The sequence below is a fragment of the Nylanderia fulva genome, unplaced genomic scaffold (genome assembly GCF_048542155.1).
Source record: "Nylanderia fulva isolate GAGA-0341 unplaced genomic scaffold, ASM4854215v1 Scaffold136, whole genome shotgun sequence".
Lineage (NCBI taxonomy): Eukaryota > Metazoa > Arthropoda > Insecta > Hymenoptera > Formicidae > Nylanderia > Nylanderia fulva.
In genome coordinates, this window is record NW_028189580.1 from 245,712 (window position 1) to 317,800 (window position 72,089).

The following is a 72,089-nucleotide window of genomic DNA, read 5'->3' on the forward strand; positions in this document are numbered from 1 at the left end:
TATAAGTTATATAGTTAAGTCATAGTTAAAACGCAAAATATATTTACAATGAATTGAAACCATCAAAATAGTTCAACAAAGTAAGAACCCAATTAGAAGCAGAATGATTCGTCCGGTTATTCATAAAATATTTTAGAATTATTAATAAAAACTCGGAGTGACACTTATACATTGCTCCAAACGAACCACTTATCGTTATTTGACGAAAGTCCCTCGATCTGGCAATGATTATGTCCATCCTCTCCAAATTATTTGATATTTGTTAACTGAATTTAGAGAATTTATTCAATTGTAAAATAGGATTCCACTAATGTGTATGTAAAAAAAGATTAAAAATTACAAATTAAACTAAATACTAAAATATTGAACCTTTATGCTTACAAATTGTTCCGAATAACTTGAGATGACGATGCTTCTAATTGTTGTTGGCCTTATTGTTAGTACTTGACTGTTGTCTAGTCTTTTAAAAAGTCGAATAAATAGGTGTCAGATCTCACAAAATAAACATTTACATAAGTCTAAAAATTCGATATTTCTTCTAGAATGTCGAAATACGCGTTGTTAAGCAATTCGGTGTCTGTGTTATTATTTATACCATGCCTTTGTTCCTTGATGTGTATCATTTCCGAGATAAGTCTTTTATAATAATTAGATTCAATATCAAGTATTTTAACGTTATCCCAATCAAAAGCATGTTTTTTATCTATAATATGTTCAGAGACCACAGAATGCTTGGAGGAATCAAATTTAATATTATTCATATGCTCTTTTAGTCTAGTGCGTAATTTTCTTTTGGTTTGCCCAACATACGAAGCTTCACAATCCTTACAATTAATTTTGTAGACAACATTATTATTATTGTTATGCACGTTTTTGTCCTTGTGGACTTTAATTAATTTGTTAAGATTATTTAGACAACGGTATCCTACTCTGAAATCTGATTTTTTTATTGTCGATGCTATTGTCTCAGAAATGTTATTAATGTATGGAATGACAAAAAATTTTCTCTTGCTATTATCTTCTGCAATTTCTTTTTTTCTATTGTTGTTAAACTGTCCATTGTTTAAAACTCTTATTCTCTTATTTATTTCTTTAAAGATTAAATGAATAGGGTAACCGTTGTCCAATAATATTTTAATACACAGTTCTAAATTTTTCTTATGATATATGGGATGAGATAATAACAATGCCCTATTAATAAGATTATAAATTACTCCTATTTTATGGCACATAGGGTGACTCGATAAAAAAGATAGTACTCTACCTGAACATGTCTTTTTTTGAAACCAATCTAAGTGTATGACGTTATCTATTATTTTAATGTTTAAATCTAGAAAATTTATGCTTCTATTAATTTCGTATTCAATCGTAAATTGTAGTCGTTGATTGTAACTATTAAACTTATTTAGTACACTATCAATTTTATTCTTTGGTGCCACCATAATAATGTCGTCTACATATCTATAATATATTCCAATACCAATGTCCAATTCATTAATTATTGATTCTTCAAGATCTTGCATAACAATATTAGCAATTATTGGCGATAACGGGGAACCCATAGGTGTGCCATAAACTTGCTTGTATACAATGTCATTGAATGTGAAGTATGTTGAAGACAATATAAATTTAACCATGGAAATTAATTCATTTTTTGGAATTAATGTATGTGTATTGATATAATTCCATCTATTGCTCACACTTTCTATTGCAAGATCTATCGGAATGTTAGTGAATAGTGAAACCACATCTAATGATATTAGATAAATAATCTTAACAAATTAATTAAAGTCCACAAGGACAAAAACGTGCATAACAATAATAATAATGTTGTCTACAAAATTAATTGTAAGGATTGTGAAGCTTCGTATGTTGGGCAAACCAAAAGAAAATTACGCACTAGACTAAAAGAGCATATGAATAATATTAAATTTGATTCCTCCAAGCATTCTGTGGTCTCTGAACATATTATAGATAAAAAACATGCTTTTGATTGGGATAACGTTAAAATACTTGATATTGAATCTAATTATTATAAAAGACTTATCTCGGAAATGATACACATCAAGGAACAAAGGCATGGTATAAATAATAACACAGACACCGAATTGCTTAACAACGCGTATTTCGACATTCTAGAAGAAATATCGAATTTTTAGACTTATGTAAATGTTTATTTTGTGAGATCTGACACCTATTTATTCGACTTTTTAAAAGACTAGACAACAGTCAAGTACTAACAATAAGGCCAACAACAATTAGAAGCATCGTCATCTCAAGTTATTCGGAACAATTTGTAAACATAAAGGTTCAATATTTTAGTATTTAGTTTAATTTGCAATTTTTAATCTTTTTTTACATACACATTATTGGAATCCTATTTTACTATTGAATAAATTCTCTAAATTCAGTTAACAAATATCAAATAATTTGGAGAGGATGGACATAATCATTGCCAGATCGAGGGACTTTCGTCAAATAACGATAAGTGGTTCGTTTGGAGCAATGTATAAGTGTCACTCCGAGTTTTTATTAATAATTCTAAATATTTTATGAATAACCGGACGAATCATTCTGCTTCTAATTGGGTTCTTACTTTGTTGAACTATTTTGATGGTTTCAATTCATTGTAAATATATTTTGCGTTTTAACTATGACTTAACTATATAACTTATATTGACTATGTATTGCGGATTTTTTATTAGAATTTTATGTATTTATTTATTATCGTTATTTATTATCACTATTTTTTTGCGCACTGAAGAGGAGCAAGTAGAGCTCGAAACGTTTGTGTAATTATTATTTCAAATTAAGAATTTTCTTCTAAATAATAAAATAATATCGTATTGCTCGTTACACATGGCCTTAATTTAATAATTTATCATTGTTTTTATTGTCATACGAGCTGACATTGGTATGTGATGGTTTGATTAGGTATTAATTTTGCATTGCTTTTTACGCTGGCCTGAAAATGCGTTATACTAATATTCCGTTTAAATTTCATCGTTTCAATTTTAATTTCTTATTTAATTCATTTGGGGGAGAAATAACATGGAGGTTAAAGCAATGGATTGATTTAAATTATCAAATAATCAAAGCTAGATCAAAGTTGAATTTTTTAAAACATTGTAAAAATTTTGATGTCTTACCTAACCACTTGACGTCGTATTGTAGGAATCAATTTTGTTTACATCACTTTAAATCGAAAAAAAGGCTTGATAGCTTGCTGTACAGATTCAGAAAACAAATTTTAAATATTGAAATCAGAGATTTATATAGACTAATTAATTTATTACATGATAAACTTTACAATATTTCAAGATATGTGGCTAACAAACTGCCAGTACACATATGGAACGAAATTTTAAGACATCATTTCATCTCATTTGACATGTTTCATAACAGACTACATAACAAACATAATAACAAATTTAATTGGCTAATTAAAAAGAAACAAGACGAATATCTGAAAAATATCAAACCGATTAAACTTAGTTATTCCATCAACAAAATAGACATTCCACAATCAACAATTTCAGTAAACAATAATAGAAACAAAGACATTGTCATATATCCTAATAAATTCAGAGACAAACATATTAATCCTCTAACCAGTACTAACGAAAAATGGTTTATTAATTTGACTGACACAATAATTCCTACCAATGTCACTAATCTATTACAATTTGGAAGTAAATTCGGCCTGCCGTTTAAGAATGACAAAAAGTTGGCCATACACGAGTTTATCAAAGATATAGAAGGGAATTCCACTAGTTCTAACATGAAAAATTTAAATACATTACGTAACAATCTGGTTCCACAACTTTCCTATTTTTTACACGGCAAAACTAAGTTTAATTCAACTCATGAAGATTTGATTAGTATGCATAAATATACAAGGAGGTTTTGCCATGATAATCCGGATATTCTTTTTACAAGGGCTGATAAGGGCAACGTAACAGTCGCGATGACAAAAGAATATTACACGAATAAGATGGAAGGTTTACTTGAAGACAATAGCACCTATTCTATCATAAAAAAGAACCCATCCTCCAAAATAGAAAAGGAACTAAACGATATTCTTAAGAAATGGCAAAAAAAAGGGTACATTTCTAATAAAGAATATTACTCACTACGTTCCAGCGACTCCCTTCTTCCAAAATGTTATGGTCTCCCAAAAATACACAAGGAGAATACTCCATTTAGAGTAATTGTGTCATCGATTAATACCACGCTTTACTCGATAGCCACATTTTTACATAAAATCATTTCAAATAGTATTCCTACGGGAAAAAGTAATGTAAATAATAGTTTTGAACTTTACAGCAAGCTAGCGGGTAAGAAAATTGGTGCGGAAGATATTCTAATATCATTAGACGTGGTTTCACTATTCACTAACATTCCGATAGATCTTGCAATAGAAAGTGTGAGCAATAGATGGAATTATATCAATACACATACATTAATTCCAAAAAATGAATTCATTTCCATGGTTAAATTTATATTGTCTTCAACATACTTCACATTCAATGACATTGTATACAAGCAAGTTTATGGCACACCTATGAGTTCCCCGTTATCGCCAATAATTGCTAATATTGTTATGCAAGATCTTGAAGAATCAATAATTAATAAATTGGACATTGGTATTGGAATATATTATAGATATGTAGACGACATTATTATGGTGGCACCAAAGAATAAAATTGATAGTGTACTGAATAAGTTTAATAGTTACAATCAACGACTACAATTTACGATTGAATACGAAATTAATAGAAGCATAAATTTTCTAGATTTAAACATTAAAATAATAGATAACGTCATACACTTAGATTGGTTTCAAAAAAAGACATGTTCAGGTAGAGTACTATCTTTTTTATCGAGTCACCCTATGTGCCATAAAATAGGAGTAATTTATAATCTTATTAATAGGGCATTGTTATTATCTCATCCCATATATCATAAGAAAAATTTAGAACTGTGTATTAAAATATTATTGGACAACGGTTACCCTATTCATTTAATCTTTAAAGAAATAAATAAGAGAATAAGAGTTTTAAACAATGGACAGTTTAACAACAATAGAAAAAAAGAAATTGCAGAAGATAATAGCAAGAGAAAATTTTTCGTCATTCCATACATTAATAACATTTCTGAGACAATAGCATCGACAATAAAAAAATCAGATTTCAGAGTAGGATACCGTTGTCTAAATAATCTTAACAAATTAATTAAAGTCCACAAGGACAAAAACGTGCATAACAATAATAATAATGTTGTCTACAAAATTAATTGTAAGGATTGTGAAGCTTCGTATGTTGGGCAAACCAAAAGAAAATTACGCACTAGACTAAAAGAGCATATGAATAATATTAAATTTGATTCCTCCAAGCATTCTGTGGTCTCTGAACATATTATAGATAAAAAACATGCTTTTGATTGGGATAACGTTAAAATACTTGATATTGAATCTAATTATTATAAAAGACTTATCTCGGAAATGATACACATCAAGGAACAAAGGCATGGTATAAATAATAACACAGACACCGAATTGCTTAACAACGCGTATTTCGACATTCTAGAAGAATATCGAATTTTTAGACTTATGTAAATGTTTATTTTGTGAGATCTGACACCTATTTATTCGACTTTTTAAAAGACTAGACAACAGTCAAGTACTAACAATAAGGCCAACAACAATTAGAAGCATCGTCATCTCAAGTTATTCGGAACAATTTGTAAGCATAAAGGTTCAATATTTTAATATTTAGTTTAATTTGTAATTTTTAATCTTTTTTTACATACACATTAGTGGAATCCTATTTTACAATTGAATAAATTCTCTAAATTCAGTTAACAAATATCAAATAATTTGGAGAGGATGGACATAATCATTGCCAGATCGAGGGACTTTCGTCAAATAACGATAAGTGGTTCGTTTGGAGCAATGTATAAGTGTCACTCCGAGTTTTTATTAATAATTCTAAAATATTTTATGAATAACCGGACGAATCATTCTGCTTCTAATTGGGTTCTTACTTTGTTGAACTATTTTAATGGTTTCAATTCATTGTAAATATATTTTGCGTTTTAACTATGACTTAACTATATAACTTATATTGACTATGTATTGCGGATTTTTTATTAGAATTTTATGTATTTATTTATTATCGTTATTTATTATCACTATTTTTTTGCGCACTGAAGAGGAGCAAGTAGAGCTCGAAACGTTTGTGTAATTATTATTTCAAATTAAGAATTTTCTTCTAAATAATAAAATAATATCGTATTGCTCGTTACACATGGCCTTAATTTAATAATTTATCATTGTTTTTATTGTCATACGAGCTTGAGCATTGGTATGTGATGGTTTGATTAGGTATTAATTTTGCATTGCTTTTTACGCTGGCCTGAAAATGCGTTATACTAATATTCCGTTTAAATTTCATCGTTTCAATTTTAATTTCTTATATAATTCATTTGGGGGAGAAATAACATGGAGGTTAAAGCAATGGATTGATTTAAATTATCAAATAATCAAAGCTAGATCAAAGTTGAATTTTTTAAAACATTGTAAAAATTTTGATGTCTTACCTAACCACTTGACGTCGTATTGTAGGAATCAATTTTGTTTACATCACTTTAGATCGGAAAAAAAGGCTTGATAGCTTGCTGTACAGATTCAAAAAACAAATTTTAAATATTGAAATCAGAGATTTATATAGACTAATTAATTTATTACATGGTAAACTTTACAATATTTCAAGATATGTGGCTAACAAACTGCCAGTACACATATGGAACGAAATTTTAAGACATCATTTCATCTCATTTGACATGTTTCATAACAGACCGGACCTCGTCCGGGATCAAACGAACAACGAGCTACAAAAAATAATTAGGAAAATGACCACCCAACATTCGCCCAGACTAACTCGTTCACAAGCTCCGCTGCGAACGCCATCGAATACGGAGACTCTTTCGGAGGAAAATGTGCTGCAAACTGCGCTCCGGGAAATCAGAGAGCTGCGAGAACAACGAGAGCAGGAGCGCACGCAATTCGAAGCTTTACTGCGACAACGCGACGAGGAGCTGCGCCGGCTAGAGCAGAGAATCGCCTCGCGGAATGAAAACGAGCTAAGTCCTCCCAATAATATCGCTTGTAACTCCGATAATAGAGCTTGCGGAGATATTAGTAGTGATCTTCGCGCGAGAATCGGTTTTAAAGTAAAACCCGATACATTTGACGGGAAAGTTCCGCTGCGGGAGTTCCTCTCCCAATTTCTTTTGGTCGCGCGCGCGAATAATTGGGACGAATCCGCGAAGACCGTTGCTTTAGCCGCGAATTTAAGGGGAAAAGCGCGAACTGTGTTAGAAAATATAGAAAATTTAGATAACCTCAGTTTTACTGAATTAAAATCAAAATTAGAATTACTTTTTGGGGAGAAAAATCTTACTCAAAACTATTATTCTTTATTCACGAATCGGAAACAAAAATTCGGGGAGGATCTCGCTTCTTTTGGTGCCGAATTAGAAAGATTGTCGCGACTCGCATATCCCGAATGTCCTTACGCGGTGAGGGATAAAATCGCGTGTGCGCAATTTATCTCTGCTCTCTATGACGGTTTCTTGAGGAGGACCCTTCAATTAGAAGGGATAACCTCTTTAAATTTGGCCGTTAAAAGGGCAAAGATTATAAAAACTATTCAAGGGGAAAATTTTGAAAGAAAGAAGGAAAATTTCGGAAAATTTAACAGCGCGAATTTCCATAAGGTGGAGAGGAACGACGCGCGAAAGGATTTTGATAAAAAATACGGGAACGATAATAAGAACCATGAAAACAGCGCGCGAAAATCTGATCATGAAAATAGAAATCCTTCGAGAGGGGGATGGCGAAGAAACAATTTTTCCTCAAAGGGCAAAGAATGTTGGACGTGTGGTAAAACGGGACATTTTCGATTTGAGTGTCCTGAGGAGAAGGGAAACGCGGTTTAGTTGAGCTGTGCGGGGTGAGCTCGACTTTTTCCGAAAAAGCCCCGATATTGAATCGATTTGTAGATTTTAGTGTTGGTAGAATTAGAGAAAATGATTTTTGTTATCTCGGAAAGATTAATGATAAAAAATGTTCTTTGAAAATAGACACGGGCTCTGATGTTTCACTTGTAAATAAAAAAATGTTCAATAAGGATGTAGAGAAGATTCGAATTAAAGATTGTAATTTGAAATATCCTACAGGAGAAAAAGTTTTAATTAATTTTCTAGTAGAAGTTAGAGTAGATATTGGAAGATATTGTGTTTCTATTTCTATGTTTGTCGCCGCCATAAATGATAATTGTATTTTGGGAACAGACTTTCTTAAAAAGATTAATTTACAAAATATTTTTGATGATGAATTTAATGAATTAGGGTCAAAAGAAAATAAAACTTTTAATTGTTCTAGAATTGAAAACTCTTGTAAAGTTCCAACTATTTTAAAAAATCTTTTTGAAAATAATTTTTTGAATTTGAAAGAAACAGAGAAAGAAATTTTTGCAAACTTTTTAAATGATTTCTCTGATGTATTTTCTGAAAACATTGTGGCTGGCAACTGTAGTGTTGTAGAACATGTTATTAACATAAAAGACTCTCTCCCCATTAAGCAGGCACCTCGTCGAATTCTCATTCATTTAAGGAAGGAAGTAGATAAAATTATTGAGGACATGAAAGAACAAGGAGTTATGGAGGAATCGCGAAGTCCATGGATCTCTCCGGCCGTTATGGTGAAAAAGAAAGACGGCAGTATAAGATTTTGCATCGATTATCGAAAATTGAATAATGTGACGGTAAAAGATTCATATCCTCTTCCCAGGATTGACGATATTTTAGATCAACTCTCAGGTAACTCTTGGTTTTCCACATTAGATTTAAAGAGCGGTTATTGGCAACTAAAAGTCCGTTCCGAGGACAAAGAAAAGACGGCTTTCTCAATCGGCAGGGGTCTGTGGCAATTTACAGTAATGCCGTTTGGTTTATGTAATGCTCCCGCGACTTTCGAACGATTGATGGAAAAAGTCTTACATGGCCTTTTATCAAAAAAATGTTTAGTATATTTAGATGATATAATAATTTTCGGTAAAACTTTTGATGAAATGTTAGAGAATTTGAATTTAGTATTTTCGCGATTGAGAGAAGCTAATTTAAAAATGAATCCAAAAAAATGTATTTTCTTTCAAAGAAATACGAAATATTTGGGACATATTATTTCAGAAGAAGGCATTACTACGGATCCCGAAAAGATTATAGCCGTGAGAGATTGGCCGGTTCCCCATACTAGAAAACAGTTACGAAGCTTTCTCGGTTTTTGTTCGTATTACCGTAAATTTGTGAAAGGATTTTCTTCTTTGGCAAAACCCCTTTATGTATTAACAGAAAATCAAGTTAAATTTGTTTGGGGAAAAGAATGCCAAGATGCTTTTGAGAAATTAAAATCGATGTTATCGTCTTCCCCGATACTATCTTTTCCTAAGGGAGAAGATGAATTTATTTTAGATACTGACGCGTCTAATATCGGTATTGGTGCAGTGTTATCCCAGAGACAGATGGGAAAAGAGAAAGTGATCGCTTATTTTAGTAAAAGGCTTAGCAAGACTGAGCGGAATTATTGTGTGATTAGGAGAGAATTGTTAGCAATAATAGATTCCTTGAGATTTTTCCGTCACTATCTTTTAGGTAGAAAATTTGTAATTCGTACAGATCATGTATCGTTAAAATGGTTGATGTCTTTTAAAGATCTGGAAGGACAATTAGCTCGATGGCTCGAAAGACTTCAAGAATTTGAATTCGAAATTATTCATCGAAAAGGACAATCTCACGGGAATGCCGATGGATTATCCAGGCGATCATGTGAAGCTTTCGGATGCGAATACTGCGCTAAAGTCGAGACGAAAAACGCAGAAGAAAGAGAGAAAATGGTCGCTCGCATTATGCTTGTGGGAGAAAATCTGGAAGAGTGGCGTCGTGCTCAGCAAAAAGATCCAAACATTTCATTTATTATACGAGGGAAAGAAACAGGAAAAAGACCATTGCATTCGGAAGTTCCTACCAAGAATGTTTCGGCTCAGATTTATTGGTCTTATTGGGATTCTCTCGTTTTAAAAAATGGAGTTCTCTATAAGAAATGGGAAGCCCCAAATCTTCAAACTAGTTTCCTTCAGTTGATAGTTCCTCAAGATCGGATCAAAGAGATTTTACAGGAAACTCATGATTCTCCGTTCGGAGGACATTTCGGAGTTAACAAGACTCTTGAGAAGATTCGAAAAAGATTCTTTTGGGCAAATTGTAAACAAGACGTAGAGAAGTGGTGCAGAACCTGCAAGATATGTATAGCAAAGAAAGGTCCTTCTGGAAAAGGAAAATCCCCTTTGCAAATTTATAGTCTGGCTATATAATCCTAAGAGAAGTAAAGGGAAAGCCCAGAAATTGCAGAATAATTGGGAGGGTCCTTATTCGGTTATTAAAAGATTTAACGACGTGGTATATTGTATCCAAAAGACTCCTAGGCATAGGAAAAAGGTTGTGCATGCGGATAGGATAACTCCTTTTCTGGAAAGGGATAAGGATTGTTAGAATAGATTAGAGCCCAAAAAATGTCTATTCTATGGAAGATTCAGAGGAAAATTTGAACAGATAAAAGTAGGGTGAATTAATTATTGCGTAATCTTCTTTTTCTTTTACAGAATCTCCGAAGAATAGAAATTTCACTCGAGGGAGAGGTTTCGATTAAAGGAGTGTTTGCGATTCTGCTTTGGGGAGAAACGGAGTTTTCTGGACATGGCGGAGAAGCCGATTTTCGAACTGAGCTTTCCAGGAAGAAGGGGTTTCGTCTTCAGTTCATTCTACGAAGACTGCCTCTCTCGCGGTTTTTGATCCGTGGTTTTCCCGCGGGACTTCGGGCAAATGCTGAGGCAGGGACTTGAGGAGTCCATAAGGGAGCACAAGATGACTCTACGCGGGATTTCGATTGCATGTATTTCCTTTAGATCGTCCGCATACGCATCCCACGCTTGTTGAATCTCGTGCGTCAGCTGATCATCCCAATTTAAGTTCGAGGACCATGTCCCTTGCATGATCAACTTAGCACAAATTGAAATAGGACTAATTAAACCTAACGGATCAAACAGTTTTGAGATTGCCGATAGTACTTCACGTTTTGTTTTAATAGAATTGTTTATCAGTTGACTGGAAAAGTGAAAGATATTGCGTTCAGGATTTCAATTTAATCCCAATGTTTTTATGGTATCTACAGTGATCGTGACCGACGACGATTCTTCGTCCGAATCAATCGTTGCAAATTTATTTACGATTTCTTTGCAATTCGAATGTAATTTATGAAGTTTGAATCCGTCGCTATTTAGCAAATTCTTTAATTGTGCAATTAAATTGATTGCGTCAGTCGTGCACTTGACGCCTGTCAAAATATCGTCGACATATAAATCATTTAATAGTACATGTGACGCTTCGCTAAAGTCACTGATTGCATCGCCAGTCAATTGTCTAACGCACCGTATCGCTAAAAAAGGCGCGCACGCTAGTCCGTATGTTACGGTGTTTAATTGAAATTCTTGTATAGGATCGCTCGAAGAGAATCGCTACACGATTCTTTGATAGTTTCTATCTTTTTTGTGTACCAAAATTTGTCTGTACATTTGATTTTAATCGCCTTTTACTTTGAACGTTTTCAAATTTCGCTCTTCTTTTTTTCCTGATTTCCAATATTCAATGACTTTTTGTTTATATTCATCATCAACTTCATCATCTTTGGAAGAGTCTAACTGTAAGTCAGAAGATGTTTCATCCGCAAAATCAGAAATGTCGTCATCTGTGATTAAAATAGGACCTTAAATATCATTTTGATCTTCAAAAATTAAGGTTTCATGTGTTTCTACAAAAAAGGCATCATTCATTGAATCTTTTATTAGAGTTTCTAATTGAAAACTAAAAGTCCTCTCATCGTCGTTTACAGCAGATTCAAAATCATACTGCGATTGATCAAACGCTTCTTGCAAAAACCGTATAATATTTTTTAGATTCATAGCGGACAGTGATACCAAACGGCGGAGAATTTCCTTTTTCATCAATTAAAAGTAAAACGAGACGGTAGCGCGGAGAGAATTCACATCAGACGAACACGCCGTGTTTGCTTGTGTAGCTTCCGCGCGGCCGAATGGTGGGGGGCAGTGTTGGGGAGCTCATGGTATAAAAGTGGGTATATAAAAGAAAAACCGTTGGAATTTGATAATCCTGTTGACTTCTGTTTTAAAAATTGTGAGACATTTTGCGGGTTCTGCAATGTGTGTGCAGTAATAAGATGTGCTTGGTGCAAAAAATCTTTGTGCATAATAAATTTTTTTAACGAATATCATGTATGCAAAATTTTCAAACAATGATTTAATCGTCAAATCAGCCATTTATAAAATAACAGTAATAATAAAAAAAATTAATGAAATAAAAACACAAAATAATAAAATTAAAACGACAAAAACATAACAAAATTGAAATAACAAAAACCAATCTTTCGTTATCTGTACATAAACGTTCTAACAATGAATCGTGTTCTGACACACTTACAGAAAATAGTGAGAGGCAAGGAGACTCACTCTAATCAAGCACCTCGAAGAGATGTAAATCCGACCGTGCAACTTCCGCGCGGTACATCTCGGGTAACGCTAACGCCGGCGGTTATAAACAATTAATATTTTTAACATGTTTAATTCACTTCACATAACTAACAATAAATGTCATAAGTTGATTTTATTGTATTTTGAAAGTCGCATGTCGAGTTACTGCCTATTCAAGTAATTTTTAGAGTTTTCGTCCGCCATATTGGATCCGCCATATTGAATTTTGAAAATCTGATTTCAGATTCAGTTTCAGCGACTTCAAAAACCAATATATTAAAAAGATCGAACAGTTCAAAAATATAGTTTCACAAGGTGTTTCATGCGCAATGTCAAACGAGTGCGGCAATATAGAGGTTATTAACCCCCCAAATATTTATATATAAAAAAAAAAAAAATACATGTTCCTTAATTAGCTTTCCTTTTGAAGTTTTAATAGATTTCACTTCAATTAGATCAAAACTGATTTTTTTCAGCAAAAAATTGGTCACTTTAGGGGTAGATTAGCCCCCTAATTTTCACTCCCCCTCCAACATACCTAGGTCGATTTTCGTCTTCTATCAAAAGATACTTTCATACCAAAAATCATTAAGAAAGATATTGCAATTTTTCCATTTTACCCCCTATTTTGGGGGGGTCGTTTCACCCCCTAAATATGTTTTTCCGCAGCTAAAAAAAAATACGTGTCCCTTAGTTTTTCATGTATCATAACATATTCAAATTTCAGAAAAATCGGAGAGTGACACTTCCGTAGGTTTACTTGTAAGAGTAAAATAATTACGTTACCGAGGCTAAAATTATGCGGCGCACTGACTTTAATTAGATTAGTAAGAAATGTTGTCGAAGCGCTAAAAATCGAGTTTGACGAAATAACGGCGTGGAGCGATTCCGCGATTGTGTTGGCGTGGATATCCGGCGATCCGTTACGTCAAAAAACATTTGTATCAAATCGAACGGCAAAAATACAGACGAACCTTCCGTCAAAACATTGGCGTCACGTTAGGAGCGAAGACAATCCTGCGGATTTGATTTTGCGAGGCACGAGTCTCAAGAATTTGCAGTGTTGTGCCTCGTGTGAGACACAGAAGGGATGTTGCCGGATTAGGAAGTAGACTTCTGAATCGTCGGGGTTTCTCCGTAGATTTTAGTCTTGTTTAATGTAGAATTACTTCTTTATTCAATATATATATATATATATATGTATATTGGTATATATAATCTTAACAAGACTCGGCGTATGGTTATTTAAAAAAACCTCTGGTAACTTCGTTTCTCTTTTTTGTTCGTTTGACGCGATTCTAGATTTATTCTGACTTTAGCTAATTAACGACTCGTCTTGTTACGAGTCGGGAGTTATCCTCGATGTGTCTCGGTAGGTTGGTCTAATTCAACTCGCTCTCTGTTCACTCCCGAGTTCTTACGTGAACTCGGTTTTTCGTTATTTCATTTGGAAGGGGTGCCTGGCGACAGGCACCCGATTGGTGCATAGCTTTTGCATACGCGGCGAGATTTTGAGCTAAGAGCTGTTCGAAAGATGAAGCTCTTAGCTTGCGTCTTCGCGGTTTCCGGCCCGCTGCTGCATCAGCGGTCTCCACGCGGATTTTATATCCGTTAACTTGTAATTATAGCCTTTCGGGCTGTAACATTCCTCCCCCGTTAAAAAAGAAAAACGGAGGTACGAAGTTTTTCGTTATACCATTGGTTTTAACAATATTTGATTATGTTGATATCTTATTCTATGTATAATTATAGTTTCTCCGATACATAGTAGGTTTTATAATCGTTTCTTAAAATCTAGTACTTTGACTTCTTTTTAGTATTGATCGCGGTATTTCGAAGTCATCGTTTATTATTACTCTTGGCTATTTTTCGTTTTTATTTTTATTATTTTTTTTTCTTTTTACTATTATCTATGCTATAATGGCTATTGCGGGTACTGTCGTTGTTATTCCGATAAATGTCATTGAGTAGACAAATTGCTTTTGTGCAAAAAAAAAAAATTTTTATTCGTTGTTTTGTAAGTCGTTGTCTATAGTTTCTGTCTGTTTCATGTAATTGTCAATTTGCTCGAAATATATTCCTGGACTATGTTTGAATTCTGTTATCTCATACGGTTGACCCTTCTCACTTTCTTTCTTGAGTACTGCAGCGTTGCAGGCTAAGAGTGAGAGTGCCTTGTCGTAGCGTTTCATCGTATACAAGTACCTTATTTCCGACTTTAAATTTTATTTCTTTCGCGTTTTTATCATAATAGTTTTTGATTCGATTTTTTTTTCTTTGTTTACGCGATGTCGAGTTATACGCGTCACCTACTCGTATAGTATATATCTCGTGTGCGTTATCTTTACATATGTCTTCTACAGTTACAAGTGGCGTGTCAATCTCTACGGTAGTATCAGTCGTATTAATCATGCTGACAGGGCATCGAAAATTTTTTGGTTTGACTAGGCATCGTCCGATAAAAATTCCTGGCGCGGTTTGTTCGGCTTTTATCACGCCTATTTTGTTACAATTTGTTGTAGCTTGTACAATAGTTTTACTACGCGGTTTTAATAGGATCTTTTTATACGGGCGCAATTTTATTACCGCGTTTCCTATTTGCAGCTTCTGTTTCCTATAATCGCACGAAACTTTTTTCAGGAATTCTATTCCTATTATTCCATCATATTCCATCGGGAAATCGTCTTTCACGACGTAGATTGCGTGTTTAATTTTTCGGTCGTCCAGATTGATGGTCGCGAAAAATTTTCCTATTGTTCGCGCTTTGTGCCCGGTTATTCCGATCAAAGTAATTTTGTTTTTATGGATTTCGGTTTCGCCTTTTAAATGTTTGACCTTTATTAGGGAGACAGTAGCACCGGTATCGTAAAGCATATTAATCTTGCCGGTTTTTACTTCTCGTATCGGTAGGGTTATCAAGTTCAAGCTTGCCTTCTCGCGAAGCGTCGAACGCACGTGCGTCACCTGATATTCGAGCGCGCGAGTCTTCTTAACCTTATCTCCGCGCTCTCCGTCTTCATCGCTGTTTCGCTCATCCTTGTCGCTGCTTTGCTCGTCCTCGTCGCTGCTACGCTCGGAATCCGTATCACTGTTTCTCGTTTTCGGATTCTTACGACTTTCGGTTGCATTAAATTAAATAAATAAATAATTCGTTCACACAACTATTCTAAATCAAAAATCAAAAATCACAAACTCAAAAAAAAAAAAAAATTTCAAAATCTAATCTCTACTAATGTAATATAATATTCAATCAAATCAAATCAAATCTGGAATAAACTCTGGAATAATCTCTAAAACTCTAAAGTTAATTAAACTCTGGAATTAGCTATAAACTTCTTATTCTTTGGCTTTAGCTTTTCCTTCCGTTTCCTTTCCCTTCTCCTCCAGTCTCTTTTCTTCTCTTATTCTGTTTATCCTCTTCATTACATCCCTTCCTTTTCTATCTTTTTCAAAAATTCTTCTAATGTTATTCCGTCCTTTGTCTCTTCGCATTCTTTCAAAATATGTAACATATTTTCTATTCCTTCTCTGCATATTCTGCATCTCCTTTCTGCCTCCTCCAACCAGTGCTGGCTCTCTTTCGTTTCGTTCCCGCATCTGTATCTCACTATCATATTCCTTTCTTTCTTGTTTCTTTTTCCTCTCAAATATGTTGGTGTTTCTTCTCTGTCATTATATTTTTATATATTTCATTATACTTAGATTCATCTATCCTCTTTCTTCTTATTTGCTCTTTTTTTCTTGCTATTCCTTCCATCATTTTCTATACTATCTTCTTCGTTTCTTCCTTTTTTCTCTTTTCCTTCAATTCTTCCTTTCTTATTTCGGTCTCCTCCAACACTTTTTTTCTCCTTTTTTCCCATTTGCTTTCCTTCCTACTTCTTACCTCTTTTTCTAGTTCTTTTATGCATTCTACTACAAGCTTCTTTTTCGCATTCCTCGCTGTTTCTTCATACTTAATGGCTCTCATTATAGCTTCCATCCTTAATTCCCTCATCTTTGTTTCTTCCTTCATGATATAATTCGGTGTCCTTCTATCTAGTCCTAGAATCCACTTTACATATTTTCTCTTTATCCCATCCATTCTTTCTTCCTTGTTCTAACCCCATATTTCCGCTCCGTATAATGCTATGCTTCCTACCAATGCGTTAAACATCTTTATTCTTCTTGTGTAATCATCTCTGAATAATTTTTCTCCAATGCTCCATGTCATTTCCATCGCTATTGTTGCTCTTCTTATTCTTTCCATTATATGTTTCTCTGCTCCTCCGTTCTTTTGCATAATGTATCCTAAATACCTCATTTCCTTTACATCTTCTATGGCTTTTTCTCCCCATCTCCAATCTCTTTTTCTTACTCGTCCCCTTCCTCTCTCAAATACCAACACCTTCGATTTTTCTGGGCTCAAGATCAAGTCCTTCTTTTCTATATATTTTTTAAATTATTTTATTATTTCTTTCAATTCCTGCTCACTTTGTGCCACCAGAACAATATCATCCGCGTACGTAATCGTCCAAAACTTTTCTTTGCCCACTACTATCCCTCCAGTCTGTTCCTTCCTCATTTCTGCCTCCAGATCCATAATATATATATTAAAGAGAGTAGGGCTCATAGGGCACCCTTGTCTAACTCCTGTGCTTGTCCAGAACTCCTCCGATTTTCTTTCTCCTACTTTCACCGTATTCTTCGTTTCTTTGTAAGTTTCCATAATCCTCTTTCTCAATCTTTCTCCTATTCCTGCCTTTTTCAGCATCTCTCCTAACTTTATCTTATCTACTTTGTCAAACGCTGCTTTGAGGTCCGCGAAAAATGCAAATATCTTTAAATAATTCTCTATTCACTATATATAGTTCAATACGTATATTGCATCTGTCGTTCCTCTTCCTTTTCTAAATCCAAACTTTCCTTTTTCTAGCTTATTTTCTATTTCCTTCTTTAATTTTTCATTTAATATGTTCGCGTATATCTTGTATGCCGTGTCCATCAGTGTTACTCCCCTGTAGTTTTTCACCTCTCCTTTCTCTCCTTTCTTATATATTGGGCTGATTAGTCCTCTGTTCCATTCCTCTGAAATTCCTCCCTCTTTCCATATCCTATTTATTAGTCTCAGAAACACCTCTCCTACCTCTTCAGACATCAATCTCCACGCTTCGTTCTCTATCCCATTCTCTCCTGGTGCTTTTCCTTTTTTCAATTTTCTTAATTACCTTACGAGTTCATCCCTCGATATTTCTTCATCTTCTTCGTCACTCCTCTGTATCGTTTCTTCCTCTTTTCTCTCCCCCAGAATTATCTTTTCTTTTGTTCCTTCCAGCAGCTCCATAAAATGTGCATTCCATTTTTTCATATCTATATTTTCGTCTATTCCTTCTCTTTTCTTCCTAAATTTATTTATATATTTCCACGCTTCTTCCTCTGTTCTTATTGATTTTATCTTCTGTTCTTCTTCCTTTTCATGCCTTCTCTTTTCCTCTTTTCCTCTATTCCTTCCTTTTTTCTGCGTATTCTCCTCTGCCAATCTTATTTTTTTCTAGTTTTCTCAATTCTTTTCTCAGTTCCCTCTTTTTTATTTTCCATACTTTGCTGTGCCATTCCTTCTTTTCTAATTTTCATGGTATTATTCTTTTCTCCACTTTCATAATCGAATCTTTTACTTTCTTTTCTATTTCCATATCTCTCCATTTTTCTCCTTTGTGTATACCCATCCTTTACATTTTCCATGATAGTACTCTACTCCTTCTTCTAACCATATGCTTCTTTCTATCTGAACCACATTACTTTTTCTTCTCTTTCTCTTTTCTCTACCTTCCAATTCAACTTCTACCGGTACATGATCCGACTCTGTTCTAATTCCTTCCTCCACCTTCTTTACCTCTTCAATTGCCTTTTCATTCGATACCACATAATTTATTACTGATGTTCCCATCTCTCCGATATATGTCCATCCTCCTTCCTTTTCAAAACTTCCATTCAGAATCATCCAACCTCTTTCCCTTATTTTATTTAACATTACTCTTCCTTCTCTATTTACCACTTTGTCCTTTGATCTTCTTGTCTCTTCTTTCTTTCTTTCTGTTTCTATTCCTATTCCTACCGGCCCTCCTTCCGTCTCTGTTCTTGCATTAAAATCTCCTCCTGACAACAGATATCTTTCCTTTTTCTCTTCTATTTCTTTCATTATATTGTCCAATGTTTCCTCATTATCTTGACTATATAAAGTTACAATTCTCCATCTATTTTTATTATATATAAAACTAATCTCTATTGCTCCTTTGTTTATTTCCTTTACCTTGATTCCTTCCAAATCCTTCCTTATTGCTGTTATAATTCCACCTTTAGCTCTTCCCTTTATATTTTCCTTTATTGGCGGTACACAGTTCCATGCATAATTATTCGACACTTTCTTGCAGATCTTCTTCCATTTTTCTTCCTCCATCCACGTTTCTGTTAATCCTATAATGTCAAAATCTTCTAAATATTCCCATGTTTCTTCACATTTATTTGATAATCCTGCGATATTCCAGAAACAAATTTTTAAACCCCTCTCTCCATCCTCCTCCTCTTCGTCCTGTTTCTCTCTTTCTCATTCCCTTCTCACTCTCCTTTTCTCTTTGAGTTTTTCTTTTTTCTCATTTTATCTGTACCATTTTTCTCTTCAAATTGATCTTCTTGTATCCAATTTTTGCTTTGCTGTCTCCTTTCTCTCTTTCTTCTCGTGCCATTTCCTTCAATTTTTGTTAAATCTCCCTTTCTCTTCTTGTTAAGTCATCCTCTATTATAATACCCTTCTTCAACTCTTTCTTCTTGTACATAACCTCTCTTTTTTGCTCCCAGTTTTCTATCTCCGCTATCACTAAACTTTTCTCCTCGTTCTGCCTTATTTTTCTTGTCTTACTTACCATTGTCTTTACTTTTAAGTTGACCTCTAAAAATTCTATCACTTCCTGCTTTAAATTCACTATTTCCCATTTTACACCTTTTATAACAATATTATTTTCTTCTATCCTCTCTCTCCTTTTTTTATTAATACATTCCATCGCTGCTATTCTCCTCTCCATTGATTTCTTCTTTTTTCTGCACTCTTCACTTTCTTTCTTTCTTTCTCCCTCCCTTTCTCTTCTCCTCCTCCAATATTGGTTCTTTCATTCTTTCCATCTCTTCTCTTATTTCTTTTCTCATTTCTTCTATCTCCCTTATTATTTTCTCTAACTTTTTGTCCATATATCTTCTCCCGTGACATATTTTTCCTTCGTCCTTTCATCTCCCTTGTTCTTGTTCCTGCCCGCTGTCGTCGCTGTCTGCTTTTGTAGCGCTCGTGCACGTGTATATATATATATATATATTTAGCGGGAAAGAGATTCCTACTCATGCGTCTTGGATGCAGGTAGATATATAATAACTATTTGGAAACCACTGCTGAGGCGTCCCGGATCGATAAATATGTGATGAGTATATTTTTTATATGTATAAAAAATACTTTATTTCTTCTTTGGTAACAGACAGTATCACAGTATTAAAGGCAGACAAAAAAGAGTGTGTTCGGTGAGGAAGAACTTAGCTTACTTAATATCTAGACAGGAATCATCTTTGGCTAGTGCGCATGTGAGGAAGAACTTAGATTACTTAATATCTAGATAGGAACCATCTTTGGCTAGTGCGCATGTGCGCGGTATAAAGTTACTAGAGAGATGCCATATTACTCCCTCCTTAGCAACTTTGCCTAAGTTGCGAATGTGACCTTTTTGGCTAGAGGATAGGCCTTCGTAGGTTGCTGTGCTGTGGCGGGTATGTCCCGGTGCATGTTGCGTCTCCCGGGGGTATTATCTCTTGGTAGGCCGGCTTCAGTCTTTTCGTGGAAATGGTTACCCTCCTCTCCTTTGATTTTGAGCTTAAAAACTCGATCGGATATCCTTTCGATAATCTCGTACGGGCCTTTGTAGGGGCAGTCGAGAGGCTTTTTGACGGCGTCCACTCGAACGAATACATGGGAACAGCTAAAGAGGTCCTTATAACTGAATACCCTGGGCCTGATGTGGTGAGCTGGCGGTGTTGGTCGTATTTTACGCATGAATTTGTGTAACTTTTCGATGAATATCTGAGGGTCTTCTGGTGGGTCTTCGTCTATAAAGAATTCTCCGGGTAGACGGATTGGAGTTCCATAAACCAATTCCGCTGCACTGGTCTTCAAGTCCTCTTTGACGCTGGCTCGTAGTCCCAACAGGACCGTGGGGAAGATGTCTACCCACTCGGTGGATGCATGGCAGCGGATGGCGGATTTAAGAGAGCGGTGAAACCGTTTCTACCATCCTATTGGAGGACGGATGGTAGGCTGTAGTCTTGGTCCTGTGTGCGCCTATAAGCTGAATGAGGGCCTGAAATAATCTAGATTCAAACTGAGAACCGCGGTCCGTAGTTACGGTTGCTGGAGCACCGAACGAGAGATCCACGTTGTATGGAATGCGTCCGCGATTGTATCTGCGCTGATGTCCTTGATCGGAATGGCTTCCGGCCATCTGGTAAATCTATCTATTGCAGTTTAGGCAGTACTGGTACCCGCGGGACGGCGGCAGAGGACCGACGATGTCGAGATAAACCTGGTGGAATCTGCTGTCCGGGACTCGAATGTGTTCTAGCAGGTTTTTGTGATGTCTTTGGATCTTTGCACGTTGGCATGCTAAACAGGTCTTGACCCACTCTGCGGCGTCCTTATTTAGACCTGGCCAAACAAATCGGCGTGCGATTAGATCTCGGGTAGCTCGGACTCCTGGATGCGATAGGCGGTGGATTGTGTCGAATATTCTGCGGCGTAGGATGCGAGGTATGTATGGGCAAATTTCTTCGGTGAAAACGTCACAGAATATTGTGTGTTCTGAGTCGTCGAGGCGTAATTTACGGAGTTGCAAATTCGTCGTTAATGATTTTACTAGTTCTTGCAGCTCTTCATCCTTTAGTTGCTCGAGTGCGATGTCCTCAATGGAGATAATTGTAGGCATGTGTATCTCTTGGATTCGAGATAGTGCGTCTGCGACTGTGTTTTGCGTTCCAGGAAGGTGAACCAGGTGAGTAGTGAATTGTGAGATATAATCCAGTTGGCGCAGCTGTCTAGGAGATGCTCGGTCTGACTTCTGGTCGAAGGCATATATTAACGGCTTGTGGTCCGTTTGCTACTGTACATTCACGACCTTCTACGAAATGCCGGAAATATTTTAGGGCTTTATAGACCGCTAGAAGCTCACGGTCGTAGGTGCTATACTTTCTTTGTGTCTCGGTTAGTTTTTGTGAGAAAAAATTAAGAGTACGTACACGTCCTCTTGGAGTTGTTGCAGTGCGGCACCGATGGCTGTGTCTGAGGCATCTGTTTGCAACACCAGAGGTGCTCTTTCTTTGTGCCAGGAGAGTAGCTTCTTCTAGTTGTCTTTTGCTTTGTTCGAATGCTTTCCGCGTCTCCGGTGTCCAAACTATTGTTCGGTTGTCTCGCTTGGTTGCTCCGGTTGTGAGTTTGTGTAGGGGTGCTTGAATTAATGCTGCTCCTTTAAGTAGGCGTCGGTAAAAATTGATAAAACCAAGGAATCTGCGTAGTTCCTTAACGGTATTCGGTATGGGATAGTCCCTAATTGCAGTTTATGCGCTCTTGGAGGGGGGCGATACCCTCCTGACTAATGGTATATCCCAGGTAACGGACCTTACCCGGCTCCGAAGGTACACTTTTTCACATTGATGGATAGGCCGTGGTTGCTGTAGCCATGACAGGCTTGCACGCACGTGTGTTGCGTGTTGCTCTGGGATTGTAGATGCGATCAAAATGTCGTCAATATAGCAGAACGCATATTCCACCCCTCGGAGGACCGTATCCATCAGGCGCTAAAACGTCTGCGCAACGTTGCAGAGACCGAAGGTCATCTTGTTGAACTGGAAACAAACCAAAGGAGTGATTACGGCGGTCTTGGGTCTGTCCTCTGGGGGCCACTGAATTTGGTGTAATGCTTTGTTGAGGTCAAGCGTAGTAAAGATCTTGCATCCATGTAAACGGTGCGTAAAATCATGTAAATGAGTGACAGTATATTTGTCAGGTATCGTGACTTGTTTAATCGACGATAAACCGCCACATGGTCTCCATGTTCCATTTGGATTTCTTCACCATATGCAGCGGAGAGGCCCATGGGCTAGAGGATGGCTCGCAAATACCCTGCTGGATGAGGGTTTTGGAATTCGAATTCGGGCTGCCTTATAACGTGGTTGGTGAAAGGCGCCTAGCTCGCTCTGCTACAGGGTGTCCGTTGGTGATTATATAATGTTGCACGCCGTGCGTGGGTTTCCTGGCTTTTGATTGGACGTGTCACTTCGTCGAATTCCAGTAGAATTTTTCTGTAACAGTTATCGTAGCTGATTTTTGTTAAACTTGGAGTGTTTGCATGTTGTGATTGCACCTAGCACGTGCAATTTTGTTTTTTGTATCGATTAGTCGGCGGATTGTGGAGATCGACAAGCAGTTTAAAATGCTTTATAAAGTCGGCACTCAATATCGGTTGTTGGACGTCAGCTACAATGAATCGCCAAACGAAATCTTGCGTAGTGCAAGGTTGAGTTTCATTTTGAGCTCTCCTAAGTGGGAATAATAGTGCCGTTGGCTGCGTAAATTGTAAATCTAGCACGGGTAGGTTGTTTGCCTTTCATGAGTTTTGTGTAGAACTGAAACGTCTGCACCGGTGTCCACTAGGAACTTCATCCTTGAGTATTGATCTATGACTGTGAGGCAGTTTGACGTCTCATTGATCTCCGTAGTCGCCCCTATGTACAGAGATTTTATTAGTTTCCTGCGGCTTAGCTCCTTGAGTCCACGTACAAGGGTGCTGGCACTTCTTTGCGTTGGCACCAAATCTATTATGATAGTAACAGAACTCAGGCTTATTTGTTATGCGTAGGTGCAGGTATCAATGTTCTAGTTGGTTTTCTTTTCCTCTGCTACGGGAGCGACGGAATCGTTCGTTGCGATCTGTTGTTTCTTCTGCATTTTTGAGACCCTGTAATGTGAGTGCGCTAGGTGACTCTTCTAATGTAGACAGAACCTGTGGTAGCCTGTGTGTTTAAAAAATTTTTGGGGGCACGTTTGGGGGTTGCTCCCCCCATTGGCCCTTTTTTGGGGCTAGTGCCTTATCAGCCATTCTGCTAATCGCTGGATTTTGATGTGTCGGAGATTGCAAGTTTAAAACCGAAAAAACTTTTTGGAACTGCAAAAAGCCCCGAGAGCGGATGATGGGTTTTTCCAAAATGGTCTCCTGAAGGGGCCCCTCTAAAAGGGGTAGATAAGCCGTGGTTTTTCTCAAAAAGCATCTTGGGCCCCACGGAGTAAAAACCGCGGAGGAGTGCTTCACCCCCCTTCGTCTAGGCGGAAAAAAACCCCGCCGCTTGAGGCTTTCAATTTTTTTTGAGCGGGCGGATTTAGGACGAGAGGGGGACACGTTGCCGGTAATTGTTGTGGAAACGTCCTTTTGTACTTTTTGGTATAAGGGCGTTTAAAATTTTTAGTTAAAAAAAAAGTTAAAATTGGGCAACCATAGCGGGTTTTCCGGTTTTGAAAAAAAGGCGGCTTTTTGATATGGCGGGAAGATACGCAAAACTCCCCTTTTTTGGTTTGGTTTTCTTGGGGTGCGGTTTTCCCCAACGGGTTTTTTTCTGGTTGTGCCGCCCCGGGGGGCCCGTTTCCTTGGGTAGGCGATCCGTCTACAGGCATTTTTATACGCGGGTTTTAAGGGTCGGGGAAAACCAATTTTTAAGCGCTCGTGCATTTTAAAATATTATAAATTTTATAATTTTCCCGGGGGGGGGGGGCCGGGTTAGTTTTCTTCCTGGCCTGTTAAACCCCCTAAAACCCCTTAAAACACTACAAGTCTCCTTACCTGCACCTTAAAAACCCCTTTTTTTGGGGGGTTGTAGAACTACTAAAAAATAAAAAAATTTTGAATTCCCCCGAATAAACCTAAAGGGGCCGGCACCCCCAGGGGGAATTTTTGAGCCAAAAAAAAATAAAATCGGTAAAAAGGGGGTTTGGGGATAAAGGGGGGTCAAAAAGTAAATTTTTTTTAGGGAAAAAAATTTAAAAAAAGTCGTCTTTTCTTCTTTTTCTTCTTTTTTTTCCCCCTGCCCCGTCCGAAGTCACAGGTTTTTTTATAATATTTTAAATTTTTTTCTCAAACCCCCCCAAACCCCCCCCAAAAAACCCCCCCCCCTTTTCCCCCAAAAACCCCCAAAAAAAAGAAAACCCAAAAAAAAAAATTTTGTAACTATCTTTTTTTTTTAAATTTTTTGTTTTTAAAAATGTTGTCCCCTTTAACATTTTTCCCCCTTTTCCCCCTTTTCGCCCCCCCTTTTCCCCCCTCTTTCGCCCCTTTCACCCCTTTCGTCCTCTTTTGTTCTTTAGCCCCCTTTCCCCCTTTTTTCCCCCCTTTTTTTCCCCTTTTTCTCCCCAAACCCCTTTCGTCCTTTCCCCCCTTTTTGTCCTCTCTCCCTCTTTGTCCTCTTTAAAACCCCTTTTTTCCCCCCCCTTTTCCCCCCCCTTTTGTCCTCTTTTGTCCTTTTCACCCTTTTCGTCCTTTTCCCCCTTTTCCCCCAATTTTCCCTTTTTCATTTTGGGCCCCTTTTAACCCCCTTTTATTCGGGCTCACCCTTTTTCATTCGGGGAACCCCTTTTTTTCCCTTTCCCCCCTTTTCGCCCTTTCAAAATTTTTGTCCTTTTAAAACCTCTTTTCCTCCTCACCCTTTTTGACCCTTTTCACCTCTTTCGTCCCTTTTCCCCCCCCCTTTGGGGCCCCTCACCCCTTTTTATTTTTTTTACCCTATTTTATTCCTTTAAAACCCTTTTGGTAATTTAAACCCCTTTGGGACTCAACCCCTTTTATTTTCCCCCTTTTTTGTCCTCTTAAATTCTCCCCTCTTTAAAACCCCGTACGCCTTTTTCCCCCTTTTTCGTCCTCTTTCACCTTTTTCTTTTTTTTTTTCCCCCTTTTTTCCCCCCCTTTAACCCTTTTCCCCCTCTTTTGTCTTAAAATTTTTTTCCCTTTTCACCCCTTTCCCCGTTTGGGGGGGCTTTCACCCTTTTTCTTTTCCCCCCCCAAACCCCTTTGTCCTCTTCACTTTTTTTCGTCCCTTCCCCCCTTTAAATTTTTTCCCCCCTTTTTTAAATTTCAATGGGTTTTAAAAAAAAAAAAATTTTAAATTTTAAAATCATTGAAATTATTTAGCAGCCCCGCCCAGTTTTTTTAAAAAAAATTTTTTTATTTTTTTTATTTTATATTAATTTTAAACTTTCAAATTTTTAAATTTTTTTTTTTGACTTGGCATTTTGGGTTTTTTGAGCAGTTTAAATTTTTTCCAATTTTGGGGTTTTACCCCAAAAAATTTTTTTTTTTTTTTTAATTTTTGGGGGTTTGGGCCCAAAAAAAATTTTTTGGGGGTAACAAAATTTTTTATCAAAAATCATAAGCCTTTTAAAAAAATTTTTTTAAATCTGTAAGAAAAAATTTTTTTTTAAAATCTTTTTGTACAGAAATACCTATTTCATAAGTATATTTTTACTTATTAAATACTCAAAAATATATGGGGAAAAATTTTAGAAAAAAAGTTTTTAGTTTAAAGGGAAAAAAAGGGGAAAGGTTAACCCCTTTGATTGGTATTCATCTTTTGGAAAAAAAAATCTTGGGGTAAGATTTTTTTGAACCCCTTATTGTAAGGGGAAACGAATATTAAAAAAAAAAAAATGTTTCTATTATAAAAAAAATTAGATTTATTCCCCAAAATTTTTTTTATGTTTTAAATTTTTAAAAAAATTTTGGGGGAAAATGCATGATTTTTTATTAAATTTTAAATAATAAAAAATTTTTTGAGTGTCAAGGGGGTTTACGTAATTTTCCCAAGGGGACTATAAAAAAAAAAAAGAACAGATGAATTTTTCATTTTTTTTAACTGCAGTTTTGAAGTATTGTTTTTAGTGAAAAAAATTTTTAAAAATCTTTGCATATTTTTTTAAAATAATTTATAATGTTTTTTTTTTAATTTTTTTTATTTTACAGATCCGGAAAAAAAAAAAAAAAATTAATCGGTGCTTTTGTATAAAATAGGCGTGTTAAAAGCTGCCATAAAGCGCTGAATTAAAAAACATGGGGGGCTAATAGCGCTGAATTTTGGTTTCCCCCGGGGACGCCCCCCTTTCCAATTAAAAAAAAAAAATTTTGTTCGGCCTATTTAACGTATCCAAAAAAAAATTTTCGTTTATAGCTTTTTTCGTGGGGAATAGCGAATTTTTTTTGGGGGGCCCGTGGCCCCCCCTTTTAAAATTAGAAAAAGGATTTTTGTTTTGGGTCTATTACCCCCCCCCCAAAATTTTAAACATTTTTCTTTTAAAAGTTTTTTAAGTTTAAAATTAATCTGGGGACCTTTCCCTTTTGCCCTAGGCCGTCTAATTAAAAAAATTTATTTGATACTTGATCATAAAAGGGTTTTCCCCAAAAAACCGGATATCAAAAACTAAAACTCCCCCAAAAAAACTAAAGGGGGACACAGGCCCCCAATTCCCCATTTGGCAAAAAGGGAAAAAAAAATTTTTTTGGGGGTCCAAAAAGGGTTGAGGAAAAACGATTTTTAAAATTTTTTCCATGGTACTCAAAGGGGCAATTCAAAATTACCCCACCTCGACTTGGGGTTAAAAATTTTTCCCGATCGATTGTTCCACAAATTTTTAAAAGGGGAAGGGGAAGCATTTAAAAATATGCACATTTTTTTTGGGTGGGTGGACTTGGGTTGTTTTCCCTTTAAAACGATGCAAAAATTTTTTATTAATATTTTTCCATAAGGGGTAGTCGTAAAAAAATATACAAAATTGAAGGGGGGAAATTCAATTTTTTGGTGGACAGATTTTTCCCCCTTTCATGATTGAAAAAAAATTTTCCAAAGTTTTTCCTAAAGTTAAATCGCGGGGGGACGGTTATAATTGTGGTCCTATGGAAAATTTCGATTTTTTACATCTTTTGGGGTTTTGGGGAAAACCTTTTGGCCCTTTTGTCGTTTTATAATCGTTGCAAAAAACCCTTGGGGCCCCAATTTTTGGGAAAAAAAAAAAAAAAATCATTTTCCGTACCCTAGATTCAATTCTCCATTAACGTATTGGGCCTTTTGGGAATTAAAAAAACGAGAGAAGGTTTTTGAGAAAAAAGGGTTTTCCGTAGAAAGGAAATGAGGAAAAAACGTTGAAACGAATCGAAAAAGAGGGTTTTTTTTCCAAAAAAAAATTTTTTTATAAATCATGAAAAAACCCCAGATAATGCGTGACCCCTTTTTTAAGGATCCTGAAAAAAAAAGTGATGGGCGTGACAGTACCAAAGGTTTTCGGGGAAAAAAAAAAGTCGGTGGGGGCGTGATAATACCAAAAAGGACCCCGAAAAAAAACGTCAGGGGTGCGTGATCAGTCCCCTAAGGACCTTTTAAAAAAAAACGTAGTGGGCGTGATCAGTCCCCTAAGGATCCTGAAAAAAAAAGTCAGATGGTGGTGTCAGAAAACCCAAAGGTTTGAAAAAAAAAGGAAAAGGGTTTTAAACAGTAAAAAAAGGTTTGAAAAAAAATTAAAAATGGGGCCCCCTGACCCCGTACCCAAAAAATCCTGAAAAAAAAAGTAAAAAAATCCCCGGGGTACATATAAAAAAGATCTTGGGGTTTTTGTTAAAAAAAAATGGGGGCGGAATACCAAAAAGTTTTTAGAAAATAAAGGGGGACGTAAAAAAAAAAAATTATTTAAAAAATGGGCCCCCGGGGGAAAAGGCCCCCCCAAAAAAAATTTTGAAAAAAAAAACCCCCACTCAAAAAAATTGTAAAAAAAAAATATTACGCAAAATGTCCCCGGGGGAAAGGGTTTTTCTTTTAAAAAAAAGGAAAAAAGGGGCAGAGAATAAAAGGAAAAAAAATTTTTCCCTTTTGATCGGCCCCAAAAGGTTTTTTAATTTTTCCCAAAAAAATTTTTTATTTTTTTTTTTCAACAGAGTTAGAAAAATTAAAAAAATTTAAAAATATGTGCCCGATTGGAAAAAAAACAGTTTTTTTAAGTGGTGTTTTTAAAAAGCAAAAAAAATCGTACCCAATGAGCAAAAAAGGGTTTTTATAGGGGGAAAAACTTTTTCTAAAACTGCGTTATTGCGTTCAAGAATGTAAGACTTTGAAATATCCAAAAAGCGATCAATTAGAGCTTTTTGGGTTTTTCCCCAAACCCCTAATTAAATTTCCCCAAGCGTTTTTAAAAAAAAATGCTTACGAGAAAGGAAAAAAAATTTGAAAACCCCCTTTTTAATGAGAAAACCTCTCCTCAGGAGTAATAAATTTTTTCCGTTAATAGATAACAATGGAAAAAGTTTAAAAAGGGCAAATTGGGGTGAGAAAAAAACCCCCCAAAAAGAACCCCCGGAAAATTTGGGGGAAAATTTTTTAACTTTTTGAAGAATGGTACTTTGAAAAAGTTTTAAAATTTTAAAATTTTTATGGGCCCCACCCAAAAAAAAATTTTCCGTTTCACGTACGAGTACCCAAAATTAGGACTTTTCCTCCGGAAGCTATACAAACCCCCAAATTTTTGCAAGTCTTTTCATTGCAATTTTAAACCTTTTTCACCTCTTTTTCCTTTTTGGGGAGGAATATTCGAAAATGTTTAAAATTGTTTTGACATTAAATAAGTTTTGCCCCCAATGTTTTATCTTTGAGATTCCTCAATAGGGGGTAAATTATTTTAAAATTTCCTTTTATTTTAAGAAAAAGGGGAAGATTTTTTCCAAAAAAAAGTAATGATGTTTTTTTTTGGGGGAAAAGTTTTCTCGAAAAAAATTCGAAGTTTTAAAAATCATAAAAAAGCGATTGTTGGATTTACCACGTATCCCTTCCCCTTCTTGAAAAAATTATTTTTTGGAAAGCCCTTTTTTCTAAGCTCGAAAAAACTGAAAAAAAAAATTAAAAGGGGGCCTTTTTTGGGGGAAAATCTGAAAAAAAAAATAACAGAACAAAAGTAATAAAACAAAATTTTTGTTTTTTAAGCTTTTTTTGGGGAAAAATTTTTTAAAAAGGCGTGGGGCCTTCATTTCATTTTAAATTTTTCTTCCCCTTTAAAAATTACCAGATGTTTTTTCAGTTTTCCCCTGATTAAAAAAAAAAAAGTTAATCAAAAAAATGAGAGTTTTTAAGTATTTCCCCAATTAGGGGGGCCAAAAGTTTCGAACAAACATTACCCCAACAAATTTTCCGGGGAAAAAAAAAAAGGAAAAACATTTCATTGCCTCTACCTTCCCCAAAAACATTGGAAAAGGGGAGGGCCTGGGGAAATCCTAAAAAATTTAAAACACGATTTTTAACCATTTGTCGTTAAAACCCCAAAAAAAATTTTAAATGGTTTGGGAAAATTTTTGGTTTTGATTTTAAAAAGTGTATAAGGCTTTAAAAGGGTTTGGGGAAGAAAAAAATCCTCTTTTCTCGAAAATTCGTCTTCCCCGTCATTTTTATGATTTTTTAAAGAAAAAATTGCGGGGAAAAAGAAATCGGATTGTCGGAGGGGCAAAAACAAAAAATTTTACGAAAAAAAGGGGGGGGTTTTAAAAATTCCAGCATTGAATTTTTAAAAATAAAAAGGAAAACCCCAAAAAATAATGATCAAATCGTTTTAAAAAATAGGGCTTTAATCACACAAATCACTAAAATTTTGGGTTTAACGTCAGTATACCAAAAAAACCCAATACCCCCCGAAAAGAACGATAACGAATCGCCCTTTTAAACTTTTTTAAATGATAAAATTGAAAAAATTTTTTAAGGAAAAGTTATAAATATCTGGATGTAAAATGTTTCCTGATTTTTTTTCCCCATGGTGTCAAAAGGGGGAAAAAAGAAGATAGAAACCTTTTAAAATTCCGGAATATTTATTTATTGAACACGATTTTTTTTTAAAACAAAAATAGATTAGGTTGGGGAACTGCAGTATCTGTTTTCCTTTCAATTTTTGTAACTACCCCCAGGTTTTAAAAATGGGGTCTATTTACGATGATGGTTACTAAACCCCCCAGGAGATTCCCCAATGCTGGTAAAACTTGAAAAAATTGAAAAAGGGTTCGAATTAGAATCGAATTTTTAAGAGTATTTTCGCAAAAAATTAGAAAAGGGCAATTTTTTGGGGGGCAAAAGTCCCAAAAAGTTAAAAAACATGACTTTGGGGGTTTTGGTTTTCCGCGAAAGTGGTTTTGGGTGAGTTAAAAAAGGAAATGGTCCGATTTTTTGGGGGAATTTTTTTCGAAAAATTGAATCCCCAAATTTTAAAAGAAGTTTTGGGATCAGCGAAAAAGTGCATAAAAATCCCCTAAGTACTTCTAAAAATTTATGGATAAAATTTAAAAAACCCTTTAATTTTTTTTATTTTCGTCCGATAATCCAATGGAAAAAGGGTTTTAAAATTCTTTGGCGACTGGGTAAAAAAAGTAGAGGTATTCAGCACATGCATGTTGATTGGGGGAAAAAAACTCCAGGGAATTTTTTTTTTTGGGAAAATTTTTCTTTTTGTGAAGGGGAATTTTACGTTTTTCGAAAATACGGTTTTAAGGTGAAATTTTTTTCCGATGAAAATGTTTCGCCAACGTTGTACCGGGGGGACCCCGGAATAAGTGATCAGAAAAAATAAACAAATCGTATTTTATGCGTACGAAAAAAAAACGGAAAAAAAATTATAAAAGAAAATTTTTGGTTTGGGGGTTTTTCCCGTCAGTTTTTTTAGAATTTCGTTTTAAGAGGGCCCTTTTTACTTGATGTCGGTTTAAAAAAAAAAATTTTCCCCCGTAAAGAAAAATTTTACGATCTTCCTCGCAAGGATTTGGGGGAAAGGTTTTTTTTTAAAAGATTATAAACCCCGGTACAAATTTTCCCGGGGGGAAAATGGAAAAAAAATTTTTTGGGAGAAAAAAAAGATTTTTTTTTAAAACCCCCCCAAAAAAAAACAAAAACAAAGGGGGGAAAAAAAAAAATCCGACTTTGAAGTGATAGATTCGAAAAGTCCTTGTATCGAAAAGGGAAAATTTTTTTTAATTTTTGTTAATTTTAAAAACAGAGAAAACGGGGGTTTTTAAGTGCGGATAACTTTTTGGGAATCCCTTTTTCGGTATTTTTAAGATACCCCCGGTCAAAAAGGGGAGTTAATGAGGGGGGGAAAAAAAAGTTTAAAAAAATTTTAAAGAAATTTTAAAAACCCCCGATTTAAAAAATTCTACGAATAACTGTTCGTCCTCATCGATGATTACTATCCAAAAAAACCTAAAAGGGGAATTTGAATTTTTTTTAAATTTGTCCCCTTTTTTTCCAAAAATTTGGGGGAATTTTTCGAAAAAGATGTCAAAAAATAAAAAAATCAAGGGGTACAAAGGCACGGGTTTTTTTAAAAAAACGAAAAAGGGGTTTTTAAATTTAAACCCCCTTTTCGATTAATTTTTAAAAATGAGCCAACAAAAACTTTTACTCGCTTTTTTTTTCTTCTGTTAAAACCCCTGGAGAGATTTGAGTGAAACTCAAAGGACATTCGAGACTTACCCGGATGCCTTTAAAAAAATTAGAGTCTGTTTTAACGAAGGAAAAGAAAAATCCAAAAAAGGTCGAAGAAAACAAAAAAAGCTTTTGAGAAGTTTTGAATTAATGAGAAGCGCGAAATAAAACGAAAACACCCCGACAGGAAAACCCCTGACGATGAAGGGGTTAAAACCGATAAAAACTGAGGGGCGCGAGGGGAAAAATATGGAAGTTTTTTGGAAGTTTTACGACCCGATTGATTATCGAAAGGGGGTTCGCAAGGGGAACCCCAAACCGGGAAAAGAGTTTTTTGATGGAGTATGCCAATTTTAAAAATAAGAATAGATTTGGGGGTGTACGAAGTGGGAGGGGGGGGGAAAGGGGAAAAAAATTTTTTAATTTTAACCCCTTTTAAACCCCTTGGGAAAACAGAAAAAATTTTGGGAAAAAAAAAGGGCTGCCATATTGTCCCACGGGTTTTTTTTTGCAGCTTTCCCAAAATCAAAAGGCCCTTTTTTACAATAAATTTTTTGAATGTTTAAAATACCCTTTTGTCATAAAACTACACCAAAATTTCGCAAGGGGCAGAATGGTTTAAAAAAAATTTGGTGGGGAAAAATTAAAGAATGCAAAATTTTTATAATGAAAAAAGATCCCCGATTTCAAATGTGACACTTTTTATTTAAAAATTCGATTATTGAAATCTTTGAACGACAGATACAGGGGGATGGTTTCTTTGGCCCCAAAACACATTTTCCCCCTTTGGGGGTTTTTTTGCAGCTTTTTCCCCTAAAAAAGGCAATTTTCCCCTTTTTAAAATGTCCGATCAGGATTTTTTAAGTATTTAGGTACCCCGGGGGGATGTGATTTGGGGGGTTTGGGAGTACGACCGAAATTTTTAAAATTTAAATGGCAAAGAGCGATTTTAAAAAAATATCGTGATTTTTTTTCTAGAAACGAATAGGTTTTTTAAAAAGGGTTCTGGAAAAACAATGTTTTCAGGCTGAAAATTTTAAATTTTTAAAAAAAATAGTTGGGGGCCCCAAAAATTGAATTTAAAAATTTTCAAATGAATAAAATTCCGATGATACAAAATTTTTTTTTTTCCCACGGGTTATTTGGCAAAAAGGGTTTTAACACCGCAATGTCATAAAACGACAAAAGATGAAATTTTTCTGAAGCAGAAGATGATTTTGGCCCCTGCTCCCCCAAAATTAAAAAAAAGGGGATAAAATTTTTAAGACAAAAGATGATAAATGTTTGAAAAAGCTGGCATTTTAAAAAGTAATTTTCGATTAAAATTGGCGGGTTAAAAAGATGGGGTTTGAAAAAAACATTGACTAACTTTGGGACTGTAAAAAGGGAAAGATAGGCAATTGTAGTTGGGGGTTAACGCTCTGGTGACGGCAATGTATTTTTTCCATCAAAAAAATTTTTTGGGGGTTGGAAAAAAAAGAAAAAAGCAATTTTAAACGAAAGTAGATAATTAAAAATTTTTAAATTTTTCCCCCAAATTTTTTTGGTTTTTCGGAAAAAAATTTTTCCTTGGCTCTCAGTTATGGAATAACCATACACCAAAAAACAAGGGGGAAATTCATGTAACAATTGGGAAAAATGGATTTTTGGGAAAAAAATGTATTCAGTGATGGTCAAGCCTATGTAGGTTTGTCACGAGAAGTAAATTGGAAGGCCTACATTGAAAATTTTTAAACCACCCCCAAATTAAAAAAAAATCGGAGCCTTGGGGGGAAATAATCGACTGAGATCTATATTCAAAAATGAAAAAGCCACAAATCCCCAACGGTCCCCGGGGAAAAAGGGGTTTGAAAAAAATACGATCGTCGATGGGCTATCCCCAAAAACATTTTTGATGGCAGGGGAAATTTGATTTGTGAGGGGGAAACCCCCCCGGTTTTTGTTACGTGGGGAAAAATATGGGGCCCTTTCAAAAACAAAACTGTTTCGTGTTACGGGGAATGTAATATTAAAAAGTGCGTTTCATTTTGGACGTATTGGCAAAAATTTTTGAAAAATAAAAAATTAAGCATTTTCTGAGGGGATCGCGGTTTTTTGGGAACCCTAAATATTTTAAAATTCAAAAGGTTTGAAGATTGTCGGAAAAAAAAACTTCGGGGAAAAAAGGAAAAAAAAAAGAGTTTCGGAATTTTTACGGCCTAAAAATCGACGTATTTTCCCCCCCCCCTCAATGAGTATTTTAACTCGAATTAAAGCACGTTTTAAAATGTTGCTGGGGAAGTCAAAAATAATCCCCAAGGTTTTAATAAGCTTTTGGAAAAAAAGGTTTTTTTTCAATATTACCATACATTCGACATTAAAAAGGAAAAAAAAAAAGGTTTTTTCCCCTAAAAAGTTTTTTTAATGTAGGGGAAATTTTTAAATGGGAAAAGATAAAAAGGGAAAAATTTAACGAATGTAAGGGTACCGGGTTTTTAAAAGGGAAAACCCCAATGAATTTTAAATTTATCCGTGTGTAATACAGCCAATTTATATACTTTTGTTTTAAAGGTTTTTTTAAAAAAAAAATTTCAAAAATGGATTAAAAACCGGGCCGACGGTAAATCACGATTTTAAAAAAAAAAAAAACAAGGGAAAAGCGCTATATTTTTCAAGGTGAAGAAATGGGGAACGTGGTCACTAAACGTGTATGTTGAGAGCTGACACAAAATCGGAAATGGGATTATTCTAATGATTGGGGGAAAAATGTTCAAAAAAAAAAGGCCCCAAAGGGGGAAAAGGGGGGTTCATACATATTGTTTTAGAAAGTTTTAAAAATGGCGCTGTATAAAGGCCCCCGGGAAGCCCCCAAATGAAACATGGGGTGCCCCGGGCGCTGTATAAAGGCCCCCCAAAAACCCCGGGGAAAAAAACATCGGTGTTGGCGCTGTTTTAAAGGCTCCCGGGAAAAAGTACTTTTTAAAAATCAACTGTTTTTAGGCTGATAAAATTCCCCCAAAAACGCCAAAAAAAAATTATGGGTGCTTGGCGCTTATAAAAGTGTTTTAAAAACCCCTGCTTTTTAAAAGAGGAAAAAGTTTTAATTTGACCTGGCTTCAGGGGCTTTTTAAAAAAATACATCAAGAAAAAAATTTTTCCCGACATAAATTGTATGTCGGAAAATGGGAGAGGACAAAGGGGAAAAATATTTTGGTTGCTTCTAAAGGGGGAAGGGCGTTTTGGGGGGGCCCATTTTTTATTTTAAAAATTTTATAAAAGGGGAAAAAAATTTTATTCTTTTTCAATTAAATAAATGTGAAAAGTTTCGTTTAAAAGTTTTTTAAAAAATTTACAAACATTTACATATATGTTTTTAAAAAAATATATAGGTATACTTTAATATAATTAAAATTTTTAAAAGGGACATATATACCATAAAATTTCAATTATTTTGAACTGTATTGCAAAAATTTTGGTACTTATACAAAGATGGGGGTTTAAAAAACGAAAATCCTATTAAAATTTTTTTACTTGAATTACTATTAATTTATAATAAAAATTTATTATGGGGAAAGGGGTCTATATATTGTACTTTAAAAAGAAAATGTTTTTCCCCAAAAAAAAACATAAAAATGAAAAGGTCAGGCCATGTTTTAAAAAAAGGCACTCAAAAATTTAAACGATCTAATAAAAATTATCACCCCAAAAGGGGAAAAAAATATGTTATTTTAAAGGGGCCAGTTTTTAAAGGGGGAAATACGTAAAAAAAGTATATTATTAAATTTAGTAATAATAATTTCCCCGAAAAGTAAAAGATATTTTAAAATTAAAAAGCAAATTTTCATTTTAAAATACATACATTTTAATAAAACTGATTTTCCCTTTTTTCTAGAAAATAGTGCGAATTTTATCTTTTTGCCAAAATTAATAGGCGTTTATAGAGATTTGATTTGAAAAAATTAACTAGCCCCTACAATGAAAAATTTTAAATTCTCGTAATTCCCCAGTACCCAAAATTTTTAATGACTCAGAAAAATAAACATGGCATCCGTTTTTTAAGTCTCGAATTTTACCTTTCGGGGTTACTTTTAAAACTTCCCCCGGTTTTGAACAGAAGAAGCAGCAAGTAAAAGTATTTTTTGGGGGCAGTTTTTATATTTTAAACGATTTTTTGGGGAATTTTAAAAACCCTTTTTTGTTTTTTTTAAAAAAACCCGTGCCCCTTTTTTAAAAATGACTTTTTCTTTTTTATTGTTTCGTAATTTCCCCCAATCTGGCAAAAAAAGTACAAATTAAAAATTTTCTAATTCCTGAGGTTTATTTGGATAGAATCATCGATGAGTGGGGGAACGTAAATATTCGTAGAATTTTTTTTGAGAGCTTTAATTTAATTTTAAAGTTTTTTTTAATTTTCTATTTTTTACCTCATAAACCCCCGATCCCCTTTTTTTTTCCTATTTCATTTCCATACCGTACAAGGGTCCCCCCAAAGGGGGTTGCAACCCCTTTAAAGCACCCCTTCTCTGGGGTTTTTTAAGAAAACCCCCTTGCAAAATTTTCCCAGTTTCGATGCCAAGGACTTATTCGGCTCTATCATTCAAATTGATTGGGGTTTTTGACTTTGTCGTGGATTTTTAAATTGAGTTTAAAAACTTTGATTTTTCTCCAGAAATTTTTTGTCCATATTTCCCCCAGGCTAATTTTTTAGGGGATTATAATCGTTTATAAACCTTTCCGCTCCCCTTCGAGGAAGATTTTTCAATTGCTTTAATTTTGTAAAAAATTTTTTACCGACTATTGAATGAAAAGATAACCCCCTCTTAAAACGGAAAAAATTTCAGTAATGGCCGAGGGGAAAATCGAACCCCCACCCCCCGGGGTATATTAGTTTTGTTTTTTTCGGACGCATGCAATACAAGGTTGTTTATGATTTTTATAAAATTTTTACCCCCATCGTACAAAAATTGGCGAAACATTTTTTTCTGGAATTTCACACGGGGTTCGATTTTTTTAAAAAAAGTAGCAAAAATTTTTCCAAAACCCGGGGATTTTCCTATTACTGGAGCCCCCTTTATCCAAATCCCTTTTAATGGGGTGTGCTGAAAAACCCCTACTTTAAAATTCCCGGGGGCCAGAAGTAATGAGAAAAATTTTTCCATTGGGGTTTTGGGCGAAAAAAAAAAAAAAATCAATCATTTTGGTTTGAATTTTAGACAGAATTTAGAAACTTCAGGATCGTATGCACTAGTTCGCTGATGCCTAACTTCTCTTTATCGGGTTATATCTCGTAAAATTCACCCAAATCGGACCATTTCCATTCCCTAGGACTCAAATTTCCAAAAAACCACGTCCCCCGGACCCTTTAAAATGCAAGTCAGGCATTTTAATATTGGACGGTTTGTCGCCAAAATGGATCCGATTTCTCAATTTTGCGAAAATACTCATTAAATTCGTTCTAATTGGAACCTTTCAATTCGTTCAAGTTTCTACCAGCAGGTATCTCTTGTGGTTGTAACCATTCGATAATAGATACCACTTTTCAATTTGTCGGTAGTTGCATTATTGAGAAGGAAAAACCATATACGGGAGATTCAACTGAATCTACTTGTTTCGACATCAATCGTGTTCTAATAAATAATATTCCCGGCAATGAAAAGGGTTTATTTTTCGTTGTCCATTGACACCATCGGGAAATTTAAATCAGGGAAACACATGACACCAGAATTTATAACGTTATCCTTGGAAAATCTTCAATTTTCATCATTTATAAAGCTTCAATACAGATTTGTTATCGATTTTTTCGCGTGTTTGGGTTTGTAAAATGATCGTTAATATCCCGAATTTTCCCGGATTTGTGTGAGGGAAAGCCCTACGTTTTAAAAACGATTTTGATCATTATTTTTTTTTTTTTCCTGTACATTGTACAAATCATCCCGGTAATTTTTTAACCACCTTATTTATTTCGTATTGTCGCTTTCGTCATCGACAATCCGTATTCTGTTCCTGCAACTTATATTTAATAGATCATAATGAGGGCCGGAAGACGAATTTTTGAGTAATGAGGATTATTTCTTTCAATCATTGAAAAACCTTATAAAATTTATTAATATCTACCAAATTTTCCCAAACCACTTTAGATTTCTTAGGTATACCTCAACGAGAATGTGCAACTCGTGATTCAAATTTATATAGGATCTTCCGGAGGATACCTTATCCAATGTTTCTTTGTAAAGGTAGAGGCAAATGAAATGTTCTGCCTTTTACTTTGCGGATCATTTGTCTATGCGGTATATGTTTGTTCGAAACATTGCCCATCAATTGCACTACTTGAAAGCTGCTAATTCTCTGATTAAACATTTTTTCGTAATCATTGAAATCTGACAAAACATCTGGTAATGATTGTGCCGCAAGATTATTTCAAAATGCAAGTAGAAGGCAAACACGCCTTTTGGAAATTTACCCAAACAAAGCTTACAAACGAATTCAGTATTATTACTGTGTTCTGTTACGTTTTGCTATCAGATCTTTCCAAAAAGGTCCGTCTATTGTTTTTCCTCAGCTTCTCGAGCTTAGAAACGTCTCTTCTCAAGCATAATTTTTCGCAAGAGATGCAAGGGGATACGTGGTAAATCCCAACAATCTCTTTTTCATGTCTTTAAATGCTTCGTAATTTGCGAGAAAATCTTTTCCTTGTCCAAACAAACATCAGTTACATTTTTTGGGATAAAATTTTGCTTTATTCTTAAAATCTTTGGAAATTTCACCTACTTTATCCATATTGATGAATCTCAAAGATGAAAACAGTTGACAAAACTTATTATAATTGTCGATCAATTTGTAAACATTTTTTCGAATATTCCTCACGAAGGAAATGAGGTGATAAAGTGTTTAATCGTTGCAATGTATGACTTGCAAAGATTCGGATTTGTATAGCATTCCGGAGGATGTCCTAATCTGCTACTCGTACGTGAAACGGAACAATTTTTTAGCTGTGCCATGAATTTAACATTCATTATCTTTTTCAAAGTACCTTCTTCAAACAGTTCCAAAAATTTTACAAACTTTCCATGGAAGTATCATTTATGTGGCATTTGTTCTCATCACAATGCCACATTTTAACTTTTTACCATTGTTATCTATTAACGGCAAAACATTTATTACTCCGTGAGGAGAGGATTGTCTCATTATAAGTGGTTGCTCAAACTTTTTCCTTTGCTCGTAAGCAGTTTCATAAAAGTACGCTTCGGAAGACGAAGTATGTTTGGATAAGCCACAAGAGCTCTAAGTTGATCGCTTTTTGGATATTTCAAAGTTCTACATTCATTGAATCGCAATAACGCAGCTTTAGCAACGTTTTTCAAATATGAAAACACTTTTCTTGCTGCATTGAGGTACGATTTTTTTTGCTATTACACACCACTTAAATAGATAGATAGATAGATAGATATATTTATTGCCGCCCCAATTGGGGATTACAAGGCGCTTTTTTTACAGGAGCGTTCCCAAACCTTACCTTCCTTTACCCTTTTTCCTTAGCCTAAACTTATATCTATAACTTAATCTAATTACATGTTTTTCGCCACGCCTCTCCTCTTCGCCGCCTTTCTCATCTTCTCTCGCATTTCTACCCTACCTACACACACACACATGTCCGCCTTTCCCTAACCTTTCTTATTCTAAATTATCTTAACCTACGCAATCTTACATTCTACTTAGCCTATGTTGGACCTCGGCTTCCGGTTTACCGTTATTCTTCCACTCCTTTCCTCTCCCTCCCTCCTCTCTCTCTCTCACACTCACTCACACACTCACTCCCTCCCTCTCTCTACTCCCCCTTATCCCTACCCTCTCTCATCCCCCTGTCCTCCTTTTACCTCCTTCTCCTTCTCCCCTTCCCCCTTTCCTCTTGCTTCCTCTAACCTTTTTAACCATATTTCCCCTTCCCCCTCCTCTCCTAATATCTCCTTTACCATTTCCTGCCAAGCTCTCTTCCCTTCCCCCATCCCTCCCTTCCTCCCACACATGCTCCCACGTCTCTAACCCTCTCCCACATATCCTGCACTTCCTATCCTCCTCCTTTTCCCACTACCTATTTCCTTTCATTTCATTCCCCAGTCTATACCTTGCCATCCTCCTCCATCTACCTTCCGCCCACCCTTTCTTCAAATAGCCCGGAATCCCCTCCCCTTTAATCTGTTTGTACCACTTATTATATTCCGATTTTATCATTTTTCCTACCCTCTCCTCTCTCTGTTCCTTTCCTTCCCATTCCTCAACTTCTTCCCATCTGAACTCCCCCTTTTCCCTTCTTTCCTCTATCTCCCTTAATCCCATCCCCTTACCCTCAAAAAATTCCCTTCTTTCTCTCTCCCACCCTGACAATTCCCCTCCTTTTTTTGCCCTTTCTTTAATCTCCCCCAAACATATTCTCGCCAACCATCCTCCCTTACCCTCTTCTAACCTTCTCTCATATCCCCATGCTCTTCTTCCCATCCTTGTCCTTATCTTTTCCCTTTGCAATTCCTCCCTTACCATATATCCAGGCGTTCTCCAATCCACTCCTAACATCCATCTCAGATACCTTTCTTGTATCCTTTCCAATCCCTCTCTCTCTTCCCACCCCCATATCTCCACCCCGTATCCCAAAACCGTCCACACTAACGCATCGAAGAGCCACAACCTCCTCCCCCAGTTATTCCCAAATCTCCTCTTACCTATTCCCCATACCTGTCCCATAATTGCTGCCCCTCTCTTTATTCTGTCCCTTACCTGTCCCTCTTGCCCCCCCTTCCTTTGAATCACATATCCTAAATACTTGTACTCCTTTACCTCCTCTAATTTTTTTCCCTTCCAAAACCAACTAGCCTTTTTTAACCTCCCTCCCCCCCTTCTGCATCTCATCACCTTCGACTTCTTCTCATTCAGTTCCAGTCCCTTCCCCTCCAGATATCTCCCTAACCTCTCCATCATACACCTCATCCCCCCCTCATCTTCTGCCAACAGCACCACGTCATCTGCGTACGCTAATGTATAGACCTTGCCCTCTCCTAATCTCACACCCCCCCACCTCCCTTTCTCCATTTCCTCCTCCAAGTCCGCCATCAACATGTTAAACAGGAGCGGGCTCAGTGGGCATCCCTGTCTCACCCCCCTCCCCGTCCAAAACTTCTCTTCCAAAACTTCTAAAACTTCTCATGAAAACACTTTTCTTGCTGCATTGAGGTACGATTTTTTTGCTATTACACACCACTTAAATATCTGTTCGGCTTTCAATCGAGCACATACTGTTCATTTATTAATTTTTCTCGACATCTGTTGAATATAAAACTCTGAATATTTTGGAAACTTAAAACACTTTTGCCAAGATCGAACGGTATTAAATTTTTCCTTCATTCTCTTGAACATTTTCCATCTTTGTACAATAGACTTCTCGCTACGTTTTGCATTGCACCTCTTGTTGTACAATTTTTTTGAGTCGGGATATTTTTGTCTGAATTTTCGTTGGCGGTTTCTTTCACGCGCAGCATTTTTTAAATAATTTTTTTTTTTGACGTACCTTTTATTTTCTACATCTTTTTGGTATTTGCCCCGCTTTCTTTTACGTATTCCCTCAAGATCTTTTTTATATATATCACGCATTTTTTGACGCTTTGTTTCAGGATCCTTTTGGTACTGATCACGCACCATCTGAAGTTTTGTTTCAGGATCTTTATGGTACTGATCACGCACCATCTGACGTTTTGTTTCAGGATCCTTATGGTACTGATCACGCACCATCTGACGTTTTATTTCAGGATCCTTATGGTACTGATCACGCACCATCTGACGTTTTATTTCAGGATCCTTATGGTACTGATCACGCACCATCTGATGTTTTGTTTCAGGATCCTTATGGTACTGATCACGCACCATCTGACGTTTTGTTTCAGGATCCTTATGGTACTGATCACGCATTATCTGACGTTTTGTTTCAGGATCCTTATGGTACTGATCACGCATTATCTGATTGAAATAAATATACATATATATACATTCTTTATTTTATTTAAATAAAAACCCTATAGATAAAACTTTATAATCCTAACATATTATGAATTGTTAAATAAATCGCAAAACATAATTGATACTATAATTATTTGGTGAATAACATTATTGATAATAATAAGAGAAATAATAGAAAATAGTATTGTGATTGTGATTGAAACAAACATTCTTTCTAAACAGAGTTCGATTATAGTATAAGTTTCTTGATTTAAAATGTGCTATATTTAAATCATTTAATTATTTTTTTTGTTCAAGTACATTTAACAGCAAAAACTGCATATACGTAGATATGTATTTAACTCTACTGCCATTACTTGAAACAAATACATTATTCGATATTAACAAATTGGAACTCTGGAATTACGAGTAATTATTTTTCATTGTACAGACTAGGTTTAAATTTTTGAGGACCTTCTTTTGAACATGGCTTGACCTTTTCATTTTTATGATTTTTTGGAGATAGGGTGAGAGAGGACGAATAAGGGTAAGAAAAGACGATATAGGCGAAAGAGGGTGAGAGAGGACAAAAAAGGGTGAAAGAGGCGAAAGATGGTGAAAGAGGACGAAAGAGGGTGAAAGAGGACGAAAGAGGACAAAAGAGGACGAAAGAGGGTGAAAGAGGACGAAAAAGGGTGACAGAGGGTGAGAGAGAATGAAAGAGAGTGAGAGAGGACGAAAGAGGGTGAGAGAGGGCGAAAGAGGGTGAGAAAGAATAAAAGAGGGTTAGAGAGGACGAAAGAGGGTGAGAGGACGAAAGAGGGTGAAAGAGGGCGAAAGAGGGTGAAAGAGGACGAAAGAGAGTGAAAGAGGACGAAAGGGGGTGAGAGGGAATTAAAGAAGGTGAAAGAGGGTGAGAGAGAATGAAAGAGGGGTGAGAGAGGACGAAAGAGGGTGAGAGAGGACAAAAGAGGGGTGAAAGAGGCGAAAGATGGTGAAAGACGACGAAAGAGGACGAAAGAGGCGAAAAATGGTGAAAGAGGATGAAAGAGAACAACAGAGGGTGAGAGAGAACGAAAAAACTGAAAAAATAGGACGCAAGAGGGTGAGTTAGGGCGAAAGAGGGGTGGGAGTGGTGGTGGAAGTGGGGGCGGGGGGCGGGATGTGGGAGGGAAAGGGGTGGGTGGAAGTTGAGGGAGGTGTGAGTAAAAGGTGAGAAGAGATTTATATATATATTATATATATATATATATATATATATATAATCCTGATGACGTCAGCGGACGCGGACAGAGAAGACGACGTTACTTCATTTTTCATGAAAAACGTCACTTTTTGACCGCTTGTATCTCCAGAACGGCTTGGCCGATTTTATTCCTTCTTGGCTCAAATTACTCGTGGCGATGCCGCCTTTCAGGTTATATTACGTGCAATTCAAAATTTTTTATATTTTAGTAGTTCTACACCCCCAAAAAATGGACTTTGATGGTGCAGGATAAGGAGACTTGTAGTGTCTTTTAAGGTCTTTTAGGGTTTGAATTAAGGTCTTTTAGGGTTTGAACATGGCCGGAGACACTACCGCGTCTCCTAATAAAAGAAAAACCGTGTCTCTTGTCTCGACCAGCACATCCCAACAGATACATGTCCAAACATCGTGCAAATTCGTAAAATGTAACAACATGGAATAATAATTCTAAACACTTTCCATATATCTTTTTCCACTTTTAAATCTTTTAGGTACGAAATTTATTTTCTCTGATGGAATATCATTGGAAAGTGTTTAACAATTTTACGGACGTCAAGATCTTAGAAAATTACGTTATATTCACTAGAAAAGTGGTAGTATTTTATGCAAGTAAGAAGCCAATCATCCTCATTTTTGCTTGATCGGGTATTTAGAATATCGTAAATTTATTTATTTCGTGAATAGCTGTCATTATAAATATTACATGATAAATGTGGATCAAACGATAGCACAGTGCGAATCGTTGTTCGCAGCTTACGTTTACGTGTCGACGTCATTGTACCTGATAATGCCAATGACGCCGCAGATTATGGACCTTGTGATGCCTCTCAATGAGAGTCGTCCGCGAAAGTTTCTATTTAAAGTCGAATATCGCATAGATCGGGAGAAATATTACTATTTCATCTTATTTCATTCATATGTGGCGATTGTAACACTCATGTCAATTGTGGTCTGTGTTGACACTACTTACATTGCTTACTTGAAACATGGATGTAGTTTATTTGCAGCCATCGGGTAAACATAGTTTTAATAGTTACCATAATGTATAAAAACAGTTTTTTTTTATTACATATAATTAAAATTATACATACAGTAACAAAATTTGCATTTCATATTTAGAATTCTATATTTATAGAGTGTAAAGTGCTAAAATTTGAGAGTGTAAAGTAAAAAAAACTTTAATAAAAAAAATTTTGGAAATTCAGTATCTATTATTATTATGCAATTGATTTATTTTTTTTCTATAATCACAATACAATTCTTAGAAAAACCCAGTTGAAATTTAATTTGTTTTAGACATCGATTAGAGCATATAGTTACGAGAGAATTCAGTCAGACGAGCTACTTGAAGAGAAATAAAGAAAGAACGTATGACATGGAAGATATCGATGATATTGATTTCAAAGAGAGAATTTTTCGTGAATTAATTATTTGCTTGAAAAAACATCAGCTGGCATTAGAGTACTGCTTTTCAATTATTTCAATAATGAGCATGCGCTTATAAGAAATTTGAATATTAATTTATCTGAAAATTACAATTTTAGTTAAGAAATAGATTCGTAAAGAATTTATCGAATATATTCCTAAAAATCACGAATTATATTCTTGTCATCAGATATACCCACATATTGGAATCTTCGTTCATGTTATCAACAGGCATTCAATTGGCATGTAATATGCTCGCCATGAGCCTCTCATTAATTCAAGCAAGTATATTATTACATGTCTTAGAAAAAAAGAGGAAAAATTTATTTTTAACACACAGTATATAATTGTTGTATCAAATTCTATTTGTATCCAGGTAGTAAGTAATCTTGATGATATCAAGGATTCCATTAGATATAGCTGTATGTGCTTAGGAGAGTTTTTCCATCTTTTATGCATGTCTCTGCCGGGACAAAGATTGATGGATCACAGCATAAACGTATTTGATAAGGCATAAGAATAATATATAAGATATTTGATAGATAAAAGTTAAGAAAAATATCGTTGGAAAGTATATACATGTAACATATGTTTTGAATAACATTATTTAAAATAATATAATACGAGTACATATTATTTACAATAGTTATATACATTTATAACAGTTACTAGATATTCCATGATTTTTAATAGACAGCAAACTCCCAACACGATATGCAGCATTCTCATATATTTTTCAATCCTGTTCAATATATATATATATCGCGTTTCTCTCTATAAGAGATATTTTTTATATAGATATTTTTAAAAAATATGTATATTAACAGAACGTGGAAAAACTATCGGACATATTTTTAATAGTAAGTTCTTTGATCTTTGAGACAATTTTTTCTTAAGCAAAAGTGTCGAGGCATCAATAATTTCCTGTCATAAGCAATTATAAAAAAAGGATAAAGTATATTTTGTGAAGTTAGCAAATCGACACTATTAAATCAATTTTAGATGAAATTTATTTTAATAAAATTTTAATTCGATAACTTAGTTAAAAACATATGTGATGGAGATTTAAAACACGCAACACACTTTATTTCTTTTGACATTTTTAGTAACAAAAAGTCCAGAATGTGATCGGAGAATCTGATATTAATAAAATATTCGATAATTGTGGAACATGCTACATTAATAATTATATATTTATATTAATGTATATACAATTTTAAAAAACTCTTCCTTAGACAAGAAATCTTTCAGTTGTAGATCACATTGGTATACATTCTCGTTAAAAAGCAAAAAACTCTTATGGATATTGCTTTACAGGAGTACCTTGTACGTTAACCACCGGGAAAATATACATAATGTCAATGGCCAATTTTAGAATGGTAAGAGTCACATATGACAAACTATATATTTACAACGTCCTTGTCTTTATAATTTAAGATAGCACTAAAAGAATAATATTCTCCTTTTTTTAAGATAGTACAAAGCGCTATGTCTTACTACATGACGTTTTCCTCTCTGAAATAATTATAATGCATTTATTATTATTCTAATCAAATATCTGTAGTAGATAGTTTTATATTGTAATAAAAATAAATTTTTAAATGTTCTTAAAGTTATATATAAAATGTGTGTGCCTTTTTTAATATATTATATATCTTATAATTCTTGTAATTGCGTGAATGCGGTGTAAAATATAGAAGATGGATATATTAATCAATTACAAAATAATAACATATTATATATTATTATATATTAATAACATATTATATATAATAACATATTTATATATTATTTATATAGAATGTTTCAAAACCACCAGATATCATATTAATAGCAGATTTTCCGGATAATTTGGACTTTTCCTCAGTGAAAATATCGAGAAAACTCATCATTTTTTGCAAATTTTTAACTTATATCTTTGAAATAAAACTTCAATTTAATTATTTACAATTTTAATTAATACAGCGACATTTTCGCCAAGAGAAGTATATTTTATAACTTTAAACTTTAACACTAGAAACATTACAAATAAAATATATAACAATATGTGCATAATAATAGATTATTACAACAAACCAACCTGGGTGTAAAAATTAAACAACAAAAATGTTTTGCTTAAAAGTTGAAATAATTTAAACTTACTCGGTTCGTTTCTGTGCACGCTTATCTGAAACGACTGTATTGTTTTTGCTGAAGAAATGCTACTTCTTTATCATTTCATGAACAATTTGCAATTTCTATCCGAATTATTCAATCTTCTGCAAATTGCTGGAATGTAGAGACATCTCATATCGATCAGCTAAATGCGTGCCTTTTATGGCTCGCTTAAGTTTGACAATTCGGTATTATCGTAACTACATTGTTTTTGTTATCTACGTCCGTTCTTCCTCATATCAGACATTTAAAAAGAAGACTGATTCGCGACGAGATATTCGTACAAGAACTACCTGCGATATAATGCACGCGGAAATGGAAAAGTACTATGCCAGAAATAAATTCTACTTGTCGAGAATTGGTAGTTGGCCATATCAGCATAAGGTACTCAAAATTCTGCTACCATGTATCTTAATAATGGTACAGTATTCTTTCATGGCAACCGTGGTAACGTATCTACTAATATACTAATTGTGCAAGTAGTGTAAACGCGTTTTGGCAAATAAAATTCATTAAGAAATATATCATTCAATATCTATTTTTTAATTATTTTTTTGTTATTGATCGATGTATATGTATATTTAATTCATAGATACTTGTATTACATGACACTTGGGGTGATGTAGATCTAGCTGTAGAAAGTGTAATTACCATTATTCCTATCGTTGGTTCCAACACAAAATTGTTTAATATTGTTGTATATAATGATAAAGTGAGTTTTTAAATACATATAATATATATGTGTATTTATTTATTGTTAATCTTTTCTTTTTCTATTGTTTATCAGTTTCGACATTTATTGCAACTCATGAATGATCATTGGAATGCCTTTAGTAATAAATCTGATCGTTGTGTCTTGAAATATTATGCTGAGATTGGTCAAAAGGTGACGAAATATTACACAGGTAATGAATAATATTTTGAAATGACAATAAAAAACCTACGTAACACTATTGCAAGATTGACTTTGGTTTTTTTAATATAATTAAAAACACATTTTTTTAATTTGAAAGAAGTTGGTTCAATTTGAACAATTTACAATCATGAGTTACACATTTTAATTTTTAGAGAATGATGGAAAATTACATAATAATTTATAGTAATCTAAAAATCGGGCTAAATTTCTTTTTTCACAACCCGAAAGTAAATGTTCCATTTGTTTATCAGAAATTTTAAAATTTTGTTTTATCCAAAACGGAAAATTAACGTTTAAAAAAACTAATGTATTGAATTTTAAAATTTTTTAAATTTTTGGTAACCCTAAGTCTCGCATAACCCTTTAATTTTTTTTGCGAACACTAATTTACAACACTTTTTTTAAAAAATTTAGTTTTAAATTAAAAAGTACACCTGCTATTTTTTCCCCCCGATGACTTTTTTTTTTATTTTCCTTCAGCCCTTCACCCTCACTGGGAAAATTTCGAAATTAATTTTAACGCGCAACTGATAATTAATTTAAAAATTTTTGTAGTTTTGACTTGTCGCACGGTATCGGAAATAATTTTCAAGTAAGAAGCGGATGCGCCGTACCACTCGTTGGGTTCATGCACAAGGACCAAACGGGTTTGGGAAACCCCCAATATGAGGGGGCTACAAAAATGTGTGTTATTCAGGGCGTTTTTTATCGAGCAAAATGTTTTATAAATTTCCAAAATCTAAGAAGAAAAAAAACAGAATTTTTTAGTGAAAAAGTCACTTTGAAATTTTTGCTTTGAGATTTTTTTTTAACTTTTATTTTATCTGGGTTTTTTTTTTGAAAATAAAATAAATCTTTTAATTATCAAGTTCAAATATATAAAATATGGAAAAAACGGCGAAATTTTAAAATGTTCTATTTTTTTTTTGGGTAATTATATAATTTAAATTCTATAGTGATAATTAAATCCATCATAAATAAAATACTAAAAATTTAAAAATAGATCGTTTTTTTAAATTTTTTCCTTTTTTAATATTTAATTTAAAAAAAAAAATAAAAAAAAAAATTTTTTTTGATATTTAAATAAAAAATATAAAATAAAAAATCTTTTTTTCAAAGATATGTTGCACAATGGTGGGTGTTTTTTTTTATTCCAAAAACCCAAAGAATTTAATATGTAAGACCATTGAATAAACGGGATTAAAAATTAATGTAAATTTTGAGTACGAGGGACAAAAAAAAATTTTTTCCGATCCTGAGGCATGTTTTTTTAGACTGTAATCCTTTCGGGATCTTTTTAGCCATGATCCAAATAAAATGGGGTTTTACATGCTTGCAGTTTTTCAGGCATCGTGAGGTTTGAAAATAAACTATAAATATCATTTTTAAAAATTTTTTGTTTTAAAAAAAGAAAAAATTTAAAGGTTTTAAATATAGAACATTAAAGTTTAAAAATAAAACTTACTTTTTTTTTTTTTTCCAAACCCCATGTAAAAAAAAATTGGGGGCCAGAAAATTTAAAAAAAACAATTGAGAAAAGCGAAAAAAACGCACAATCTTTTTTTAAAAAAAGATACGTGCATAATGAAATTGCATGATTACGCAAATGAAATAGTTAAAAAAACATAAATTGCTTGGGGATTTTGTAATTTTATCGCCAAAATAAATTAAGATTTTAATGTCAAAAAAAAATTGCTTGATTAAAAAACTTTTTTTTTTAATTTTAAAATTAAATTATTTTAAATTTTTTGAATGCTCGATATTAAAATCCACATTTAAAAAAAACGACGTTTTTTCTTCTTTCAAATTTTAATTATAGTATAAGGATTAAAGTAAAAAGAAAAAAAAATACGATTTTTTGAAAAAATCGTTTTTTTTGCTTACGAAGATTTTAAAAAATGTAAAAGTTTTTTTAGAAATTTTTCCCAATTTTTAAAACGTTTTTTCCAAAAGTCATAAGCACAATAATTTTCAATTTTAGAGATCAAAAAAAAGTTTTACAAAAAATTTTTAGAAGTCAAATTTTAAAAAAAAGTTTTTAATTTTTTTTAAGTAGATTAATTTTAAAAAAAACTTAAATTTAAAATTTTAATGTAAAGATACAAGGAGTTCCAAAAATTAAAATTACAAAAATTTTCTTTTGAATTTTTTTTAAAATAATTCTAAATTTGGCAAATAATTTTTAATTTAAAAAGACAATTCGCCTTTTAAAAATTTAATTTTTGACAAGTATTTTTCGAATTTTTGGGGGTTTTCAACAAACTAGGAAAACAAAAGTAAAGATACATACTATAGGGGGGGTGCGCTTTTATCTTTGATGATGGTTTTCCTGGACAATTTTTGATAAAAAAAGCCCGAACTTGGGAAAAGGGGTAAAAATTTTAAATTTTATTATATTTAGAAAAAGTTTTTAAAACTTTTCAAAAACGCAAATTTTTTGGGGAATTACAAACAGCCAGATTCAACTGGGGGCAATCAAAAAAAAAAACGAGAATTTTAAAATAATTAATTTTTCCTTTTTTAAAAATTATTAATTTCCTTTAAAAAATTTTTAATATAACTTTTTAATTTTTTTTTTTTTTTAAGTTATAAAATTTTTCATATGTAAAAAATCGTAAAAAAAATTTTGCTTTTGCTACGTTCCCGGGGTACCCTTCCCCAAAAAAAACAGGGCAATTTTTAAAAAATTTTTATCAAATCTCTTTCCCTTTCACTTCGGGGAAAGAGTTTATTATGCAAGACAATGTTCACTACGGTCGCCGGTTAAATAAAATATCTTTTAAAAAAAACTAAAACAAACCGGGCCAAAAAAAACTTTTTTAAGGTGATGAAAAACCCGCCTGTCGACTCACTGCCTTGGGGTCCTAAAATAAAAAACGGGGTTTTTAATTAGAGTTTTTTGGAAAAAACTTAATTAACAAAATTTATTACAAAAAAAAAAATTTTAACAAATAAACGAATTCTAAAAATTTTTGAAATTTTGGTTTTTGTTTTTATTGTTAAAAAATCCGGGGAATGTTTTAGAAGAAAATCGGGGCCCCCTTTTCCCCAAGTCGTTTTAGTTATAAAAAATTTATAATTTGTTTTCTATCATTTTCCTTATACGATGAAAAATCCTTACAAAAATTTTTTGGTTGGGTTTTAAAAAATTTTTTTTTAAATTTTTTCTTTAAAAAGAGGGGATATAAATATTTAATAGCGGAAAAGAACACACACTCTTCTTTTAAATTATTGAAACTCCCCCATCGTGGATAGCCCCTAAACATTTCAAAGTTTTTTGACAACCGGGAAAATTTTGTAATGATATTCCTTTCGCCACTGAATTCGCTTGAATTTTCTTAAAAATCGGGTACCTAAAAAAGGGCGATCAGTTCCGTTTTTTTTGCGCGACATCCCAAAAGGGGGAAGTACAAAAACTACTCTAGAAATCAATTTTTTTTTTCGCAAGGGGGTTTTGGCCTTTCAGTCGGGGTGATAAAGATATGCTACCGTTTTTTTTTAAGGCCGAAGTCGTTCTTGCAACTAGGGAAAAAAAATATTTTACAAACAGTGTGAAAATAAATAAATTTTTACAGATAAATTTTAAAAAATAGTTAAGCGATTTCATAAATTCTTCTCCCCCCCCTTTCTCTTTTTTAGTACCCCCCTCGAAAATTTTTTGTTTTTAAAAATTAAGGTGCTTTTTTTGTATGAATTTGGGGGGGATATATAAATTTTGAATTTAAGGTTTTTAAAGTTACTTTCTTGTTGGGGTTTCTTTTTTTAAAAATTTTTTTAAAATTGTCCTAAAAAAAAAATTTTTACCAAACGGGGGGGTTTTTTGAAAAGGTAAATCGAAAGTACATTTTTGGTTAAAAGAAAAAAACATTTTTGAAAAACACAATTTTTTTCCAAATCATTTAAACTTTTATGGGATGTCTTAACATATTGGGGGGTATTTTAAATTAATTTTTTTTTTATGGCCAAATTTTATTTTTTATCACTATAAATTTTTTATTTTAACCACCGGGGGTGGGCCAAAAAAAATAAAAAATTTTTTTTACTTCTTTAAAAACCTTTTCAATTTTTTTTTTTTTTTATTGTTAGTTGAAAAAATTATTCAACTGAGGACAAAAATTTTGGGACTTTTCAAGCGAAACCCCAAAATTTACATTTTGAAGCAAAACCCTAAAGGGCCCCCCAAAAAAAAACAAAAAATTTTTCGGGGAATCGAAAAAAATTTTAATTTTTTAAAACGAAAAAAAAGTGCAATTTAAATGATGCTATAATTTTTGAGTGCATCAAATAAACTCTCCCTTCCCCCATTAAATTTTTTTAAAATATATAAAATTTTTAAAAAAACTTTTTTTACAAAAAAAATGAGGAAATTTAAATTATTGTGGCAACCCTTTTTTCTTGAAATGACATTAAAAAATTCGTAATAAGTTTAGACAATACCTTACTCCCCCAAATTTTTAGATTCAAAATACCTTTTAATGACCCGGGCCCCTCAGATTTGTGATTCGGGGAGAAGGGGGGGGTTTGATAAAGGAAATATTATTTCCCCAAAAAAACTTTCGGCCCCATATGCCCATTTAAATCCGTTTTAAAACAAAAAATTTTAATTTTTTTTTTTTATTACCCCAAAATATTCCCCCAAATTTTTTTTCCCCTTTCAGAAATTTTTACCAAATAAATGTTTAAAATTTTTTTTTTGGGGACATATGGATCCCATTTTTTCCCCCATATTTTTTACCGCGTTTTTAATTTTAAAAAATTTTTTATAAGTTTTATTTTATTTTTTTTTTTTTAATTTTCCACACAATTTAATTTTTAAAAAAAATTTAAAAAATATGTTTGTTAAAATTATTTAAATATTTTTTTATTTTTAAAATTATATCCTTTTTTTGATTTAAATCAATTTTTTTTAAAAAAATAATAATTAATATAAATAGATATCCAATTTTGAGGGAAAAATTTAAAAAAAAAAAATTATGAATGCGTGGAAAGAAGCGTTGAATTTTAAAATTAAAAAAAAAAAAAATAGTAGTGTCCCGAAAAAAAATGCAAAAAAATTTGGGGGGCCCCAAATTTTTTGAAAGCGGTCATAAATGTGTTGGTGCGTGGGGGTGAAAAAAACAATAGTAGTGAAAATTTTTTTCCCCAAAAAAAAAGCAAAATTTTGGTCCAATTTCGGGGGAAAATCGGGCTAAAATGTGTTTTGGGGGTGGGTGGTTTAAAGGGGTAAAAGGGGGGTTAAAAAAAAAAAAAAAAAGAAAACACATATTATCGTCCCCGAAAATATTCGAAAATTTTTTGGGGGCCCAATTTTGGGGAAAACGGTTTTTAAAAATTTTTTATGTTTTTGGGGTTGCTTTTGGGGGGGGAATGGGTTTTTTAAAAAATTTTTTTTTTTCCCAAAATTGACCCTCCCGACAAAAATTTTCAAAATTTTTTTTTCAAAATTTTTTAAAAAATTTTTGTAATGTGTGAATGCGGGAGACGTGATTTGGGAAAAAAAAATTAAAAAAAAAACCCCACAACACTTTCTTTAAAATTTGCAATATTTTGGTTTCCAATTTTGTGAAAATCGGTCAAAAAAAAGCGTATCATATGGGTGCATGGGTGCGGGGTGTGTGCTGGGCATGAAAAGGGTGATAAAAATTTTTAAAATCATTAGTGCCATCCCCGAAAAAAAATTTAGTACAAATTTCAAAAAATTGTGAATAAATGGGGGGAAATGCGTGAGTGGAGGGGTGGGGGAGATAAAATTTAAAAAAAAACCCCACAGCAGCTTTTTCAAAAAAAATTTTCAACTTTTTTTTCCCTTTTTTGTAAAAAAGGGGCCAAAAAATGGTTTGCCGGGGTAAGTGGGTGGGGGGGTTTTTTAACATTTAAAAAAACCCCAAACGTCGCCATTAAAAAAATTTTTCCAAAAATTTTTGGGCCCAAATTTTAAAAAAAAATTTTTTATAAATTGCGATTGCGGGGTGGGTGCGGGGGGGGGGGGGGGGGGGGGGGGGGGGGGGGAAGGGGGAAAATTTTTAAAAAAAAAAAACAGAGTTTTCCAAAAAAAATTTTCAAAATTTTTTGGACAATTCGGGGAAAAATTTGGGGCCCCCAAAAAAGCGCATGGGTAGGGAATGCGGAGGAGGGGTGGGTGGGGGGTTTTGGGAACACTTAAAAAAAATCGCATCGTCGCTATCCCCAAAAAAAAATTTAAAAAATTTTTTTATACCAGGGGTTTTTTAAAAAAAATTGAAAAAAAAAAATTTTTTTTTTTCCAAAAACTACTTCCCCGAAGAAAAAAAAAAAAAAAAATTAAAAAAAAAAAAAACCCCCCCAAAAGGGCCACCCCCAAAAATTTTTTTAAAATTTTTTGGGACCTTTTTCACAAAAAAACGGTCCCCAAATGCGGCAGTATTTTGGGGACATACAGAAGACAGACAAGGGTTTGCTTATATTATAGTTTTTTTGGGCATAATTATTTTCAGTATTTTTTGTATAGATAGGGAAAAACCGTTTTACCATGTTTAGTATGGTTTACAATTTTTTGTAGTTTTTTTTGAAAAGGGAAAAGGGGGAAAAGGGAAGGGAATTTTTTTTTTTAATTAAGTTTTTAAAAAAAATTAAAGGTTTTCCCGGGGTTGAAAAAAATTCGATGCAGACTCTTGTGATTTTTCATATATTTTTTTTAAGCACCGTTTGAAAATTTTTTTTATAAATTAAAAAAAAAGATGAAGAAAACCCAAAGAAAAAAAAAAACCCCCAAAAATAAAAAAAATTAATTTGGAGAGATTATGGGAGTTTTCATTTTTAAAAGAAAAAATTTTTAAATCCAATAAAGTTTTTACTTTTAAAAATTTTTTTTAAAAAAATTTTATTTTTAAAAAATTTTTTTAATTTATGATTTCCCAATTTTTTTTCATAAAGATTCTCGTATTTCATCATTATTTTTTTTTTATTTTTAGCTTCATTCTTTTTCTGGGACTCAAAATTAAAAACCCCCCGAGTTTTTCTTTGGGTCTTTAAACCCAAATTTTGATTCTATTTTTAATTGGACCCCAAAAAACTTCTCTCTAAATACGCAATATTAAAAAATTTTTACAAAAAAAAAATTTCAAGTTTTTATAAATTTATGGACCTCTTTTTGGCGCGGGAAAGTGTGTGTGTGTATTTAAGAATTAAAAGAAAAATTTTAAGTTATATTCTTGTTAGTACGAGGGGGCTTTTTGATTGAAAAAAAATCAAAAAAAAGGGAAAAAAAATTAAAAAAAAAATAAATAAAATTAAGAACAAACCCGAATAAGAATTTTTTAAAAAAAAGTCAAAATATACACTTGTAGTTCCAAAAAAAAGGGCAAACTCGGGAAAATGTAATTTTTATGCATAGTGTGGAGCGGGGGTTTTTCCCTCTCTGAGCATGTGTGTCCCCGGGCAATCCTTAATAAAAAAAAAAGTGTTTTCCCAAAAAACAAGTATCAAAATCAACTTTGATATATTTTTTAAAAATTTTAAGATTTTTTGGGGGGGGTAAAACTTTAAAACCCCCCCTTCGAATTTTAAACATAATATTAATCGTGTAGGGAAAAGGGACAATGGTAACGTTCTTCGAAACGCTAAATTATCTCGACCCAAAAGAAAATTTTAAAAAAAAAAAATTTTTTTTCGTCGCTGGTTTTTTGAACAGCTTTAAAAAAATTTTTTAATTGTGTAAAAAAATTTTTTTAAAAAAAAGTGTCCCCCCCGGGAAAAAAGGGGAGATGGGGTTTTAAAATTTCGCACCGCGACGCATTGCCCCCAATTTTTTTGGGAAAACCCTTTTACGAAAACGAAAACACGCGTCCGCGATCATTGCCCCCTATCGGACGGGAAGGGGGTTTTCCCCCCCACTCAATTGTAACTTTAAAAAATTAAAAAAATCATTTTTTATTCCTATAGTCTTTTTTAAAAAGTTTTTCTACGAAGGGGCATTTTATTATCGGGGAAAAATGCCACAGGGGTTTTTAAGGGGAAATCGAATACTACCCCCAAAAAAAGGAAACATAAAAATTTTAAAGGGGTAAGGGGAAAGGGGGGGAAGAGCCAACCCCGCGGGTGACAGTGCGGGTTTTCCTAACGAAAAAAATTTTTTTTTTTTGGGTTAAGGGATCTGGCCAAGGCACCAAAAATTTTTTTTGGTAGGGGCCCAAAATTTTTTAAAATAAAAATTTTCAATTTGAGATTTAACAAAAAACCCTTTTTCCCCCCCCACGGAAAAAGAAAAAGCAAGGAAAAAATAAATCAAAGTGCTGGGAAGGGAAAAAAAAACCCCGGGCCTTTGTTTTCCCGGGGGACGCTTTTCCCAAAAAAAGCTATTCAGAAACCTTTCGATTCTTTTTTTCCTGTTTAAGAAAAAATGTTGAAAAACAAACGCGTTAAGCCCGCGTGGGTAAAAAAAAAAGGGTTTTAAAAGGGCTCTGTAATATAAAAAAAATTTTTAAAAGGGGGAAAACAGGCAAAAAAGCCAACTCGCGGATGAAGGCTTTTTTTAATTTTCAGAGCCTTGTTAAAACTTTAGTTTACACGCGGGCTTTTTAAAAGCGTTTGTTTTTCAACATATTAATAAGAAAAGAAAAGTATAGAATCAAAAGGGGTCGAATAAACTCAGTTGGAAAAAAAAAATCGCCCCGGCAAACGAAAAATTGGGGGTTTTTTTCCCGATTCAGCGGGTTTCGGATTATATTTTTTTCTTGCTTTTCTTATTTCCCCTAGGGGGGTGGGAAAGGGTTATTAAAAAAAATCCAAAAAGAGATTTTTCATATTTTTTAAAAAATTTGGGTGGACCCAAATAAAATTTTGGTTTTTTTGTGCAAGATACTTTTAATTTTCCCCCCGAAAAAAAAGGGTTTTGGGGGGGATTTAAAAAACTGTCATCCGCGAGTTGGGTTTTTGCCGTCTTTTCCTTTAAAAATTTTTAAATTTTTTTTACGATCTTGTTAAAAAAAATTTGTTTTTACAAAGCGGGTTAAAGCGTTTTTTTATCAACATTATTACAAAAGCAGAGAAAAAATATAGAAAGAAAGGGGGTGAAAGCTCAGTTTTGGGGAGCAGGGGCCGGCAAGCGGGAAAGGGGCTCGGGTTCGATTCCCGATTCAGCGACTTTCGGATCATATTTTTCTCTGCTTTTTAAATTTTCCGTGGGGGGGTTTTAAAGGTTTTTAAAATTTTAAAAATTTAAATAGAGATTTTTAAATTTTTTTAAACTTGGCCGTGACCAAAAAAATTTTTGGGGCCTTGTCCAGTACTTAATCCTAACGAAAAATTTTTTTTTTCTTTTGGATAACGCACTTATCCCCCGATTGGCTTTTTCCCCGTTTTACTTTAAAATTTTATTTATATTACAGGCTTTTTTTAAAAACTCTAGTTTTTACACGGGGGCCCTTTTAAAAACGCTTTTTTTATCAACTTTTTTACATTAGCAGAAAAAAATATAGAATCAAAAAGGGTGGGAAAAGCTCATTTTGGGAAAACAGTCCCCCGGGGAAAACGAAAGGTCTCGGGTTCGATTCCGATTAAAGATTTTTGGAAACTATATTTTTTCTTGCTTTTTTTATTCCGTGGGGGGGTTAAAGGGTTATTAAAATTTAAACTCAAAAATGAGATTATTTCATTTTTAAATTTTGGCCGGGGACCAAGAAAAAAATTTTGGGCCTTGTGCAAAAAACTTTAACCAAAAAAAAAATTTTGGGCGTTGGATAACGCATGTCACCCCCGAGTGGCTCTTATGCCTGTCTTTTCCCCTTTTAAATTTATTTATATTACAGAGGTTTTTAAACTTTTAGAAAAAAGGGAAAAAAAAAAATAATTTTAAATTTTGGGGAAAAGTTAGATGACGCAAGACAATAATTCGAAAAATTATATTAAATTTGGTTTTTCGATTTTATAAGGGTTTCCCCGCTTTGTCCGACAAAAATTAGCGGGATTTTTTTGGGTAAAATTTAAATTAAAAATTTACATTCGGATTCAAAATTTTTTGACAGATACGTTAATTTTTTTCACGGGAAAAGGGGTCTTTCCCTATGAATACTAGACTGTTTGGGGCAGGTTAAAAAAAAACATGTTTACCGCCGCGCGACTGTTTAAAATTCTGAAAAGGGGGGGACAGTTCCCCCAAATGATACGCGCACGCCCGGGGTCGGAGCCCATCTCCTTGAAAGTAGGCAAATATAGCGATTTTTTAAAATTTTAAAAAAAAAAGGGTTTTTATGGCCCTTTTATTTAAAATTTTTGCGCAGTTGTTAAAAAGTTAGGGGCTCGATTTTGCGTATTTTTTACCTTTTCGGAAAAATGGGAAAGCAAATTTTTTAAAAATTTTCAAATATAAAAAAATTTGGGGAAATTTTTTAAAAATTTTTATGGTAATGGGTTTGCGAAACGAAAGGGATACGGGCGGTCTTAAAACAAGGTAAAGGGGATACGCAAGGCAAAAACCCAAAAAAATTCAAAAATACGACCCCCAAAACCCCCCATTTACCCCAGATTTTAGCGAATACGACCCTGAAAAAGTACTTCGATTCATGTCTTAAAAAATTAAAAACCCAATGTTTGTTTTTATTTTTTTCGTCCGATAATCAAATAGGAAAGGTTTATTTATTACTTCTGGCACGGGAAAATATAAAAGTAGGGGTATTCAGCCAATGCATTGATGTTTTGGGGATAAAAATGCTCCGAAATGGGAAAATCCCCGGTTTGAAGAAGTTGCTACTTTTATTCAAAAATCCCGAAACGTGTAAAATTCCGGGAGGAAAATTTTTCCCAACTTTGTACGATACGGTAATAAGGACCCAAAATCAAAAACAAAAACCCCCGAAATTCCCATGCGTACAAAAAAAAAGGGGAAACTAATTTTAACAGAAAGTGTCGGTTCGTTTTTCCTGGGGCCTTTTTAAATGGGGTTTTTCTTTTTTAAAAGACTTATGCACTTCGATAGTCGGTAGAAAAATTTACGCTTAAGACCCCGATTGTGGGTTTTTCCTCGCAAGGATTTCGGAAAGGGTTTTATAAAATTATAATCCCCCTATAAAATTAGCCGGGGAGGGAAAAAAGGACATACAATTTAGGGGAAAAAAAAAAACCCAGATTTTTTAAAACTCATATTTAAAAAAATAAAAGACAAAGTCGGAAAAATGAAATACAGACTTTAAAGTAATAGTTTCAAAAAGTCCTTTGGGCATCGAAACTGGGGAAATTTTTCCAATGCTTTTCATTAAAAAAAACAGGAATCGGTCCCTTAGAAGGCTGGGGATAAACATTAGGGAACCCCTTTTGTCCCGGTATGGATAATTACCAGGGTAAAATTTGGATCGATTTTAATGAGGTGAGAAATAAAAAATTTAAAAATTTTTTAATTTAAATTTAAAATCTCGAAAAAAAATTCAAACCAATATTTACTGTTCGTCACTCTGATGATTAACCCAAAAATAAAACTCGGGAATTAAAATCTTTGGAATTTTGTCGTTTTTTGCCAGTTTCAGGAAATTAAGAAACAGTGCCAAAAAATGACAAAGTAAGTGTTCCCAAACTGGCATCGGTTTTTTTTAAAAAAAAACCAAAAAAGGGTTTTTTAATTTAAACCTTTTATCGTTTTTTAATAAAAAAAAACGAGCCCAAAAAAAATATTTTACTCCTGCTTTTTTTCTTGTTAAAAACATGGGGGGAATTTTTGAGTAAACTCAAAGGTAAATTTAAAGACTTACACGGAGCCTTTAAGAATTCAAGTTTTTTTTTTAAACGAAGGTAATGAATTTCACAAAAGGCTCAAAAAATCCAAAAAAAGTTTTTGGGGGAAAGGTTGCCTAAATTTAATCGAGAAAAGGCCCCCGAAAATGATTTTAAAAGCAAAAAAGAGAAATCCGGGGTTGAAAAGAAAAAAATTTTAAATTTCCGGGGGAAAGGGGGAAAAAACCCCGATGAAAGATTGGAAGTTTTGGTAAGTTTCCCCCGACCCATTTGTTTTTTTATCGAAAAATGTTTGTGGGCAATTAAAAACGAAACCAGAAAAAAAGGTTTTTGAGGGAGATGCCAATTTTAAAATAAGAATAGATTCTGCAACTTTTACTTAAGTGGCGAGGGGGGTTTTCGGGAAAAAATTTTTTCTAATTAAAAACGAAAAACAGGGGAAATCAAATAAATTGGAAAAAAAACCGATCCCATATTTTCCCCCAAAGGGTATCGCGGGAATTAAATTTCGTTTGGTTTTCCCAATCCATAGAATGTTTCAACAAACCTTAAAGCCCATGAAATTTTACACCCAAAATATACCCTTTGTCAGCCCATGGTCTTAAAAATTTTAAAAAGAAAAATTAAAGAATGTCGAATTATTTAAAATCGATGAAATCCATGTTTAAAAGGGCCCTTTATTTTTATAAATTTTCGATTATGTGAAATCTTTATGGGGACACAGATACAAATGATGGTTTTTTGGAAAAAAAAACACATTCCCCCTTTTGGGGACTTTTGCATTTCCCTCCTGAAAAAGGGAAACAATTTGGGTTGGGAAAAAAGGTCCCCCGGATCAGAATTCAAAAGGTATTTGGGGACCATGGGGGGGAGTGTTTTGTGGAGATTGTTCGAGTACGAGGGAAATTTTGATTAATATGCCCCAAAGATGCGACAATACAATTAAATATTTTTAAAATCGAAAGGGGGGTTTAGAAAGGGGTTTTTCGGGGAAAATCAAGGGTTCTTCATCTAAAAAATTTCTTTAAAGAAAGTAGTTGCACAAAAAATTGAATGAACTTTGCCCCTTAATGAATCAATTCCCGATTGATCCTTTTTTTTTATTCCCCAGGGTTTTTATTTGTGAAAGGTTTTAAAACACAGCAAGCTGTTTAAAATCGACACCCAATAAAATTTTCTACTAATAGCAAAAAGATGGGGCAAATTTGTTTCCACAATTGAAAAAAAAAGTGAAATAAAATTTTGGAAGAAAAAGATAAAAAGGTCTAAAAACCCGGGCTTTGAAAGGTAATAGCGTTTTAAAATTTGGCGAAAAGGGGATGATTCGACGAAAAAATTGACGTAACTTTGGTTTGTAAAGGGAAACGATGGGCCATTTTTTTTTGCAGTTAATCGCTCTTGAGGAAATTGTTTTGTTTACCATCAAAAAAAAGTTATTTCGGATAACAAAAAAATCGCAATAAGGAAAAGATATTAAATTTGAAGTTTCCAAAAATTGGGTTTTAAAATGGAAAAAATTTTCCTTGTCTCTAAATTATGGAATAACTATACACAAAAGTCAAGGAATTACATGTAAAAATTGCAATGAGGATTTAGGAAAGGGCGTATTTAAATGGGTGGTCAAGCCTTTTAAGTTTGTTTACGGTAAGTAAAAATTTGGAAGGCCCACATTTGATAAAATTTTAATCCGCATCATTAAAAAACAAAAATCGAGAGCCATTGTAAATAAATCGGGCTGGAAAACTATATTAAATTGAAAATGCCACAAATCCCAAACCTTTTGAGGAAAAAAGGTTTTTGAAAATGTACGATTGTCGAGGGGATCCCTAATATCATTGATTATATGTAAAATTTTGATTGGGGAGGAAAACCCAAAAAAAAAAGTTACGTGGAAAAAAAAATGGGTTTGCAATAACCAAAGTGTTTTTGTGTTCGCCAATGTAATATTTCAATGGCGTTTCATTGCGTACGTATTTGGCAACAAAAAAGAAAAAAAAAAGATTGAATGCATTGGGCTGATGCTATCTGCGCGGTTTTTTGGGGAAACCCAAATATTGGGAAAATTTAAGCGGTTAAAATCTGGGCGGAAAAAGGGTTCGAAGAACAAAAACAACCCCCTGTTTTGGAATTTTTTACGGGCCCAAGTCGACCCTATTCCCACATCAATGATGTTTAGAAATCGAAATTTAAAACACGAACCTGTTGCTCGAATGCAAATGTAATTAAAAAATGTAACTAAGCTGGAAAGCGTAGTTTGCTAATATTACCCATAAATTTGACATTAAAAAAGAAAAAAGGTGTCACTCTACAAAGTTTTATTTTGTAGAATTTTCTAAATGGGAAACGATAAACGGCAATTGTAACGAATGTAAGGGTACCCTGTTTAAAAAGAAAACCGTAATCGAATCAACTTTATCCGTCGTAGTAATACAGCTCAATTTTTATACTTTTGTAAACGGTGCTTCTAAAAAAATTATCAACAATTGGATTAACGCCGTGCCGACGAGTAATATCACGATTAATGAAAAAAAGTACAAGATAATAAGCGCTATATTTCACGAAGGTGAAGAAATGAATCGTGGTCACTACACGTGTATGTTGAGAGCTGACACAAAATCGGAATGGTATTACTCTAATGATATGGAAGTGTTCAAGAAAAAATGGCCCAAAGGAGCACAAGGGGCATACATATTGTTCTTAGAACAGATTAAATAATGGCGCTGTATAAAGGCTGCCGTAAGCGCCGACATGAAACATCGGCTGCTCTGGCGCTGTATAAAGGCTGCCGTAGCGCCGAAATAATACATCGGCTGCTCTGGCGCTGTATAAAGGCTGCCGTAAACGCTACATTAAAACATCAATTGTTCTAGCGCTGTATAAAAGTTGCCGTAAGCGCCAAAATAAAATATCGACTGCTCTGGCGCTTTATAAAAGCTGCTGTAAGCGCTGCGTTAAAACGAGTGCAATAAGTTTCAAATTTGACCTAGGCTTCATGACATTTCAAAAAGTATCATCCAGAAAAAAATTATCAGACAGAAATATGTATGTCGTGTTAAAATCGGAGAGACAAAGAAAAATATATGGTTGCGTTCTCACGAGAATGGGCGATGGAGGGGCCCATTCTTTATTTTCAATATTCATACAGAATATAAGATTCATTCTGTTTGCAATTGAAATAAATGTGCAATGTATCGTTAAAAGTTATTACAATTATACAAACATTTACATATATGATTAAATAAAATATATGTATACTATAATATAATTATATATTTTATATATGTACATATATACCATATATTTCAATTATTTTGAACTGTATTGCATAAATTGTTACTTATACAAAGTTATGTGATAAGAATCGAAAATACATATATTTGTGATACTTGAATTACTAGAAAGCTGCTCTATATATCTGTACTTTAAAAAGTAACTGATATCCTAAAAAAATCATAAAAATGAAAAGGTCAGGCCATGTTCAAAAGAAGTACTCAAAATTTAAACCTTTCAAAATTTAAACGATCTAATAATAAATTATCACGAAAAGTAACTGATATGTTATTCAAGGTGCCAGTTCAAAGTGAACATACGTAAAGTGTATATTATCTAAATTTAGTAATAATATATTACCATGAAAAGTAACTGTGATATTTTATTCAAGGTGCAAGTTCACATTGAACATACATACATATAAGTAACAACTGATTACAATTTGATTCTAGAAAATAAGTGCGATATGGTATTCTTAGTGCACAAAATATAATAGTCGTTTATAGGAGATATTTGATTTGAAATTCATACTAGCCCGTACAATGAAAAAATAATTGCTCGTAATTCCAGAGTACCAATTTGTTAATGACTCAGAAAAATAACATGGCGGCCTGCTCTCAAAAAACTTTCGATGGATAGAATAAATAATTGAAATAAGAGTTGTGAAAATTGTATAAATTAAAAATCTCCAATCTTTCTTTAGTAAAATTTCCCGTTAATGACCATCATTAACCTAGGCAAGGTGGCATATGTGATTGGGATTTAACATTATCAGTAATTTATTGAATAGACGAGAAAAGTTTTGTTGTATGCATCGGTTCAGTGTTTGAAATAACCATGTACTATCCATATACTGTAAGCACAAATTCTTCATTTCTATCATAAATAATATCTATTTATTAAAATTTTAGCAGACGTCTTTTAAATAGAAAAATAGTATCTTGCGATCATGAAGAATAGGTTTTGAATAGCAAGATTCATTGACTTACAATTTTTTCAGAAAAACACAGAAGACAAAAGGTATTTGTATATATTTTGTATATCACTTGTTGTGTGTAAGCTTTTAAAAATACGTTGAATCCTTATTCTAATCTAATCTTCTTCTAAGTAATACTTTTTGTACTTCAAATGTTGTTAGTAATTATCTGTAAGAGCTTCGACATTATTTCTAAATAGGGCATCGAAAAAAAATTATAGTTTTGAGAGCAGGCCGCCATGTTATTTTCTGCGTCATTAACAATTGGTACTCTGGAATTACGAGCAATTATTTTTCATTGTACGGGCTAGTATGCAATTATTACAAAAATTTTTATACAGGGGAAACCTCCCCAGGGGGTTTGGGGGAAACAAACCCGACTACGGGGAGGTTTTCCAAATAATGCTAGAAGCGGTCCAATGGCTTAGCCTCTTTCCTTTCTGTCTTCGCACCATCCGTCGTGCTCAATGGGGAAAGGCATCCTTATATTTTTCGAAGGGGGGATTTTATAATTTGTCGCATAGCAATTGCAAAAAAAAGACATAAGGGAGCGTATGTGATCACACAACATGGTATATTACCAAAAGCGCAAACCTCCAATCGCTGCTTTCTCCCTGCATTGACAATTCCTAAACTCGTTATTTTATTTCAGGACCCAAATTTCATGCAAAAAAGCGTCGATTTGGATTTAACATAAAAAAGGAGATGCAAAAAACAAAAAAAAAAACGGCGATTGAATTCTAAAAAAATAGCAATAGTGATGCTTGGAAAAAAGGGGAAACCGGGGAAAATTGGGGCCCGAGTTTAAAAGTCGCAATTTTTACGATAGGTTAAACCAAAAAAAAAAGAAAAAAACCTTTATAAATATGCATTTAGTAAAAAATAAGACGGGGTTTTTAAAGGGAAAAAAAATAATAAACATGTAAAATCAGTTCTGGATAACGCGTTATTTTTGTGGTTTCAACAAAGGGTTTAGGGCCCTTTACACTTTCAAAGGAATAACTTAGTATGGAGGGGAAAAATTTATGTTATTACGTATATATTTTTTTATATTATGTTAAAATTTTTATATAATTTTAATTAGAAAAAAAATTTTATAAATCATATTTTTGTAGATATTATACTTTAAACAACGACATGGTATTTTGCGAGCTCGCGTTCAAGGAAAAGCTTTGTTGTATAACGAATTGCAACATTATTTTTGAACATTTTCGTGGAAATGAAGAAGAAGGATACGACCTGAAATAATACAAAGCGGACAGAGAGTTTGTTATGGAAAAATTTCCGAAAATATTTCTGGGGACTATAAAAATTTGGTTTCGCGATCCCTTGCTCTGCGCCCCTATCTCCGTCCCCCTTTGTAATAAATTTTTCATCCACATGATTACGCAATTTTTTATCGTTTTGCAAATCCGCATTTTTCATTAATTTATAAAGTTTTTTTAAAAATTTTTTTTCGCTGTGTTTTTAAAATCTGTATTAAGTTCGATATAATTTTTTTTTAAACATGCGATTGATAAAAGTGTTCGTATTTTTGTAAGCGGGAAACCCGTACGCGTCACGCCCGCAAGTTGTGGTAGTTACACGAAAGCTTCTTATGAAGCGTTGCGTGAATTCTTAGCTTATACTCCCGTTTGCCGGCGGTTGTCGCGTGTCGGACCCAAAAAAGATTTTAAAGTGTGCCTAGAAAATGTTGTGGATATTCTAAATTACCTCGAGGGAAAAACCTTAGGCGAATCGAGTGCGATAATAGATGTCGAATCGAACATTTTGACATCAAAAAATTTGCATACCCGGGAATGGTGGGGCATTGCCCATTTTACAAATATTTACATCTAAGTACATGGGTAGGGTGATGGTTTCGATGGCGTAGAAAGATGTTTGTTATAGCATGTGCGTATTGCTGAACATTTACTAAGGGGGGGGGGGGGGGGGGGGGGGGGGGACGGGTGTCAAATAAGCCGCCAGACCACGGCCAGCGGAACGCGTCCGTTCGGGCCTTGTGTTACCCCCCAGCCGGAAAAAAATTTGTTTAAACTTTCCTTTTCGTTCCCTTTTAGAAAAAACCTAATACAGAATTTGTTGTCGGATGTTTTTACCCCGGATCTTTCTAAAAGGACAAAGTCATTATAAGGCGCAAAAAAATCGAGCGCGGTCAGTAGTCGCCTTTTCGACAAACGACAAATAACCGGAGAAATTTAAAACGCGAAAATATTACGGACACGGCATATTTGACATCGATGTGATTTTTATACGATTTTGCAAGTGAAAGGGCGGTAGGGAAATAAAATTATAAAACCGGAACGAATAGTTTGATTATCGCTGCCCTTTATTCGAGTTCTATCAATTTAAAAGGCAAGTTCTCTAGAACCGACTCATTATTTATATGTCGCCCGTTATCCCCCAAAAAATTTTCTCTCTCTATGCTTCCCTCACGCTAAAGTCGCTCGCGAACAAGTCATAAATAATTTTAATTTATATTTGTATATTTTAACATGGCGTCCATGTATATCCCGAAAAAGTATAGTAATACGTAGAGTCACCCTAATCTTTTTGCAAACTGTCGGAAAAAATTCAAAATGTCTGCCAAAAACAAAAATAATTATTAAATATAAATCACTGATTCCACCTAGCGGGTTTGAAGGAGAATCGGTCCATACTTCCGGCTGCGCATAATACTCTCGGTCTTTTCATTGATTAAAGAAATGTAAAATGATTACGCGCGGTGGGGAAACATGCCTCTTGCAATTGCGTACGCTATATTTTATATGGAAAGACGCCTTTCCGTGTCAAAAGATTGATTTTTCCTAGTAAATTTTGGGGAAAAATGATTGTAATTTAATTTGTCTTATTTAGAAAAATGCCCCAAATTTTTCAACTAGCACTGAGAAATTTATATGGGCTAGAAACGTAATTAAATTGATTTTTGAAATTTGTCTGCGTCAATTTAAACAGTTTTCGAGAATGAAAATTTTTTTTTATTTTTTTTTTTTTTTTTTTTTTTTTTTTTTTTTTTTTTTTTTTGGGCAAATCTGCGTTGCGCTGCCCAAGTTTTTTTCCCCTCGTCAGATGTTAAATTTACCATGGGGGCGTTTGTATTAAATATTTTTTACAGTATGTAAATTTTTTAGCTTCGGCAAACCAACGCCCGAAACGACACTACGGCAGGAATATTTATAAGATAATGATTGTCACGAGCAATGACAAATAAGCTAGGCTAAATACTGATGATCGGATATGTTTTTTTGTTCCCTCTTTCAAAACGCCCTTCCAAATCGGGTACACCCCCCAAACGGAAGCGTTCTTTCTGTTGTAGTTGTTAAGCTAAGCCACTTGTTTACGCTCGGTCATAGGATTTAGCGCAGTCATTTAATTTTCCACAAAAAAAAAAAAAAAAAAAAAAAAAAAAAAAAAAAAAAAAAAAAAAAAAAAAAAAAAAAAAAAAAAAAAAAAAAAAAAAAAAAAAAAAAAAAAAAAAAAAAAAAAAAAAAAAAAAAAAAAAAAAAAAAAAAAAAAAAAAAAAAAAAAAAAAAAAAAAAAAAAAAAAAAAAAAAAAAAAAAAAAAAAAAAAAAAAAAACCCCCCCCCCCCCCCCCCCCCCCCCCCCCCCCCCCCCCCCCCCCCCCCCCCCCCCCCCCCCCCCCCCCCCCCCCCCCCCCCCCCCCCCCCCCCCCCCCCCCCCCCCCCCCCCCCCCCCCCCCCCCCCCCCCCCCCCCCCCCCCCCCCCCCCCCCCCCCCCCCCCCCTTTGAGCCACCAAGATGTCTAGGGCCATTGAGAGTCGCGACGCTTGACCCGGTTGAAATTTCAAGTGTGCGATAAAAGTGCACGTTGGAAACCCCCCCTAAAAAATTTGCCCAAGGGGGCGATTTGGTGGGACCGCTCCAATAAATTTCGCTCAATATCTCCCGTTTTCAAAGTTTTTTCTTTTTAATCCCCATTTTGCCACTGAGCAAAAAAGTAACACTAAAATTTTTCACCCCTGAAATATGTTTTCAAAAATCGTACTATGGCTTGACGCGCTTCATCCTCCTATATATATTTCATTAATTCTGTATTTTTTTTTTAGCATTTTGGGTATCCCAAAAAAAAATTTCCCCTGCCGTTTATGTGTGGGGGGGTAAGGCAGCCGAAACGTTTCGCCATGTGTTGTAAAAAAAAAAAGGAAATGTTTCTCTTCCTTTATGAAATTTTTCGCGAGGATACAAAGCTGCCGAACGTCACCCCTTTACACCGTACCGCCATAAAAAAATTTTGACATTCGTCGCACGTTGCCCTAAAAACTCAATTTTCTCCGTTATCGGAAAATAAAATGGGATCAAAAAAAAAGGTTTTATGAAATTGGGGTGCCCCTTTTTAAATTTGGGCAGCATAAACCCCCTCCCACTACGTCAAAACCCGGGCCCAAAGTGAGTTCATTCCCCCACCCTTGATTCCCTCGCCCCGACCCCCCTCAGAGGCCCTGAGTTAAACCAGCCTTTATCAAACTTCATCTTTTCCAAATTTTTCAATGACGCCTTGACCATTGGGGTGAATTTCTGTGTTCCCGTCGGAGGAAAAAAAATTTAGACAAAATGCGGATTCTCTGTATACATCGAGCTTGGGAAATTTATGACATGGGGCAAAATTTTCAACAAAAAATAGGACTTTTCCTTCTTCTTTCATACGTTTGTGTTCTTTTCCACTTTGGGGATAAAAAAACCCTAGGAAAACCCTTTCAAAAAATTTGGGCGTCCATCCCGCTACTCTTTTGATTTTATAAAAAAAAGGTAAAAATTTGTACGTTTTTTTTTTGCACGAGGCTGTTTGTATTTTCGATAACCATAATTTTGAGCTTGTGCGATCCTGGCATTTGTACTACATGAAAGTCATCGAAATTTTTAGAGTCGTATTCTTCTTCTTTCATTTCCGCAGAAAACTGTGCAAAAAATAATTGTGCAACTTGTTATCACTAAACAGACTTTCTTTTTGAACGCTGAGCTCGCGAATATCATGTCGTTGTTTAAATATGTCATAAATACAAAATAGATAAACAGATGTATACATACGATATTCATGTATTTTATATATTATTAAATTATTTAATATTATATTACTTTATAATAGTATTAATGTACAATAAATATGATATACCAGACATTATTTATGTACATAATACTATAATAATATATTAACGTAATAGACATAAATTTTTACCTCCACAGCTAACCGTTACTTCCTTTGAAGTGATCAGGGCATTCAATTTTTGATTGAGGATAATTGCTTTTTTTTTAGAAGTGGACCCGAGATTGGTTCTTCTAGTAAACGCCGTTGTTGAAACCACATAAATAACGCTTTATTTCAGAAGCTGATGTTCTACATGTTTATTACTTTTTTCTTTAAAGAACCGTCATTATCCTTTACTAAACTTGCATATTTATAAAGGTCATTTTTCTTCTTTTGATTAACCATATCGTAGAATGTGCGACGTTGTACTTAGCTGCCAATTTTGCAACGGATTCACCTTTTTCCAAGCAACTCAATATTGCTATTTTTTTAGAAATTTCTAATCGCCGGTATTTTTTCTTGACTTTGTCTATCTCACTGTATTTATGTAAATGCTTAATCGACGCGTTTTTGCATGAAATTGTCCTGAAACAAAATAACGAGTTTAGGAAATCTGTCAATGCACGGGACGAAAGGCAGCGATATAGGATGCGCATGTGGTAATATATACATGTTGTGTGATCACATACGCATGCTTATGTCGCATTATTTTTGCAATTGCTATGCGACAAAATTATAAATATACACTCACTTCGTAAAATATGTAAGGATTCCGTCCTCCATACTTGAGCACTGCACGGCACTGTGTCGAAGACAGAGAAGGGAAAGAGGCTAAGTCCATCGTGACCGCTTTCTAGCATGCTATTGGATACCTCTCGCAGTCGGGTTTGTCTCCGCATCAATCCAACTGAGAGAGGTTCCACTGTATACAAAATTTTTTGTAATAATTGCAATTCCTGTTATATTGAGCAAATCAAACGTCATCTGGATACGCGCATAAAAAAACATAACTCTAACATCAAAAAACATAAAACTAATTCTTTACAAATAATTGTTGATCGTTAGTGACAAATTTCGACAAATAATGAGATGCATTTAATTCGACCAAAAACTGGAGAATGAAACTAATTATTCTGTCATTAATAAACATAGAGTGTCGCTTAACCATGATTTGGACTAATGTTTCCATCCTACATAACAAAGCTAACGTAAAAAAGAAAGAAATAAGTGAAATGATTTTTATTAAGAAACAAAAAAATTCCATAAATTTGCAAAGGGACACGAACATTTAAATTTGATTTATGACACTATTCTTAATTTATTTTAGTCCTTAGTAACGCATTATATTATTTATATTTTACCTATAATAATTCCATTTTAATATCATTTTTATTTACTATGTATATACGTTTTATTTTCTGTTTACGGAGGTTTTAGTTGTATTATTTTAGTTGTGTTGATTATTTTATCTTATTTAATCGACTTTTATTTCTCTCTTAACAATGTTTTTGACTTGTTGTTGGCTAATCTGTGTTCGGTTAATCTAACGTTACTTATCAAAAGGAGTACTACTTTTCATTAGGATATTAATTATATTATGTCAAGTTTTTTAAATTTTGATCTTATACTATAAATTGACATCACGAGCGTATAGTTTTTACCATTCTACATTAAATAATGGTGTTATATCTCTAAAAACTATAACTATTAAGGTATAATTACTCATATTACATCCGCTTGACGACGGGCACTGACCGCGTAAAAACGCATACGCTGCGAGACACACGCAGAACCGAAATTGCCCAATGTGCAAGCAAAGCGGAAGGACTTGGAATTTACTTCGCTTGCACCTAGGTCCTTGACCTGTTGCCAGGCACCCTTTCCGATCAAAGAACTTCCAAAAAGCAAGACTATAAAAACGGAGCAGGAGACGCGTTCAGGAGTCGCTCTCGAGTCGTTAATTTAGAGTAACCTCGCTAACCGCGTGCGATCTATAACATCTTATCGCAGTCGCGCGCGCGATTCACGAAGTCATAGTTAACTAGTGGAAATAAAGAAAACGTCAAGTAGTTAATTCAAATAAAAATTCTTTAATAGTGAAAAAGTGAAGTGCATTCATTCAATCATCCCGATTCAAGCCCTGACGCCCCGGATCCTCATCCTAATTTAGCGCGACTCCTTGTGCCTTACCCGGGGCACACAACAATGGATATTACAAATTATAATATTATAATTATAAAGCAATGCAAAATTAATACCTAATCAAAACATCACATACCAATGCTCAAGCTCGTATGACAATAAAAACAATGATAAATTATTAAATTAAGGCCATGTGTAACGAGCAATACGATATTATTTTATTATTGAGAAGAAAATTCTTAATTTGAAATAATAATTATACAAACGTTTCGAGCTCTACTTGCTCCTCTTCAGTGCGCAAAAAAATAGTGATAATAAATAACGATAATAAATAAATACATAAAATTCTAATAAAAAATCCGCAATACATAGTCAATATAAGTTATATAGTTGAGTCATAGTTAAAACGCAAAATATATTTACAATGAATTGAGACCATTAAAATAGTTCAACAAAGTAAGAACCCAATTAGAAGCAGAATGATTCGTCCGGTTATTCATAAAATATATTAGAATTATTAATAAAAACTTGGAGTGACACTTATACATTACTCCAAATGAACCACTTATCGTTATTTGACGAAAGTCCCTCGATCTGGCAATGATTATGTTCATCCTCTCCAAATTATTTGATATTTGTTAACTGAATTTAAAGAATTTATTCAATTGTAAAATAGGATTCCACTAATGTGTATGTGAAAAAAAGATTAAAAATTATAAATTAAACTAACTACTAAAATATTGAACCTTTATGCTTACAAATTGTTCCGAATAACTTGAGATGACGATGCTTCTAATTGTTGTTGGCCTTATTGTTAGTACTTGACTGTTGTCTAGTCTTTTAAAAAGTCGAATAAATAGGTGTCAGATCTCACAAAATAAACATTTACATAAGTCTAAAAATTCGATATTTCTTCTAGAATGTCGAAATACGCGTTGTTAAGCAATTCGGTGTCTGTGTTATTATTTATACCATGCCTTTGTTCCTTGATGTGTATCATTTCCGAGATAAGTCTTTTATAATAATTAGATTCAATATCAAGTATTTTAACGTTAT

General features: G+C 33.9%; 1 protein-coding gene and 1 pseudogene across 1 annotated transcript; one reads left to right on the forward strand and one right to left on the reverse strand.

The window, feature by feature from the left end:
- Positions 1–15,998: 15,998 nt before the first annotated feature.
- LOC146724376 (uncharacterized) lies at positions 15,999–17,226 on the reverse strand (annotated as a pseudogene).
- A 5,542-nt stretch (positions 17,227–22,768) lies between these two features.
- Positions 22,769–46,356, forward strand: LOC114940809 (uncharacterized). Its single transcript, XM_085479986.1, is given in 9 exon segments — positions 22,769–22,897; positions 43,899–44,016; positions 44,160–44,421; positions 44,704–44,868; positions 45,023–45,117; positions 45,213–45,345; positions 46,084–46,155; positions 46,157–46,211; positions 46,306–46,356. Coding segments are annotated over 9 exon segments (1,080 nt in total).
- The last annotated feature ends 25,733 nt before the right edge of the window (positions 46,357–72,089 follow it).